A 72,089-nucleotide genomic window follows, 5' to 3' on the forward strand; every position below is an offset into this window, starting at 1 on the left:
GTTTGATCTGGTCTGCAGCTGTTGGTTATGATGCCACATGATATTCTATCTTCTTTGATCCATCTCTACCAGTTATCAGTTAGTTGCTGTCAGGGACAGCTCCAAAAGCAGTGAAGTCCCAGCATGGGGGACTCGATGGGACAAGAAGCAGCTATGTGTAGTGGCAGTCCTGTCATGGGGTGAGCATCCCCAACCACTTAGTCTGAAGTGGGAATGTGAGAAGAAGGCTACTTCTTTGGTTCCCACTCCAGCTGTTGTTATATACATGCAGAGTCGGTCATGTGGGGCACACCATGTCATCCTTGCACACAGCTGTGGCTCTCCAGGTGTCTCCATGGGGAATCCAAAGAGGGTCTGCTGTGGGTGCAAGGTGAGCATGGTGGCACTGACGGTGATATAAGGGCAGTAGATACAAGAGGGGCATGCCATGTGTGTGCTGGTGTCAGGGACCGACCCGGGGTCGAGAGTGCCCGGGTGTATCGCCCGAGGCTGAGGGTCCGGTAGGTATGACGCGGGCGTGTGTAACAACGGGCCCAAAGCAGACAAGGGTCCCTGGCCACTGAGACTAAAGTGGGAAATGTGTTATTGTTATTATCAGGGGAAGTGTAAGCTACTTGCCTAAAGTGGGAAATGTGAGAAGAAGGTTGCTTCTCAGTTCCCACTTAGGCTGTGTTTATATACATGTGGTTGAAGGCCACGTGGGAAGCGCCACGTCATCCAAGCACACAGCCACCTCCGTCCGGGTACCTCCGTAAGAGGTCCTAGGAGCGTCCGGTATGCAGGGGGTCGTCTGGTGTGTCCAGGTTCGGGCACATTACACTGCGGCCGGGTCAATGGTACATTGATACAAAGGAAGTCGTCTGTGTGATAAGAAAGGAATAAAGAGGAGAGAGAATAGAAAAGAAGGGGAAGAAGAAAGGGAAGGGAAAAAAGGGGAAGAGGGGGGAGGTCGGGAGGAGTGGATGGTGGGGCACCGGGTTAGGTGGGGCCGGGTCAGGCGGGTGTGCCCTGACAGCTGGTGGTACATTGAACAGCGAGAAAAGGTGGTCCATATAGAAAGAGAGAAAGAGGAAAGAAGGAAAGAAGTGGTGCAGCATGGAGCAGGGGGCAGTGGAGTGGGGTCAGGTGGGGCATGCCCTGACATCATGTGAGGTCTCGGTGGGGGTTGCTCAGCACATGAGGCCATAAGTGATAAGGTAGGTGACTCACAGAAGTCATCACTATCACGGTAGATTCCGGTCAATTCAGTTATGTGGCTGTGTGTGGCTGTGATGGCAAAAATCTTTGGGGTCGGTTGTGACCTGAAGTTTTTTGCCTGCTCTTTGCCTCATCTCTCCATTGTGTAGCAGTTGCACAAGCTATGTGAGTTAGTAGTGGGGCTTAAAAAGCCTGCACCAAGGGTTTCTTGCCAGCTCTGACCAGCCATTCTGTTAGCATGTGATTAGAAGCTCTATGTCAGGGCATGCCTTCGGATCGCTAGCGTAAGTAGTGCATTGCCACATGACCCATATCTCCATCAGCTTCTACTTCTTTTCTTCTTCTTCATCTCCGATCTGATCCGATCTGCAGCTGTCAGTTATGACGCCACATGATCTCCTATCATTCTTGATCCAATACTACCGGTTATTAGCTAGTTGACTAGTTGCTGCCTCTATCGTGTATATATGACCATGTGCTGGGATGGGCATGTCCCCCAGCTTTGATATCAATTAGGTTTCTGGGGCATCCTTCACTGCAAGCACACATGACCCTGACACTCTAATGAATTGTAGCTAGATTGAATAGACCTTCCATAAATGGAAAGTGCATGTGTTCTCACTGTGGCAAAAAGTTTCAAGGTGACTCAGATGGAAAGTGGAAATCTGGCAAATAGAAACATATCAGAGGCTTAGTGAATTCAATAGAAAAAAATCATGTTTTATTTTGAACTGAGAGCATATTATAAAAAAATAAAACCAGGGAGTTGCAGAATAGGTCCTCCTGTACCACTTCTTGGATTTATTTAATGCCCTAGGTGACTGTGGCAAGGATGAAAGTTGATATGGGCAAGTGACCATATTTGCTTCCGGACAGTGATGACTTCTGTAAGTCGCCTACCTTACAATGATGTGTATTCTACAGTGTGTGTAAGCAGTTAACAGAAGTTCCTGCTTACCCATGTGACTATATGTACATCGTAATGACATATGGCTCAGGGTTTGGGGCTATTGCCCTGACACATCACCCCCTCCTTAAACCACTTTGCCTCGAAGCAGCCAGGCAGTCTTCTCTTTCTCTCCCTGGGGTGTGGGGGTGCATCTGGTGGAATTCTTCCACTAGGTCAGGGGCATGGGCCAGGTGGTCACATGGGAGCCACTGGTTCTCTGAGTTTGGCCAGCCCATATACTTTACCAAGTACCAGAGTTTTCAGCACCACCATCTAGAGTCCAGAATTTTCTCAACCTCATACTCTTCTTCTCCATCTACAAGGTCTGGGCCTGGGTGGGGGTTGGCAGGGCATTCCACAATTTCATCAGGGCGGTGTGGCTTGATGTTTGTCACGGACATGACCAGGTGGATTCCCTTTTGTCATGCAGTGAGTCGGAGTTTGATGGCAGTGGGGGAGATGACTTTGGTGATCTTGAAGGGGCTGATCCATTTGTGGTCTAGCTTCTTGGTCGGATGGTCAGTCATGTAGTTCTGGGTGCTGAGCCAGACCTGGTCGCCTTCTTGGTATGTGGGGGCTGCTCCACAGTTGCAGTCATAGTAGCGGGCCATCTCATCCACTGTAGGTGGGATAACCTACTATACTTTACACCACCGGTATATTCACAGTTTACGTTCCTTATGGATTCCTCGCATGCAAAGATCACCTACCAATGCCCATAGAGCATAAAAACAATTTATTTCATTTTATAATGGAGTACAATTGTGTATAACATGCCGGTACTAAATTGGTCCAGCCCAAAAAACTACGCTTGGCACTACTGGCCACTGAGAGAGACGATCAAGGGCTCAGAAAATAGAGAAAAATGATAAACATGGATTCCCCAAATTTCATCCAGATTGACCTAGCCATTGTGGAGCAGTGGTGGTGATGATTTCTCATCTTACTGTGTCAGGGCAATAGCCCCAAACCCCAAGCCACATGTAAATTAGATACATATAGTCACATGGGTAAGCGGGAACCTCCGGGTAACTGCTTACACACCACCGTAAAATACACATACTTGTATCACTTACGGCCTTGTGTGCTGAGCTACCCAAAGACCTCACATACTGTGAGGTTCTGTCACAACCCGACATATCCGACACTTCCCTCTACGTGTCCTAGTGTCACTTGGCCCGTCCCTCCCGCTATCATCATCATCCGTCCACCCATCCGTCCACCCGTCACCCTCATCCGCACTTCCTCCCTCGCGCGTGTACTGTCAGGGGATGCGCGTGCTTGCGCAAGATGCTCCGATAACCTAGTTGTGATTAAAGCCGGGGGAAAGGGATGTCCCCATCTTAGGGTCAGCTATATACATGTAGAGTCCGGCAATAAGGAAACCAAACGGATTGCCGATAGAATCACGTGATCATAGAATGTTCCAGAACAATGCCGGAGATGATCCGGGTCACCGGGGCTTAGGTAAGCGGAGTAGACGGGAATTACCGGCATACTTCCCACGCGCATACGCGCAGCTGGCATAGGGTCCAGGGTCATTGCTGATCCCTGACACGTACCTCCCAACCTAGGTTGCCCGCTTCATTGTTGTCCGCCCCCAGCCGGACGGTTTGCTAGACAGCCGGATGGCCTTTTCTCTTTTGTCCGCTTGCGGACTATTGTTCCTCCTATTGTTCCTTGCTTTCCTTTTGTTGACCAAGTTTGCCGATATTGATTATTTGTTCCTTTCTTCATTCATTAATATCACGCTTGATCCGCCACTCCTTCCAGGCCGCTCTCATTTAGTTACTTGTGTTTATAACGCGTGTAGGTTACACCGGATGTACCTCAGTTCGTATATCGACTTGGATTCCCCCTCTAACTCTTATCCTCATCGTAAGGCTTCTGTCTGAAATTGGGACACCAACATAAGAACGAAGCGCAGCGCTCCACCCGAGTCGCTGAAGCTAAAGTCCCGCCCCTCCGACCTTACGAGCCCGGACGACCTCGCGCGCCTCGCGGGTCACCCGGATACGCTTCTGGCACGTTCCTGACAGGTTCCACACATGTCAGAAAATCATGAGATCGATCAAAAGCACAAGACTTGACATTTAAAATGCCATTTAAATGTGAATTTTGGCATCTAAATGTTGTGATAAATTGTTTATGGTGTTTTTTGATATTATTGAATGCGTTTTTATACCCCTCAAATGCTCTGAATATGTTTTTAATAACTTAATAAATGTGTCATAAATGCTTCCTACAGCATCAAAATCGTCAAAAATCCGTCTCGTATAACACATAAAGTACCACCACATCTCACCAATGTATTCTCATCGGCTGTTGGGTAGTTGTTGTAAATAAATGCCATGAAACATTTCCCAGGTGTCATATCCTGGATCTTCCACCTCCCTCCACCCTAGTCCTAGACAGCTTCTATAACCTCCACCAGCCCTCCCAATCTCTCTCTGCTGCCTCCAGTCAATGCCAACAATCCTAGGACTAGCCCCTCCTTCTACCCTTCCTCCCATCCACATTGTTGCAAGGACAAGTCCGTGCATGGTAAAAAATCAGATTCTGCAGAATTTGGTCACCAACACGCACTACATATCCGCTGACGCTCCCGATGCTCATTCTATCACTATCCAACACTCCATACACTCACTCCTTATTTTTCCATATTTTCCCCATCATTCCCGACAACCCCAAGCAAAATTCCCACGCCCAACCACGCTGCCAATTTCACCCCCTCTCCAGATCTCCATAACCACACATACAACCCAGCCATTTTTCTACCCGTTGGTGATGCTATACCTTCCTCCTTTACCCCCGGAGCACTTCCCAGAATGGCAACCCCATATTCGGATGGCTCAGCATGGTGCATAGCCTCACATGGTCTTGACAGCACCTGTCAATGGCCACATCTCAAGAACCACTGCACCAATTGGGACGAATAAGGGCTCGTTGGAAAGCTGGAGACGAGGAGGTTGCTGACGGGAGGATAGGCGGGCGCTTTGGCGAAGTGTTGCGGAGTTAACCTTCACAATTCCCATTTCGGACCCGTTGTCACATTTTCCCCATTCATTCATATTTCTTTTATTGTTTCTTTGTTCCCAATTGGATATTTATCATTTACGGTTGCCTAACGGCCCGTTTACATTCCCCCATTCCATTCATTCCATTTCCCACTCATATAAAATAGATAATAGCTTGTACATAACAAGTTAGTACTGAATAGACCTGTGAAGGGACAAGCAGAAGTACATTCAAGTGGCAAAGATGCCATCCACGACTCAAACGCCCCCTCTGAGCTAGTTGCTTACGTCTAAGACCCCTCTCATCATAATACTCAGCCTTGACATCCAAGAGAGACATAGGTGAGTGTTTGTTTGAGGTTCTAGCGGACCCGGTAGCGCCCCAGGACCGAAACCCAGCCCCACGAACCACACCTGCGCACACTACCACCCTCCCCCTTCTCTCTGTCTCGAGTCTAGGTGATAGACCCATTACAACATCCACATCACCTCTGGGACTCTGTCAGGGCAACCACACCTGACCATACAACCCCAGAACCACCTTCCCTGACCTCCCCCCACTTCCCTCATCCTCCCATCTTTACACACCTTTCACAACTACAGTCTGCATGTGAACCTGTGGGAAAAATCACATGGGTCAAGGCAAGCAACTCACCTTAACCCATGTGACACCTTTTCCACACTGCGGGAACATGCTCGGCTTCTACCCATAGTCACATTATGAACTGTACAGTACATTTCTGTGAGGGCATGCCCTGACATGCCCCACCCGACCCCTGCTCCGCTTCCCCACTCCACACCGCTTCTCCCTCCTCTCCCTCTTCCTTTCTCCTTTCTTTCTTTCTTTCTTTCTCTCTCTCTTACATGGACCACCTTCCCCACTGTTCAATGTATCACCAGCACACATGCCCATTTCCCCTCCTGTATCTTACCATCCCTATATTGCTGCCACCACCGCCGCACTTGCCCTGCACCCACAGCGGGCCCTCTCAGGATCTCCCGCAGAGGCACCCAGAGAGCCATGGCTGTGTGCGAGGGTGATGTGGTGCACCCCATGTGATCGATCCTGCATGTATATAATAACAGCTGGAGTGGAAACCGAAGAAGTAGCCTTCTTCTCACATTCCCACTTCAGACTAAGTGGTTGGGGACGCTCACCCTGCAACGGGATCACCGCTACGCACAGCTGCTATTCATCCCACCAAGTCCCGCATGCTGGGACCTTGCTGCTTTCAGAGCTGTCCCTGACAATTTCCCTTTTATAGCAGCCAAGCAGGGAATAGGGAAACTTACCCTTGTTCTCAACTCAATCCCCGCTTAGTGAGTTTGAGGAGCTTGGGATAGGACCCAGCACCTGGCTTCCTGGGACACCACAAGTGTCCAGCTCTGAGGTAGGGCCGCCCCTGGACAGAGGCCGGGCCCTGACAGACTCCTACATTGTTCTGGTAAGTTACTAGAGTACTGACAAGCTGTCAGGACCTCAGGACATACCTCAACTCTCACTCCTCTTCTGGACCTCCTACCTCCGGACCTCCCCTACCACACCTCCACCTCCTCAGACCTCTTGTTCAGAGGATATGGATCCACTTGTTGTTGGTAACCCTCAACTTGCCCATCCACCCTCCTTCTTACTTCTGGTCTCCGCACCTCTGACACCTATGGTACCTCCCCACTCCTACCTTACCCTCTGGTCATGTTATTCTTTATTGTTTTATCATTTGATATTTTCCACAACCCCAATCTTCTGGACTACAACTTCCGGGCTCTGGATCTTTCCAGACGTCTTCCCCTGTAGTTCCCTGCTCATTCATAGATGGGCCCAGGTCTTACCATTCAGTTGGTTTCTAATCCTCCCACTCCACAAACTTCAGACATAACTCAGGCTTTTTGCCTAATCTATATTTGTCCTGTGGAGTCCTTCTATTTACTTCTTCTTCCCCTTGGCAACCTTTGTTTGCCTTCAGATCCAATTATCTCTGCTATATGTACATGCATACCACTCTAGTAAATAGTTCCCCCCAGTTATAATATTAAGTCCTTGAATCCAAACCCTCTTCCATGATGTCTATCGTGCTCTACTCGCCTGCTGCTCCACCTTGAACCAAGAGCTGAGTGACAGATGCATCTAAAGGTGCCTTGGTATAAAACCCAACAAATTGCATGACAAATGATTGACCCTTGCTACACCTCCATCATTAAGTAGTGAGGGGGGGCTTCTGGCCCCCTTCCACTGGCAGCCTCGGTTCCTCCATAGCCAGCCCCCCTGACAAATTGGGGACAACAAGGACATAACTGTCAGGGGATGACTCCCAGGTCCCCATGACCCTCCCCTATGGTCCACAGTCTCTGGTGTAACCAGCCCTGTCCAGGGCACAATCTACTGTGGGTCAGAGATGAGAAGGAAGTTAACTTCTCATCTTCCCACAGTGGCCACAATAGATCGAAAACTTCCGGAGATATCCGGAAGTCACATGAGGCCCGAGACCCGGGACCTGGGGCATCTGGCCACATGGAGCGTCCGGCACAGGGTGTGCACGGGAAGTGCAACAGCCAGGTGTGGGTGCAAGTGTGGGTGTGGATGCAGGTATGGGCTCGGTCAGGGTGTATGCCCTGACAGTAATGGGCACAGCACTCTGTTCCGAGTTGCTGAAGCCAAGTCCCTTCAATGCCCCATCACCCTCAGAGCTCTGCCCCACCTCTGGTCTGTCTCCAACCCACCATTGGACAACTTGGAACATCAAGCTCCATCCAACACACCTGCCTGGGTACTGATCGGATCTTCCCCAGGTGGGTTCGTGACACCAGGCATTTAAACAATATATGGGATTTTCCAACAACAATGTCTAAAGGCACATGAGGGTGGCAGTGTTGAAAGTCCCATGTGGCAGAGCCAAGATCCATACTTCGGGAGATCATGAAACTGGTTTTCAGCCCAAAATGGAAATCACAAGCTGTATACCAAAGTAAACAAACAACCAAAATGCACTCTGGAGTGCTCAGAAAAATCACAAATGATGCATATGAAGATTCAATTGACATGGGGACTCTTGTGGACACTTTCTGGGATGTCTAACCCTGCACACAGGCCAATTTCACAATTCTCATGCCCACCACTCAGTCAAATCTCAACCATTTGGGACAAATTTGGTATTGGGAGAAAGCTACGAACCCAGGGAATCGAATGGAGAGATTGGGGAGGGATGCTACGGGTAGGAGGAGATGGATGAGTGTGGTGTGACAGTGGAAAATGGTGGAGGATGGCAATTATTAGTGGATATGGCCTGCTTATCTGTGAGGTCTTTGGGTAGCTCAGCACACAAAACTGTAAGTGATACAAGTATGTGTATTTTACGGTGGTGTGTAAGCAGTTACCTGGAGGTTCCTGCTTACCCACGTGACTATATGTATCTAATTTACATATGACTCAGGGTTCAGGGCTATTGCCCTGACATTCTCCCCCCTTGCATTGCATTTGCGACGCATACAAGGTTGATAGTGAAATAAAACAAATTTTTAATAATTGATTTACATTGAGTTTGGAATTGTCAATGAGTGTTTTTTGTTGTCGCCACTTTAAAGTGGGCAATTTTATACATGTCGGTGAAGGAGAGAGGGAGGGTTTAAGAAATAAATGAGTGTGGGCCGTTACTTTGAAGTGAATGGCGATACATGGGTATCGCAGGGAGAAAAATAGTGGAGTTTGTCGAAAATGAATTTCGACCCAAAGGTTGTATGTCTTTGGTGTTCCTCACTTGTTCTGTGAGGGTTCGTGTGTAAGTGGTGTTTACACATGAGCGGTGGTGGATGTGGGTCTTTTGGTGGAGTGGAGATTTCCGTTCCTCGCATACAGTATTGTGTGCGGGGCCTCGAGTTGGGGGAAGGTGTTTTCATGGGCACCTCAATGGCATATTACCGTGTCACTTTCCCCTTTTCTCAAGGGTGGAGTCATTGCCCCGGAGGAGGGTTTTCCTCCGGGTTGTTCATCTGGACATCCGATTGCTGCGTCGGATGCGATGACGTAGCCTGGGCTACATTGTCGGGCTGTGGGCTCGACGAAGTGGGCGCTCCCTGGGTGGGAGCGGGTTGTTGTGTTCCTGAGCTACTTGGCTCAGGTGTGGAGTACAGTAGGTCTACTGTTCTTCCCATGGGGAAGGGTGGTTGTTGGGCTGGTTGTCCAGCGTGGAGACTTGCATCTCTTTCCCGGTATTTGGAAGCTTTCACTTCCCGTTCCACAGTTCTTGCGGCATGTTCCTCAGGAGTCCTGAGTGGTTTGAACTGGGACTTTAGATAGGCGGCTTTGCCTAGACTTTCCCAGGAGATTTTTCCCTTATTCTCCAGGGAATTATACTCCTCCGCAAGTCTTGCAATACTCGGGAGTCCCAAGAAGTATTTCTCGGTTTCCTTCGCTTTATCGTGAAGGGTTCTGTGTACCTTGCCGCTTTTGAAGGCGGCTTCAGCCTGTTCGTACCAGTGTACAAATTCTTTCCCACTCATGCTTGTCCACCAAGCGTATGTGGCGTTGTGCGCCGCTTCTGACCCTGCTATTCTCCTCATGGGGAAGTTGGGGTCGAATGTTACGTCGACCGGAGCTTCGACTTTGCCGAACTCGTTGAGTTCGGCTGTCTTGTATAGCATGTGGACACTTCCCTGCAGGGTAGCTTGCCCATAGGGTGCTGAGGTACTCAGCAGCCCACCGCCTCTGGCAGTGGTCCCCGTTTTAGGGTCTGCCGTCGGTTGCCTACCGCTCTCCCTCTTCCCCTCGACATGGGTTTGCCCTTCTGAGGGCAGGCCCTTATGCAACCCGGACAGGGTCGCCTGCCCACGGGGTGGCGGGATAGTCGGTGCCCCACCCCTTGATGTGCTAGTCCCCATGTGGGGTCACGCCTCATGAGGCCCGGAACCGTATCCCCTCCCCCTGACCTGGGAGGCCCCCATCATGATGGGTTTGGCAGCGAGGTCTGCCAGTGCGCGTGCCTCTCTGAGCTCGCGTTTCAGTAATTCGATCTCCCTTTTTTGGAGATCGACTTCTCTCTCTGTGTCTTTCAGAGAGTTGAAGATGCCCTCAGCATCTCTTCGTGCTCTGTTGTATTCGTGCCTCCAGTGGGCACAATGGTCGCAGGCATTGTAAGCGTGCTAGGGATGTAACCCAGCAGCAAACAAGAAAAGAAAAAGGGGGCAAAGAAAAATCTTACTACCGGTAAGGCCGCACACGGTCCCAGTGCAAGTGCACGATACTAATAAACTCTTTTAAAACTCAGAACTCACCCTGGTCCTTCTTGGACAGTCCTCAGGGAGTCAGACTAAGCTCTTTAAACGTGTGGAAGGGTCGCTCAACACCACAGTCTTTGTAGCACAGATGAGAGGTCCAACAACTGTAAGTACAACGCAAACTGGGTGTATATATAGAAAAAAAAAGAGAAATCAGAACAAAAAAACAAGTAAAATAGCCGATGGATGGTGGCGATGGAAACAGGAAGAATGTTGAGAGTTCGGCTAAGAAACAATAAGGCAAAAAAATGTCCACAAGGTAACAATAAAATCAATAATTGAGGCCCATAAGGTCAATATCAGCCATCAATCTCGCTTCTCCACCGCATATCAGTCATCCTAACTCCCGTCCCATCCTTCCATCCTCTTCTCCTAATCCGTCGCTGCCCTTCAAGCTCAAAATCGTGTGAATTGGTGGAAAATTGGTGGAGATATGGGGGAAATGGTGGATATCCGTGAATTTTGGGGAAGTGGCAATATGAGTCTTGAGAAAAAAAGCATGGAAAAAATTGGAAAAAATGTGGAAATGTGCCGTGGGCATTGTGAATGTGTCGGAGGCTTGAGGGTGCTCGTTGGAGCCTCGAAAAACGTGGTTCTGGCCTTGTTTGTGTGGTACTTGCTGTGCCCTCCTACAGCGTCTTCTGACGCCCTCGAGTTATCGGACCGTGCCCGTTTGGACGGTCTGGACGAGGAGCCGCTGTCGCTCCCTCGTCTCCCTCCTACGAGGGACTTCATTTCTTTCAGCTCCTCATGGAGCTGACCTGTCTGAGCAGCTACCGCTGACGCGATGGCTGATTCCCAGCCTGCATTTGGCTGGGGTGTTGTTGGACCTGGGCCAAATTGGCCAATCCAGGGTTAACCTGGCCAGGGAAGTTCCCTGGGGAGTATGCCTGGGGCTGCAGCAGCAAATGCTGCCCCTGGAATGGCGCTTGTTGCCCCATCGGTGCAGTTTGCACCGTGTATGGTTGGAAGCCCCTCTGAGGAGGCTGAGGGTATGCAGTGCCTGTTAGCAACGCGGATGGTTGTTGGTTCGCGGCACTCATTTGTGCTGTGTGCGTCGTGTAGTCCATGGCGCTTATCTGCGCCTGGTGTTGTTGTTGTTCCAGGGAGCCTTGCTCCCCGGGTTGTTGTATTTCGATGTCCGGTGGCTTGTTTGGATCGAACCGAGGGTTGCCTCCCCAGAGAATGACATTTCGTCGTTATGTTTCTTGTGGTAGTGGGAGGGGTTTTTGTTTTTGCATGCATGGGATTCGCCGCAGTTGTGTGTTCTTTTGCATGTGAGCCTGTGGTTCATGTGGTCTAGGCGAGTTACTCGCCTAGCCCATGTGATCTCTAGTACATGGTGTGGCTGTCCAGGCAAGTTACTCGCCCAGAACTTTCCCACGCTCTTGGCTGTGGGCCATCGTCCCTCGGCTTTACTTCCTCTGCCTCCATTTTTGGGGGCGTAGTGATGCCGAGAGTTCCCTGTCTTCTTTGATAGGGAGTTTTTCTGGTTCCCTTACATTTTGTAAGGTGAGGTACTCGTCCAGGTGGACGAGGTCATTGCAATTTCCTCGGGGTTCCCATGTGGTGTCCCCTAGTTCCCATTTGACCTTAAACCAGAGTTCGTTGTGAACCCATGCATGGTTTAGGATTTCGCGAACCACTGCTTTGCGATCAGGGTCTTCCCCAAAATCATAGACTATGTTTACTTCCCTATTTGGGAAGATTTCCTGGTCATTTGGCTCGTGAGGTATGAGCCAGGATACGTGGAATCTTGGGTGGATTCCGCATTGTTCAAGTTGTGGTGGCAACTTGAGGATGTAGTTTGACGTCTCTGGAAATGTTTCCAGAATTTCGTAAGGCCCTATGTATAAGGGCTTTAGTTTTCCTGCCCTCCCTTTGGGTAGGTTCAGCTTATCCATGGATAAGTATGCAAGCTCACCTCTTCTCAAAGGCGGGTCCGGGCATCTTTTCTTATTCGCCTGGATTGTTTGAGCAGCGCGATTGTGTATTATCGTGTTGTGTGCTGCCATGAGGTTTTCCTTCGCTTTTTGGGCGAAGTCATTTACTCCTGGGTAGTCCGAGAGTGGTGCTGTTAGGCACATCTTTGGCATATGGCCGTAGATTAATTCGAACGGGGCAAATCCTGTCGATGTGTTTGAGCTCGCATTGATTGCGAATTCTGCCATCGACAGTTTCGCTGCCCAGTTGCATTGATCTGGTCTAACCATCGCGCGTAGTATTTGTACTACTTTTTGTATCATTCTTTCCGCTTGGCCATCGCCTTGCAGGTGGAATGCAGTTGTGAATTTCAACTGCACACCGAGTATTCGGTGTAATTCGCACCAAAATTTTGACGTGAATTTCGAGTCTCGATCTGATATGATCGAGTGTGGTAGACCGTGGAGTCTTACAACTTCACAAAGAAATACGAATGCTAGTTCTAGTGCGTTCGTTGTTGTCTTTATTGGAATTAGGTGGATGTTGGACGTCAACCTACAAATGATTACCCAGAGGTAATCATATCCCAAGCTTGTTGGGAATGGACCTGTGAAGTCCATGGCTATTGATGACCATGGTGTCTCCGGGGTTGGGAGTGGGTGAAGCATTCCGGGATTTCTCCTGGTGCTTTTCTTTGTCGTTTGACAAGTTCCGCAAGACCTACAGAACTTGTGGGTATCCTTCCTCATCGACTTCCACCAGAAGTGTCGATGGAGGGTTTCCACTGTTTTCTTGGATCCTAGGTGTCCAAGTGTTTTGTGGATGTTCTTGAGGAGTATTCCTCGAATGGACTTCCTTTCATAGTTCCCTTTCAGGACTACTATTTGGGTCGTTCCTCCTTCTCCAAGTCGGGTTATCAGCCCATCTTTTATGGAGAAGTTTTTGAAATTTCCTGGGTTCTCTAGGATTTCCCGGTGGATCTGGCTTTTCGAGTATCCAGATTTTATTGCCTCAATGAGGTCTTTCTCTTCGAATTGTTTTCGAAGGTTCTCCTCTGGAATTATGATTTTTTCCAGATTTTGGGCGCTCCCCCCTAGAGCTTCCTCTAGGGTATTTCTCGCGCATATCGCTGCGAGTCTCTTTCTCTCTGAGTTTTTACTCAGGGTACTGCTTAGTAGCAGTTCTTCGTATTCCTCGATTCTGTCGGGGATAATGTCTTCTGCATTTTTGTCCAGGTGGATGTCCGCTGACACATAGTCATTGAAATGCAGATCCTCGTCCATTGACGAGTCGTAGTATCGTGAGAGTGCATCTGCCACTTTGTTTTTGTGGCCTTCCACGTATTTTATTTTGCAATTGAAGCTTGCGAAAAAGGCTTGCCATCTCAGGTGTCTACCTGAGTTGTGGTTTTTCGCTTTGAAATATTCCAAAGCTTTGTGGTCCATGATTACTGTGAATTCACGGCCTCCCATGAGGTCATCTTGCCATCTCATGAGTGCTTCGAGGACACCCAGTGCCTCGAGCTCATAGGCGAAGTACCTACGTTGTGTGTTGGTGAACTTTTTGGACATGAATGCGGCTGGGTGGCAAGTCTGCCACCTTTCACCTTGTCCAATTAATGCACTCATGCCTGCTTGTTATAGAAATGGATCTAGAATCTTATGGTCCGTGACTATAGGCAAGCAGACTTTGGGATTCCATCACCTTATTTCACTGTCAAACCCCATGCCAAGCTTTCCCACTGGGTTTTGGTGCTGGCTGGGGGATTTGTTGAGTTTCAAGGGATTTCCCTTGACCATTATAATATTTATATTAGATAGTTATGAGTCATATGACATGTAAGGCAGTTGCCGGAATTGTTCCTTCATTATCAAATACATAACCCACAAAACCTTGTACCCGCAATTGTAACTGCCACACCATTGTGCCACCACTGTAAGCCTTCTCTGTAACATCTGAATTGGTCCATATCGATGTCTACATCGATATTCTTACAATCTGTGAGAAAACCTTATCGGCCCGGTGAGTGCTCAGACACCGGACCTCACTCTTCCCGCTCCCACCCCCCCACTGGGTGGTTGAGCTCCTATTCCTATCCTTCCTGTAGTACCCTACTGGGTCCTACAACCCTTCCTCCCTTCTTGGGAGGGAGAAGTGACCCAGGCAGCCCCAGGATGCCTGGCCACGTACCTGCGGGCCCAAATTCCCACGGTCACTCACTACCATGCACTGGTCAACCAACCTGTCTGTCCCAACAAGTCCCGCTACCGGTACGCTCCCTTGAGCGCCAAGTAACCGATAGGCAACCACTGGGCTACTCCCTCAAGGAGTGCCAACTACCCACGCTACCGGTACGCTCACATGAGCGCCAAGTCACCGCTAGCCAACTGTTAGATGGCTCCCTCAAGGAGTCCCCATTATACCCGCTGCCGGTATGCTCCTTGGAGTGCCAAGTTGCTGCTAGCCAACTGTTAGGTGGCTCCCTCAAGGAGCCCCCATTATACCCGCTGCCGGTACGCTCCTCGGAGCGCCAAGTTACCACTAGTACACCCGGTCTCAGATCTCCTGCTCTCCCTTCAACGGCTACGCAGCCACCTCTGTCCGTGGGCGGGACGGCTCAGGTTGGGTTCCCCGGAACCCATTCCTGTAACATTGGTGCCCCAACCCTGGTCGCACCATCATCAAATGCTATTGTGCGACCTCAAGCTCACACACAAGAGGAATACCCATCTAACCTCAGTATCGTCAACTCAGACTATCAACACTCTACCATTCAACTAAAGCATGCGCTGGATGAGTTTTTGTCACCATGGAGATTCTATTATGAGCGCGCGCCTATGGACATGCTACAAGAGTGGCAACAGCTGGGCCCAGACGACATAGAGGTTCAGTCATTCCGCAAACTGGCTACAGACTCCTCAACCTCTTACCGTATCATGGACAAGCGCGGTCAACAGCTAATACTGATCCTTCAAGCGATGGACCGGTTCACCCGAACCATCTCCAATTCCAATCTCATCCCTGCCACGTTCAAGGCAGACCCAGGACAGATCATCCTTTCGACATTGATCACATTGGGCTGGACCGAGTTAAGCACTTTACATCGAACTTGGAACTATTTACAGCGAAAACTAGCTGATTTCGTTCTACATTTCGAACGTGTTAAGGAGGTCCTTGTCCTCACACAGTCCCGAGCAGTGAGCTCCTGTATCGTCACAACCGACCCCTCATTGACACCAGTACGACCTTGTACACCTGAGGTTGTTGCGATATTGCCCGCTGCGGTGAAATCGGAGTTGCCCTCACCGCACCTGTCCTCAGCGCCAGATGGTGCAGTTGCAGTCGGTGCATCGAGCATGACACGCTACAACAGCTTGATACTCCAGTCTCATCAAACGACTGCTCCTGTGCAACACCCCCTCGAGCCGGCACACCTAATGGTGCAACCTTGTCCAATCGTGGCAGGTTCATTGTGCGCAGGGCGCCTCACCAGCCCAACCTGTCGTAAGACCGAATCAATGTCACTGGCTACTCAGTTGGTTCAACCAGCCACGGACCATTCAACAAGCACAACGGGTTCCATTAACCCAACATGTCGCGAGGTCGAACTGTCATCCTTGCCCACTCAGTCACGGTTGAATCTCTCGACTGATCACTCACAATGTCCACATGAGCTGTCGCACTCACCTGAGTCACTCCATACAGACATGTCCCATCCATCGATTGCCGCACACCCTGAAAATTCGACACAGCACATAGTGGAATCAATGCTCCCAACTATACAGATGAACCGACCGACCGCTCTTTTGCAGCACCCGTTCAAAGTGTATAGCTCAGTCCAGGCTGGTTCACCAAGTGCAACTCACTCCACTAGCCCGACACGCTGTTCAACTGAGTCACCATCTTTGCCTGCCCAAACAGAACAACCAGCAGGCTTGCCGAATGTGGCACACCCTTCCTGTTCAATGCCTTGGACAGTCGAAACAACGAACCCAGCTGTCCAGCTGGAGCGTCTGGTTGCCCCTTTGCGGCGCTCATCAGAGCTAGGCTCCGTCTCTGGTCCTTTACAATACTTGCCCGAGCCATTACGCTTACATGAACTGCTTCATTCAGATGCATCCTGTCCGTCTGGTGCAACAAACCTTGGCGGCACAGCACGACACATAGCGGAATCGACGCTCCCGAATAACCAGATGGACCCATCGTCTACTCATTCACAGCGCTCACTAGAGCCAGTGCGCCTAGGCAAACCGGCGTCTAAGTGTCTTATCCAGCTGGATCAACTGGTTCCCCTTTTGAAGGGCTCACCCAAGCCAGAACACCCATTCGCACCACATTGCCCAGTACAGGCTGGTCCACTGAGTGCAACTCACACCACTGGATCGACATACTGCACAGTGGAGTCATCGTCTTTGCCTGTTCAATCGGGTCAACCAGCAGGTTCATCGAACCTGATGCACCTTTCCAGTACAATGCCCCAGTGCTCATCGGAGCTAGCATGCCCAATCAGTCTGGCGCCTTCCGTGGCCCGGCTAATAACACTGTCTGGCCAGCGGAGCTCCATTTCAGGTCCTTCACAGTGTCTGTCCGAGCCGACACATTCAGGTGAACTGCATTGTGGGGTTGCAGCCTGGGTATCGAGTGCAGTCCACATCCCCGGCTCGACACATTGTGTGCTCAAATCGACGCTTAAGCGCCCAACTGCCCAGTTGCGCCCAGTTACACCCTTGTGGCATCCATGCAGGTCGACACGTTCGAATAAGCTATCCAGCTCACCTTCCACAACCGCGACGCGTGCTGCCAGGTTGATGTGTCATGTGGACCACGCAGCCAAGTCGTTGTTCAGGTCCCCAGCTGCTCAGTCAATTCAACTGGCTGTTTCTTGGCCGCACTCACTTGAGCCAGCACGTCTTTCTGAGAAATTTTGTTCAGCTACTGGTTGTCTATCCATTGCAACACACTCCCTCAGTGCTACATGTCGCAAGGTCGAATCCTCGGCCTTACCATGTCAATCGGGTTACATAGCTGCCCCTTCGTGGAGCTCACGGGACCCAGCGCGCCTGTCTGAACAATCTCATTCAAGCGTGACTTGTCTGTCGAGTACAACAAACTCCATCGGTTCGACAAGTTGTAAGGCTGAACCGGCACCTTTGCCCATTCATTCGGATAGTGTAGCTGTTTGCTCATGTCACCTGGGATCGAACAAACCAGGCAGACCAGTCTCCACCAGTTTGTCACTGGCTACAACGTGCACCGTCAGGTCGATGCGCTACCCAGCCAACCAGACGTTGCCACCTGCCCAAACGAAATCTCTGATCGTATCTCTACATCATCCTCACAACTCAGAGTGCTTGCCTGCGCTACATCAGTCAGAGGTGGTCTGTCCGTCGAGTACCACACTCGCGATTAGCACAAAGAGCTGCGTATGCGATCCCATACTCCTGAATGGCCAGTCGGTTCCCTGGGTTGCTAATTTGCGCCATACTCCTGAGTCGCCAGAATCCTTTCACGTTCCATGCTCGAGTCAGCAGGCTTGCATGTGTCGTACCGCCTGGTGGCTGCATACACACCAATCAAGATGTGCTTTACCGATTCGACGCACTGTGCGGTCGAACTGGTAATATCGCATGACCAGTCGGATTCTCCAGCTGAACCTGCGTGTCGACTTCCCAAGCTGGCGCACTCAAACGGACCAAATTGTTCGACCACAACTCATTTGCTGGTCCTGATACACTTCCGTGGCTCCACATGTCAATCCTTTCAGGTTGAAGAGCAACCCATCATCCTCACAGGTACTCAGGCTCTCAACATAGCCTTTGAATGCGACATCTACCTGTCTAGCCTTCAGCTGGGGAGGACTCAGATTTCGCACAGGAATGGGGTTTCTCATTTGGCCGCATTGAGTGACCTCGAAAGGACAACACTGATGTGGTTAAGCTACGATCCTGGTATTAGGAGCGACCGACTCCCAATTACCTCACTCATCGACAGTTGGATTGCATGCTGGCATGTGCCACATCGCTCAGCAGCAGCACACTCACCGATTGTAACGCGTCCCATCGGTTCAATGTGTCAAAAGATCATACCACCCGTCAGAATGGGCGCACATCGCATCCATCTCGATCACCAATCCATCCAGGTTAAAGGGCAGCATATCGTCCTCACGTTTACTCCGGTTCTCAATGAGGATCTCAACTACGGAATCCATGCAGTTAATCCCCAGCTGGGCGGAACTCAGCTTATGACATCAATGTGGTTAGGCTGCATCCCTGATGTCAAGGGCAGCCGTCTCCCAACCACCTCGCCCATCGACGGTTGGATAACTTCACTTGCCCAGCCAAGTTACTTGACGGTTACCGTGTGCTGTCCCATCGAGATGATGTGCTCGTTTGAGTCATACAGCTCATCGGTGGTCCATTTGTCAACCATAGCGTCTCTCCAGTCGGATCCTCCGACGGACCCCTTGCGTAATCCTATCACGCTGGCACGCTCATGTGAGCCAGGTCATTCAGGGGCATGCAAATCATCAAGCACGATGCACCCTATTGACCGTCTAGGTGCTCTTTTGTCTTACCCTCTCAAGCCGGAGTGCTCGTGCCATCTGTGTCACTCAGTCGGAGCTGGTCGGCCGATTGTGACGAATCTCATCCGCTCGCCCTGCCAAGCGGTTGAGCTGACCTCTTTGTCTACTAGCTCAGGATCTCCGACTGTATCCATGCACTCCTTTCTCAAGTCAGCACACCTGCAGTCAGCACACCACTCGGTAGCAGCGCATGCACTAATCGTGACTTGCTCCACCAATTCAATGTGCCATACAATCGAGTCGATATCCTCACACGACTGGTGGGATCCTCCAGCCGTTCCCGCATGTCAACTTCTTGAGCTAGTACGCTTGCATGGGCCATGTTGTTCAGCAGTAGTCTATCCGTCAATCACGACACACTCTGCCGGGACGATGTGCCATGCGACTGGGCAAGTGTCCTTGCCTGATCAGCCATATTCTTCAGCTGGTCACCCACCAGAGACAGCAGGTGTATCGGCTTGCCACGTATCGGGATCGTCACCCTTGCTTGGTTTGTTGGACATTTTGGCAGTTTATTCACGATGCCCTTACGAGCTGGGGCACTCACTGGACCTGCACTGTTCAGCCAGCAGCGGTTCTTTGATTGTGATTAAATCTACTGGTTCGACGCGTTGAGTTATCATACGTTCTGCCCTCATGGTTGCTCAGGCCCTCAACCAAGTTCTCGGATGTGACATCTACACGCCTAACCCCTTTCTGGGCGGAATTCAGATTACGACACCGATGCGGCTAGGCTACGTTCCTGGTGTCAAGGACGGTCATCTCTCAACTACCCACCCATCAACGACTGGGACTGTAAGCTGGGGCCTTTGCCTGCCCGGCCAGTTCCTTCGACTGTCCCTTTGCGCTCCCCATTCGTGTTAGCGTGCTCTCTTATGCAGAAGAGGCCGGAGCCTGAGATGACACATAAAGAGCTACTCCTGATGCAACTGCCCAGGTCGTGTCTTGGACCTCCCAATTGGAGGCACACCTTGCCAGGTCTATCATTGCGCTTGGAAATGTCAAGCGCAACGCATGCGCCGCGGCATCACCCACGCGAAATGTTGTACCCATCGGCCACCGTACATCTCGCCTCCAAGTTATCGCGACAGCCGTCCAACGTGGCACATCTGCCTGCCGCTCTGCCAACCACAACGGTCTGGGAACGCTTGTGCGCAAAGGAGAGAACCCCGCATCCTCGAACTGAAGCCAAACCCGCATGGAACGAGTTTTCCAATGGGTTGTGTCGTTCCATTCACATCCTTGCTGAACCGTTGCGTGAAGAGAGGCGGAAAAGCCTAGAAAACATAGAAAGGGAACTGTCAGGCGAGCGGAGTCCAGGCTGGCCTATCAAGCCTTGTCTCACAAAGAGATGCTGTGCCCAACCGAAGGCGACCATCATAGCAGATCAGGTTTACACTCGGACTGCCAGTGCGATCGGTTGCACTTCACGTCAAGCCAATGGCGTTACGGGAAAGGACCGCTATGCCTCATGGGCTGTCCCAGATTATTCCAAGTTAGACAACTTACGCACGGCATGGAGTTGTTCAGGCCCAAGACCTGTGTCATCGGAGGGGCATTACAGATACAAAAACGATGACATTAAGATCCTAGGTATCTCCCTATCTGCTGGTAGACTAAACGCTACTTCGGGCAACCGAACGAGTCTGAGTATCAGCAAGGAAATCGTCGTCTTGACTCAGCCTGAAGACTCGCAGTGGTATCTCTTTCATGCCTATTAACCTCAGCGCCCTCGGCTACTTCTATACCCATGGCCATGTCGTCAGAGCAGTCAAGTCCCACTGTCCTATTACGCCCCTTTAGATGGTTTTGTCATCTGATCAAGCGGGAGAATCCGCTTCCCAGACCAGCCCATTCTGCCTTCCCAATATCATACTGTGTGGTCGGTCTATCTCGAGTGACTCCAGAGCCCGCACAATCCTTCCGTGTCCTTGCACACTCACCCTCCGTCCAGTCACGTCGGCCCAGTGGGGGTGGAGAGAAGTTGAACTCTCGAGGTTCAATAACCGGGCTCCCAGAAAGCCAGATCCTCCACCAGAGGACTGCCCCAAAGGAGACTGGCATTAGACAAGCCTTCAGCAACGTCCTATCATTGCACTTGTTAAATACAGAGGATGAAAGATTCAACTTGGGACTAGAGGTACTAAATAGACTAGTCTCCCCTTCCATCCCTCCAAGCTATCCCTGAGACCCTGGTCTCCACCTCAGCCCCCATATTGGGCTGATGCATGAAGGAAGGGGCACATGCGCTCCCGCAAATCTATTTACTATTGTTTGTTTCGAAATCCCCGATCCTCATCCTCTCCGCGCCCCCTTTCTGCACCCATTCCCAACACCTGAAGGCAGCCATGGCTGATCGAAATTCGCTGGGTAGCATCAGCGGCTGGGATGGGAGTCAGAACTTGCAGCGTGGTCAAAGGCATATTGGAAACCGACAATTGCGATTTCTTGACAGTGACCTCCATGTCTCTGGTCATGGAGGGGATCTATCCGTACCTTCGACTGACTTAGTTCAGTTGGCTACCCTCAATCTGCCGACCAAATACTACTTTCTACCCAGATCCGGTATCAGCAGTCTCAGCTTCCACACTTGATTGCACCATACGTTTTCACGTCGCAGTCTCGCCGCCGGACGTCACCCTCCCACGGAGGCTAATCCCACCCCAAACCTGTACCGGAGTCCACCGACCACGGCATGTTCACCCGTACTGGTGCTTGATGCCATTCCCGCACTGATTGCTCCTCCATACGGACACAATGGAGCAGACCGTATGGCTGTTCTGACGTTGGCAGCTGCCAACTTCCCATCCCAATGCCAGCTCGATTGACACCGGACCTTCCTATTCCTCCATCCCTGATAAAGTCGACGTACACATTAGGCTCATCGCGAGTTACTGCAAGACCCTTACAAGGTAACGCGCCAACAAAGAGGGGCACACATGCCACCACAGTTTGGAGCCTCGGGCCAGGACACACCCTCAACGCGTTGGTCTCCTGAGGTCAACAAGAGTCGGATGCCTTCATGGAAACCAGCGAGACTGCTCACTTCGACGTCTCCCTGGATAGGGTTGTCTTATCTTGTCACTGCCATCTGCGAATTCGCGGCTTTTGATCGCGCCGTCACATCCCAGCATCCACTTGGCCACTTTGTCAGGACATAGAACCCGCGAACGGTCGGCATCGCTCAACCAGGTTTCGAGTTGTGCCGGGCACAGGTTTCCTGGTCGCTTCAAGGTCACCACTCGCATGCAATGCAAGTAACACTCGCAGTGGGCACGATTATGTGCGACGAGACCTTCCTGCGCCCTTGCACTTGCATCGACGGCAGAGCCGCCAATGACGATTTACTGGCATAGGTGCAGAGTGGAGGGGACTTCTCATGCTCAAGTTATGGGCTTGATCCGCCAATTCAACCTACACCCATCAGCAAAAGTCCGTTATGCTCCGGAGCATCAAGAGTGGCTGGAGCATGTGGGAGACAAAACAGCAGATTGGGCACTCCTGGAGCCAATAGTGTTCTCCTGGGAGGGGGTTCAGGAGCAGCTGGGAGTGGTGAGGAGTATGTAATGTGCCAGGAGCAGTGGGAGGAAAATTTTGGTCTCTAAAAAGTTGAAAAAAAAATTTTCAGGAAAAAATCAAAAAAAAAATCAGGAACTATAGTGCCTTTAAAGTGCTTTCAGGACATATAATTATTTGCAAAATTGAGGAAGAAATGATGGAGAAAAATGGAAAATACTTTCGGAGACCCGAGAAATAATGAGAACTGAATTGATGGGGAATAGGAAAGTGAGGGGAAGCCTTGTAAGCATTGTTATTTTCTGCTGTTCTGATTTTTCCTGATTGTTCTTGGTCTCACTCCCAGCTGCTCCTGGACCCTCCCAGGAGCTTTCAGGAGCTTCCAGGAGTATTGAGGAGCAGCTGGGAATGAGACCAAGAAGAATTGGGAAAAATCAGAACAGCAGAAAATAACAATGCTACAAGGCTTCCCCTCACTTTCCTATTCAATTTTCAGACTTTCCCATCAATTCAGTTCTTGGGTCTCCAAAAGTATTTTCCATTAGCTGCTCCTGGACCCTCCCAGGAGCTTCCAGGAGTATCCAGGAGTATCCAGGAGTATCCAGTAGCAGCTGGGAGTGAGACCAAGAACAATCAGGAAAAATCAGAACAGCAGAAAATAACAATGCTTACAAGGCTTCCCCTCACTTTCCTATTCCCCATCAATTCAGTTCTCATTATTTCTCGGGTCTCCGAAAGTATTTTCCATTTTTCTCCATCATTTCTTCCTCGATTTTGCAAATAATTATATATCCTGAAAGCACTTCAAAGGCACTACAGTTCCTGAATTTTTTTGATTTTTTCCCTAATTATTTTTTTCAACTTTTTAGAAGTCCCTATTTTTCAAATTTTCCTCATTTCCCTCTATATCCCCCCTCATTCCCCCCTCATTCCCCCCTCATTCCCCCCCCCCCCTCATTCCCCCCCTCATTCCCCCCCTCATTCTCCCCCTCATTCTCCCCTCATTCTCCCCCTCATTTCCCCTCATTTCCCCCTCATTTCCCCCCTCATTCTCCCCCATTTCCCCCTCCCCCATATTCTGCCAGCCCGAAAGTGATTAAGTTGCCAGATTAATCATATATCAGGCCATAAATTTTGATTGTGTATTGGTGAGTCTCAGTGTCCTTGATATATAGTATAGTGTTTGATCTAAATGTTAAGCAGTGTCTTGTTGTGTTAGTCTTGTGGTAGGAGGTATTCATGGGGGAACTTCCCTCTTTTTTTCCTTTTCATTTTCAAATGCTCCAGGAGCTCCCAGAAGCTTCTCACCCCTATACACTTTGAAGCATTTAAATTGTATTTACTGGATATGTTTGTGCACAAAGCAATGCTCCAGGCCCTCCTGGGAGTGCCCTGGAGTACCTAGCCAACTCCGGAGGAAATGGGCTGTTCCTGGACCGGCCAATCTCCTCCTGATTCTCCCAGTGCTCTCGATACTCCGGAGCACTCAGGAGCATAACAATTTTTTGCTGATGCCGGTCCTCAGAGGACCCGCAAGGTCTAGGTAGGGTGAACTCTTCCCGACCCAGGGTACTCAAGTCGACAACGAGGGCAAGGAGATCGCCTTGCATCATGCGCGAGAGATGACATCATAGCCCAGACCATCCAAGTCACTGTTCTGAATACCCACTGTTGACCCAGGTCTGGTACCAAGGCACATGTCAATTCGCGGTGCCCACTCCAGCACCCAAAGCTGCTTCACCACCCAGCAGCCCCGGAAGTGTCACCACCTAGCATCACCGACCCCTATAAGACCATTCACCCTCAGTGGTGTCTATTGCGAGATGTGCTATGAAACTAGACTACCCCATGACGATCTCAGCACTTTCCCATGTGGCTAGACCCAACTCCCCATATATGGGTTGGGCTAGGAGATTGATGTCCTGGGTTCCCTTATCGCGCACAGACCGTCTCCGAGCCATTGTGTTCAGGAATGGTGTCACTGCTGGCTCTATCACAGTGGGCCGAGTACATTGGGTCTACTCCACCTGCTGAACGCTCCCAGTTGGGTTGGGACAGGGTTGTCATACAAGCCAACAACCGGAGCCTCAGGCTGCTAACAGGTCTCCAGCCCACCTTCCTCATCATCGGTTCCTCAGTACTGGGAACCTGGGCTCTTGAAGGACCAGAGGAAAGACATTGCTGTCACACTGGCCCATAAGAGTCTGGGGGGCAATGTTATAGAAACGGATCTAGAATCTTATGGTCCGTGACTATAGGCAAGCAGACTTTGGGATTCCATCACCTTATTTCGCTGTCAAACCCCATGCCAAGCTTTCCCACTGGGTTTTGGTGCTGGCTGGGGGATTTGTTGAGTTTCAAGGGATTTCCCTTGACCATTATAATATTTATATTAGATAGTTATGAGTCATATGACATGTAAGGCAGTTGCCGGAATTGTTCCTTCATTATCAAATACATAACCCACAAAACCTTGTACCCGCAATTGTAACTGCCACACCATTGTGCCACCACTGTAAGCCTTCTCTGTAACATCTGAATTGGTCCATATCGATGTCTACATCGATATTCTTACAATCTGTGAGAAAACCTTATCGGCCCGGTGAGTGCTCAGACACTGGACCTCACTCTTCCCGCTCCCACCCCCCACTGGGTGGTTGAGCTCCTATTCCTATCCTTCCTGTAGTACCCTACTGGGTCCTACAACCCTTCCTCCCTTCTTGGGAGGGAGAAGTGACCCAGGCAGCCCCAGGATGCCTGGCCATGTACCCACGGGCCCAAATTCCCACGGTCACTCACTACCATGCACTGGTCAACCAACCTGTCTGTCCCAACAAGTCCCGCTACCGGTACGCTCCCTTGAGCGCCAAGTAACCGATAGGCAACCACTGGGCTACTCCCTCAAGGAGTGCCGACTACCCACGCTACCGGTACGCTCACATGAGTGCCAAGTCACCGCTAGCCAACTGTTAGATGGCTCCCTCAAGGAGTCCCCATTATACCCGCTGCCAGTATGCTCCTTGGAGCGCCAAGTTGCCGCTAGCCAACTGTTAGGTGGCTCCCTCAAGGAGCCCCCATTATACCCGCTGCCGGTATGCTCCTCGGAGCGCCAAGTTACTGTTAGTACACCCGGTCTCAGATCTCCTGCTCTCCCTTCAACGGCTATGCAGCCACCTCTGTCCGTGAGCAGAACGGCTCAGGTTGGGTTCCCCGGAACCCATTCCTGTAACACCGCTGGGCATGCATCTGTTATGACCCAGACATGGAGTTTGGTCCTCTCTCTTCTGAGAGGCTTTCCAGTGGGTTCCACTGGACGGGCATCAGGATCGGAGCCCTGCATGCTAGACGTTTGATCTCGTCGAAGCATTTCTGGTGGAGTGGTGTCCACCTGAATGTCTGCTTGTTTGAGCAGATTGTTTGCAGTGGTCCTGTGTAACCGCTGACGTTTGGCATGAATATCAATAGATATTCTACCATTCCCAGGAATCTTAGGACTCCTGTGTGGTCTACTGGCTCTCGCCAGTTGCGGATTTTTTCCATTTTATCCGCTTGAGTGTGGATGCCCTGTTTGTCCACACGGCTTCCTAGAACGTCTAGGATTGGGGCAAATGGCTGGAATTTTTTCTGGCTTATGTAGAATTTCGCCCCTTTTAGGCGAGTGAACAACCACAATAGTGCTTTATTGTGGTTTTCCACCGAGCTTGTGCTGGTGAATATATCATCGAACCAGATGTGTAGGTGTCTGCCTACTTCTCCTCGTAGTTCCCAGGTCAGTGCGTGCTGGAAGGTGCAGGGAGCGTTGCAGTCTCCTTGCTCCATCGTGTTCGAGTTGTACATCCCATGGGGCATAGAGAATGTCATCCTATGGACGTCGTCTGGGTCCACACGTATTTGTTCGTACGCATCCGACATATCGATCTTGGATTGGTATGTTGCTCTGGCAACTGATTCTTGGATCAGTCGCATGTCTGGCATAGGTGTGACATCGAGGATCGTGTTTGAGTTACGATTCCTCGCATCTATTACTGTGTGCAAAGATCCATCTGCTTTGCAGATGCACAGTAGTGGGCATGCTCGCTCGCTGTTCACAGGATACCACCATCCTGCTTTTACATAGCGATCTATTTTGGTCGCTAGTGCTTCCTGCAGTGCTGCAGGACATCTCAGGGTGTTTTCCCGAAATTTCTTGTTCAGATCCTTCAACGGGATTCGATGGTTCACCTCCCTCAAGGGAGGCATTTCTAATGGCACTGGTGCCATTACGGTTTCGAATTTTTCTCTCCACCACTCCCTGAGTGTTTCGAACTCGGGGTTGTTCATGGAGAGACCTTCCAGGTGTGGTACGTCTGGAAGTTCTAGTCCTTCCGGACTAGGATTGGGCCAACCTTCAGGGTATTTTCTTTTGATTACCCTGAGGTGTGTTTCAATCCCGCCTCCCTGTCAGGGGGGCTTCTTTTTTGGTTGTTCTCGAGCTCTTGCTCGAGTTTTCCATCCATGTGATCTCATCACACGGTCTTCGCTTATTCCAAGGGTGTCTATGTTGCCCTTGTTCACCGTTCTCACTTTGTGGGACCGGAAGTCTAAGCTTACCTGGTTTTTGTTTAACCAGGGGGCGCCGAAGATGGCATCGTATCTGTCGATGTTGATTACATCGAAGTAGTGTTTTTCTACGTGGCTGTTGATCTCAACGTCCATGTTTGTTCTGAACAGGATCTGTGATCTTGTTCCTTTCATCCCCATTTGAAGGACGACTGGGTTCTCCAATTGGAGAATTGGGATGTGGACTGTGTGGACAAAGTCCGGTGATAAAGCATCCATTTCGGCTCCACTATCGAATAGCGCATAGGCTTTTATGCCTGCTATTTTTATGTGAGCTGTTAGCGTTCTCTTCGTTGAGAGCGGTCTGTTTGCGGGGTATTTTCCCGCATCTTTTGAGATGCGGAATTTCGCATCAAACAAGGGGACTGGGTTTTGATGGACTTTTGGTCCTTCTTCCCTTTGTCCTTGTTTTCCTTGGGTACTTTGGTGTATTTCCCCAAGGCGTCTTTTCTTGGTGCTTCCACCAAGGCTTCGGCGACTTTTTCGTCTGCCATGTTTTCTAGCTGGCGTGCTACAGCCAGTTTGATTTTGTAATTTATGTCGTCGTGGTCGACGACTGACATTGGGCCCATCCTTATGGTCCCAACATTGACTTCCTCACCCTCTGAGTCGGGTGAGTATTGAGGTCCTTCGTATGGGTCCTCTACTTTGAAGCTTGATGCTTCGGAGTTACCAGGGTTGTTCTCTGGTTTCTCATCTGATGAGCCTTTCGACTCTTCATCCATTGAGGTCGCAATCTCCATGGCAGCTATGCACCTTGGTTTTTCATCGCTTGTTACATTGTGTCTTGGGAAATCTTTCGTTTGCCCTATTTTGCCGCATTTGCCGCAAATTGGAATTGACTTTTGGTCAGTTTTCCTCGAGTTTTTCGAGGATGTATCCTCTTTCCATCTGGGTTTCAGCTCTTCAGCCTTCTTTCCTGATGGGAGGGCTCTACCGCGGCTCGTGGTTGCTGTGGTAGTTGTTCGGGTATAGTAACCTGATTCGTAGGCTGAAGACATCTTCAGCCCGTCGATTATCTCGTCTACATGAGATATTGCTTTTAACATCTCCTCGTTTGAGGAGAAGTCTGCTCTGATTCTATCATGAGCAATCATTTCCCTCTTCCATTTGAGGGGAATGTAGTTTAGGAACCTGGCGTTGAAGGATGCCTGGTCTGGTGGCTCACCATCTGGGATGCTGCTTTGGACAGTTCTAGGTAGAACTGTTTTAGGCCTTTTTCCGCTTCGTATTTGACGTTGCGGTACTTCTTTGTTGCATTCAGCGTGGCAGAGGCTTTAATGAAAGTTCTCATCAATATGTTGAAAACTTCGAGGAACATGCCCTCATCTCCTCTGAGGAGAGTTTCGTCTCGGAGTCTAATTCCGAGGTCGAATGTGGGCCCCCCTAATCCACAAATCAAGCAGTCCAGGTGGACTTCATCGAATTGGGGACCTTTGCATCCTCGCGAGGCGAGGAATCCCAGTAGTTCTGTGAACCACTGCCAGAACGATTCCATGTCGTTCTCCCCTGACCATTTCTTGTCAGGGAATGCCGGCCCATTCTTTAGGGCTTCAGGCTTCACTCCTTCTGGGTAGGGAGTGAGTATTCTCACTTCGGCCATTCTTATGGCCTTTTTGTACCATTTCTCCAGGTACTCTTCTTGCTCCCCTGCCTTCGCAGGGTCGCTATCCAATGGAGATCTCTCCTTTGGGGGGGTTTTTGCTGGGGGAAATCTTCCTTGCAGCATTTCTTTGGTTTCAGGCGAATTTGCCTGAAGTTGTATTTGGATTCTCTCATTGTTTTGAGAGGGTGTGATTGAGTTACCTCTCTGTTCGAGAGGTCCGTCATAAGTGGATGTTTGGCCGAACCTTTGGTTTGTGCCAATTCTCCTCCTAATCTCTGAACGATGCCTTCTTTCGGCATCGTCTTCTCCTATCCTTGGGAGAAGGATCTCCTTAGCGTCTCTGTCGAGTCGCTGATGATATTCCAGTGTGCTTTCACTGGTGGTTCTTTTCGTGAATTTTTCACGAGTTCTATTTATGTCCTGGACGTGGTCCAGGGGTGTTTATTTGTTTCCTCACTTTTTTGTGAGAAATTTATTTCCTTCAGCAAGTCTGTTTGTTCGCTGATTTTTTCAGTCAACGCGTCTATTGCGTTGGCCATTCTTTCTAGAGTTATCTCTAGACGAGCTGTACTATTATGGTTCATTTCCTCGATCTTTTTTGGATCGAGTTTATCGCGTTTATTATGCGCGATTCCTGGTTTTCCAGGAGGAAGTTTGGTTGGGCGAGCAGAGACTCTCCCCAGTTGACATTTCCGCTTCTGGGGGTTCCAGAATGGGTTCTTGGAGTGAACACTCCACGCTCGCTTTGTTTAGGCGAGGCCGTTGCGGAGGGTGCTGTCATATCCCGGAATCCCGACCCCGCGCACTCCCACCACACCACACCTTCCTAACAACTTCACCATCCCCTACACCATGCCTCCCCACTCCCCAAGTCACCTTCCCTCCTGACTGTCTCAGCTCCGGTCTGGTTGCGGCACACCGAACCTTGGCCACTCCCATCCCGGAAGCTCGGTCCCGAGTCGGAACATTCGGAGACCCCGGATTTGCTCCGATATCCCGATGGACCTCCGACATCCCATGACATGCCCTTAAACCATTCCTCCACCCATTTCATTTATTTGAGTCACCTAACATCCTTCGGATACGCAACTCCGCTTTCGGAGCTACCCGCATCCTTTGGTGATCTCCCTCACGTTATCACTTATTAGTCACCTTCCATTCTTAGCATGACTACCTTCTTCCTAGCATTCAGTCGGCTAACCCCCTTTACCATTTGTCTTCCCCATTCATTTTCTGGCCTCCAACTCTGCCCTCCTTGGCCCGACACCTCGGTTCCCCGTTTAAGATATCGTTTGGGACCTTTCGGTACCTCTCGGTATCATTTGGTGTTGCCCCATTGTCATTCGGACTTTGACTAAGTCCTTCCCATTCCCCTTTATAAATACCCATAGATTAGAACCTGTAGTTCCTCGGTTCTAATCTCGACTAAAATGCCACCCAAAGTCCCTCTGAGTGAATCCCGTTCCTGTTCTACAAGACACCTCAGACATAAGAAATACAAAGACTAACTGAGACATAACAGAGGCACAGCGCTCCCTCCGAGTCGCTGAGGCCGCATCCTTCTTAGAGCCTCTTGTACCACCCAGCAGAACCAGGCTCCCTAAGAAGCTTCAGTTCACTACCGGAGCCCTTGGACCCCCTCTAGTTGAGCCCTGCCTGCATTCGGACTCACGCATTTACCCCCTTTCGATCTCGGGTCTTGACAGTTACAGTGAAGACGGGTCTGCAAATGGCAGAGCCAAGCGGAGCGGAGCTAATGGGGTTAAACGTTAGCTGACTGAATGTTACCGACGAGTCAGGTTACGGGGTTAACGGAAAGGCAGGCAATAACCCAGAAACGGAAAGGAGGGATAGGCCTGAAGGTGGGCTCTGCAGGGCAGGCGAGTGTATTGCCCAGCGGAGGCAGGAGTGCGCTAGCGGATGTCGGAGCTGTCCGGAAGTCTTCAGGGCTCCGTACTTAGGGAGGTGTAGGTAATAAATTGAAAGGAGGGGGTGGTGACCATCAAGGGGTACCGAGGGGATTGCGGAATACGGGAGCTCCGAGGTTAGTGAAGAAGGAGTGGAGGTAGACCGGAGGGATCGGAGGGATCGGAAGTTGATGGCTGGGATGGATATGACATTCGTGGCGTAAGGATGTCCCTGGGAAACTAGTCGATATCAAAGCTGGGGAGCTAGCCCAGCTGGCATAGTAGCCTTATATACATGAGTTCTGCTAACTCATGAGAGCATGGTTACATTGGGAATAGATGGTAAACAATAGAAGCACGACATCAGATAGGAAGATAGATGATGTGGGAGATGAGGGAATATTGGGTAAGGGGTGACATGATAGCGAATATAGCGCAATGAGTTATATCTGCATTCTAACTATGTAATTATCTCACACAATCTCGGCTAACGATTACATCATTGATGATTACATTATTGATATCACTAGAGTAAAGGGGGCCGGATAGCCAGATGTCCCCTGACACCTATCTCCATCCGTTCCGATACTCACCTCGGACTGAACATCACTCCTCTTGCCACCCTCCTCCTCTTACTCCTCTTACTCCTCATGACACCTCCACCCTTCTGTCACTCTCCTACCCTACTTCTGTCTGCTCCGATACTCACCTTCTGTCAGGGATGCATCCGGGGTTGAAGGTGCCTGGGTGTAACACCCAGCACTGAGGCCATTGCAGGGTGTGGAGCGGGCGTGCATACTGACAGGCTGTCACGGCCATGCATTCCAGCCTGTTCCCCACCCGTCCCGATGCCACCCGAGCCCATTACCGCTATGCGAGCATGAGCACGAGCCCTGACCTCAGCCCTATCCTCCCTGAGGACTCCCTGCTCACTCCCCTGCTTGCCCCTAGGCTCCCCTGCACCTGGCTGACTCCCCCACAGCCACACCAACCTTCCTGCCCTGAGTCTGCCTCCGGCACCATGCCCAGCGTGACTCCTCTATCCGCCCACTCGGCCCCTACAGGGCCGCTACCATTCCCGCACCCGACTCCGGCCCAACTCCGAGTCCAGCGCTGCTATGATACCATCACTGCTATCACAGCCCTACACTCTTTCCTTTATTTATCTGTTATTGTTTGTTTTGACCCTTGGTCATTGCCGGCCGCTATGCGGCCAACCCCACTCCTTATTCTTGTTTGCTTCCGGACCCTTCGGCCTCCGGCCCGGGTCCGCTTCCATTCACCTCTTCCTCCTATATATATCCTGTATGATACTTTATTGTACCTTAGCTCTAATATCGATGTGACCACGACCCTAAGTCTTGACCCCAACAAGGCAACCCCAGTGAGTCTGAAATGAGGGCCAAGAGACAGCTAGGGGGCACAGCACTCCCTTTAGAGTTGCTGAGGCCAAATGCCCTACCCTCAGGCCTTGTCACAGCATCATGGCCATCACAGCCTATAGCGGCCCACTAATGGTGACCTTCGGTGCCGACCCGGACCAGTGTCTAACACAGGCCCGGTATGGGATGATGGTCCCTGGCCACTCAGACTGAAGTGGGAACTGTGAGTTGTTATTAAAAAGGGAAACTATGCTACTTACCTGAAGTGGGAACTGTGAGAAGAAGGTTACTTCTTTGGTTCCCACCCCAGGTACCTTTATGTACATGCGGCTTGGGTCACATGAGGTTTGCCATGTCACCCTGCATACAGCCGCAGTCATACAGGTGTCCCCATGGGGGATCCTGAGGGCATGTGCTGGGTTGCACCATGAGGCTGTCTGGGTTGTCTGGGGCTGGGTGTGTCGTGTGCATGTTGCAGGTGGGTCAATAATACATAGATATGGGGAAAGATCATCCATGTAGATAAAGATAGAAGAAAGAACAAAAGGACAGAAGGGAGAACAAGAAATGAGGAACCATGATGAAGGGTGAGGGATAGAGGTGAGTGGGATACCAGGTGAGGGCAGGTGGAGCTGGGTCAGGCAGGTGTGCCCTGACACCTTTGGACCTGACACCATTCCTCTCCTCCACTCCTCTCCCCACTCCTCTCTTCTCTCTCCTCCGACCCTCTTCTTCCAAACCTCCGCCAAGTTACGGCCTTCCGCTGCTGTCCTGTACCCTGTACTTGGACACCACTCATACATTCGCTCCTGTCATATCCATCCCCAGCCATCGACTCCCGGTCCCTCCGATCCCTCCGGTCTACCTCCGCTCCGTCTTCACTAACCTCGGAGCTCCCGTATTCCGCAATCCTCTTGGTACCCCTCAATGGTCACCACCCCCTCCTTTCAATTTATTACCTATGCCTCCCTAAGGAGCCCCGAAGACTTCTGGACAGCTCCGACATCCGCTAGCGCACTCCTGCCTCCGCTGGGTAATACACTTGCCTGCCTTTCCGCTAACCCCGTGACCCGACTCGTCGGTAATATTCAGTTGGCTAATGTTTAACCCCGTTAGCTCTGCTCCATTTGGCTCTGCCATTTGCGGACCCGTCTTCGCTGTAACCATATATATATCCAACTTGTACATAGGTTACACTTCAGTAATAAAATCGACTAGAGTTATCCCCCTTCAGTTCTGGTTGCCAGTTAGTAAGTTAGGGCACAGACGTGTTACTAGGCACAGCGCTCTTGGCATAAGTCGCTGAGGCTGAAGCCCTCCGCCACAGAGACTTTCCTTCGTCTCGAACCTGGCCTCTGACAGCTCCAAGATTCCATCATAGTTCCGACCTCGGACTTTGACTCCACCTTGGCTTAAGTCCATTGCATTGGTGACCTCATACTATGTAAACACCATTGCCAACATTCCTTGGACTTTCAACCCCACCTCTGTAACCTCCATAAGCTCACAACCTCTGAGCTCCATGGATCATACTCGGTGTCAGAGACCAGATTCGAGACAAGGGAGTGTCTCCGTAGCGGAGGGCTTTGGCCTCAGCGACTTCTGCCAAGAGCGCTGTGCCTAGTGACACGTCCGTGCCCTAACTTACTGACTGGCAATCAGAACCTAAGGGGGTAACTCTAGTTGATTTTATTACTGGAGTGTAACCTATGTACAAGTGGGATATATATATGGTTACAGCGAAGATGGGTCCGCAATTGGCGGAGCCGAATGGAGCGGAGCTAACAGGGTTAAACATTAGCCGACTGAATATTACCGACGAGTCGGGTCGCAGGGTTAGCGGAAAGGCAGGCGATAACCCAGAAACAGAAAGGAGGGATAGGCCCAAAGGTGGGCTCTGCAGGGCAGGCGAGTGTATTGCCCAGCAGAGGCGGGAGTGCGCTAGCGGACGTCGGAGCTGTCTGGAAGTCTTTGGGGCTCCGTACTTAGGGAGGCATAGGTAATAAATTGAAATGAGGGGGTGGTGACCATCGAGGGGTACCGAGAGGATTGCGGAATACGGGAGCTCCGAGGTTAGTGAAGAAGGAGCAGAGTTAGACTGGAGGGAACGGAGGGACCGGAAGTCGATGGCTGGGGATAGATATGACACTCGGTACTTTTGCCAATTGTAATGTATCTTTCACGCTTTCCCCTCTCCCTTGTTTGGACTGCTGCTTCTCTCCATTCTAGCCAGTTAGTCATCATCCCCACTTCACCTCATCTTCCTGCCCTCTGGGCTTTGCCCTCCCTATCTCCTTTCAGATGAACCACAGGTTCTAACCTATGACCTTTCAGTGCCGCTCCACTTCTGTTCCTGCTTGGACGCCTTTGTTCTGATTTGGACCCCCTTTGTGCTATCGTCTCCCTATTATATACAGGCACATGTACATACTCATTTTGGAACTTCAGTCTACAATCGACCTGAAATGCCACCTAGAGACTTCCTGCTCACTGCCTCTGAAATTAGGGACCAAATGGACAAACAGCAATGGCACAGCGCTCTGCATGAGTCGCTGAGGCCAAGGTCCCTCCTTGCTAAGTCTCTGGTTCCCCTCCGGAATTGTCCACCCTCGCCCAGTTCTAACAGTGACACAGCACTCCCCTTGAGTCATTGAGGCCAAGGTCCCTCCTTGCTAAGTCTCCAGTTCCACTCCGGAATTGTCCACTCTCACCCTGTTCTAACAACGCTGTAGGCAGGCACAGCCAGTACTGCACAAATGAACCAAATATTGCGATTTCCCCATCCCAGCACATCCCCACTTCACAAAACACATCATCCACATCATCATATACTATTCCTACCCTTCCATGATTTTCTCCTATTTTTCCAGTCCCCACAGACAAAATTCCCATGCTGTTAGAGACCGGAAGCAAGATGAAGGAGTTGTCTCTGTGGCAGAGGGCTTCGGCCTCAGCGACTCAGACCAGGAGCACTGTGCCTAGCTACACATCTGTGCCCTAATTTACTTACTGGCAGTGAGAACTAAAAAGGGGGATCAACTCTAGTCGATTTTATCACTAGGGTGTAACCTATCTACAAGTTAAGTATATATAGTTGGCGGGCCCATGAATGGCAGGACCAAGCAGAGCGGAGCTAACGGAGTTAAACATTAGCTGATTGAATATTACCAACAAATTGGGTTACGGGTTTAGCGGAGTGGCAGGCTATAACCCAGAAACGGAAAGGAGGGATAGGCCTGAAGGTAGGCTTGCAGGGCAAGCAAGTGTATTGCCCAGCGGGGGTGGGAGTGTGCTAGCAGTCATTGGAGCTGTCCAGAGACCTTTGGGGTTCCTTACTTAGGGAGGCGTAGGTAATATATTGAAAAGAGGGGGTGGTGACCATCGAGGGAGTCAGAGGTGATTGCGGAATACAGGGGCTCCAAGGTTAGTGAAGGAGCAGAGGTAGTCCAGAAGGATCGGAGGTAGTGGAGGATGATGGCTGTAGATGGATATGACACATGCCCACCCAGCAGCGTGGCCACACTCAGATTGGATTTTACTTATCTCAGCAACCACTGTGCTGATTTGGACGATATTGGTACCGTTGGAAACGCGCCATTTAGGAGTACTAGGATCCATGATTAGCGGGAGTTCAATGGCAATGGAGAGAGTTGGGTATTTTTGGTTGGATACCATTTATTGCTTTATTGTTTCCTTGATTATTGTTTTCCCTTCCTTTCCCGATATTGTTTGTTCCCCATATGCTTCACCTAAGCACATGGGGCACATCGCATATTTTTTATCATTTTTATTTGATGATTTCTAATATATACTGTACATGAAGATGTATCTGCCTTTTCCTTTGGACTAGAAACCACCAAGTTTGCCCCTCCCAAGCTCGTAGGGAGGAGTACAACAAAGAATATGACTAAGAAGACCTCTAGATCAGTCCTTGCCTTAGTGTCACCCAGAGAGGTGGGGCAAGAGATTGATTGGAGTACACCATGCACCGCACCAGACCATATTCACCAATACCATTACTGTCATATCCATGCAACTCCGGACCTCCACTCCTGATTCTGGACCTTCCAACACAACATCCAACACTACCTCCAGTCCAACTCCAGTTTACTCCAGGTCTGATCCCAACCTCGTACCTTCCAGACCAGAGCTTGTGATGCTCCACCTCCACCTCCAGAACTCTGGTCACATCTCCACCTCTGGACTTTGACCTCCTCCTCCATCTTATCTCCTTGTATTCCTTATTAAATTTTATTTATTAGGTCTAGCCAATATTCTGGACTTAGACTTCTGACTCCGGACCCTGCAGTCTCTACTGTATGGTGTCATTTAATCCTCTTGTTGCCTTTTCCTTATTTAGATGGCTGCTTCCTTTCCATATTAGTCAGCTGTCATTCCCCACAACCCACTCCACTCTTTCCCCTCTTGGCCTTGCCCTTTTAGGAAGCACCATAGAGTTCCAACCCTTGACCCTTGGGGTTGTTCCCTCATCCAGTCCCCCTTTGTCCTCCTTCCAGTTCCCTTTGTTCCCTTTGGGTTCTCTGACTCCACTCCTGTATTATTATATATACACTCTGTACATAGTTTCCTACAACTAGAGTCGATGACTAGAACCAGAATCGACTGGATTGTCCCCCCAAGAGACTCCCCCTGCTAACCTGAAGTTTAAGGACCATCTTAGACAACAAAGCAACAGCACAGTGCTCCACCTGAGTCGCTGAGGCCAAGGTCCCTCCTTTCCTGAGTCCCTTCTCCGCTCCAGACAATATCACGCTCTTCAAACAATTACCACTTTTCCCTGACCTGCTGGATACCAATTCAGTCCCCATTCTTTCCTGTTTGCCTGCTAGGTTAGATCCCTAGCCCACTTACAACGCTCTCATCTAGGTCCCTTGCCCTGTGGATCCTCTTGAGGATGTCATCTCTTCGCCCTCTACCGAGACCACCTCCATCACATGGGTCTCAAACCAAGTTGGTTGGAGAAGTGTCAGTCCCTCATTGTCATCCTTACCCTTCGGATGGTCCATGCAGTGTGAGAGCACATCAGGTTTCCCCATGAGCTTCCCTGGGTGGTGGATGAGGGTAAAGTGGAATTGGGAGAGGAAGAATGACCACCATGCTTGGCACCAGTTCAGGTGCTGTGCAGTGCAGAAGTATCCCAGGTTACAATGGTGCATATAGATGTCAGCTTTCTCTGCTCCTTGTAGGAAATGCCACCATTCCTCGAGGGCACACACTATTGCAAGCATCTCCTTGTCATACACCTCATAGTTGTGTTCCATGTCTGTGAAGCCTTTTGACATGAAACCCACCAGGTGGAATTCCCCATCTGTCTGGAGCTGAGAAAGGACTGCACCAGTTGCAAAGTTGGAAGTGTCACACTTGAGTTTGAAGTGGCCTGTATCAGTGGGAAAGGCAAGGACAGGGGCAGAGGTGACAGCATCCTTGAGGGAACAGAATGCATGGTCTTCATCTGGCCCCCAGGCCCATGCCCTCATCTTATGGGTTAATGTGTGAAGGGGGTGGGCTGTCTCAGAGGAGTCCTTGATGAACCGGTGATAGAAGTTGACAAACCCTAGGAAGGACTGTACCTCTTTGACCTTGACTGGGGTCAGCCAGTCAAGGACTCTGTGGATTTTCATGGGATCCATTGCAACTGTCAGGGACATGTCCGGGGTTGAGGGGGCCTGTAAGGAGTGGTAACCCCACCCTTTACTTTCTTATCTTATTGTTCATTTGTCTCACATTAAACATGTACTAACAATGTAATTACAATAACGTGGGAATTTGGGAAAAGGCAACAAAGCTTTTTTCCTCCCCATCATTGAATAATCATAGCTCTATACAGCTTAATATTCGATGAACTGAGGACTGAGGCTAACTGGGGTTGGAACCTACACCAACCCCTTACACTGCCCAGGTGTAATGCCTGGCACTGAGGCCCTCATGGGGGGTGGAGCAGGTGTGCGTACTGACAGGCCCGATGTGGAACAATGGTCCCTGGCCACTCAGACTGAAGTGGGAATAGTGAGAAGAAGGTTACTTCTTCGGTTCCCACCCCAGGTACTTTTATGTACATGCAGCTTGGGTCACATGAGGTTTGCCATGTCACCCCACATACAGCTGCAGTCACCTGGGTGTCCCCATGGGGGATCCTGAGGGTGCGTGCTTGCACGTGTGCATGCTGGGTTGCACTGTGAGGCCGTCTGGGGCTAGGTGTGTCATGCACACGTTGCAGGCAGGTCAATAATACATAGATATGGAGAAAGGTCGTCCATGTAGGAAAGAACAAAAGAACAAAAGGAAGGAAGAACAAGAAATGAGGAACAGTGAAGAAGGGTGAGGAATAAAGGTAAGCAGGATACTGGGTGAGGGTGGGTGGAGCCAGGTTGGGTGGGTGTGCCCTGACAGCAACACTCCCCTCAGTGATGATGAGGCTGAGATATTTGATTCAGGTCCACTCAAACTTGCACTTCTCCAGCTTCAGGAAAAGGTTTCTCTTTCACAGCATCTCCAGAACCTTGCAGACGACCTTGCAGTGCTCTTCCAGGTGTCAGGGCACACCTGCCTGACCCAGACCCACCCAATCCCACCACCTGGTACCTCTACCCTTCCCCTGCCCTTCTTCCTCCCTCCTCCCTTTCCCTCTTCTCTCCTCCTCTTTCTTTCTTCTTTCTTTCTTCTTTCTCTTCTTTTATTACATGGATGACTGTCACAAATGTCTTTCCTTGGAGGATAGGTCAATCGCTATCCAGGTGACACTGTTGGGTGGAGCTCAGTGTTCCAGGTCGTCCGACAGTGGGTCGGAGACAGACTGGAGGTGGGGTGGAGCTCCAAGGGTGATGGGGTGTTGAAGGGACTCGGCTTCAGCGACTCGGAACAGAGCACTGTGCCTGGTACCTTCCCGTTGTCCCCATTTGTCAGGGGAGCTGGCGATGGAGGAACTGAGGCTGCCAGCAGAAGGGGGTCGGAGGCCCCCCCCTCACTACTTAACGGAGGAGGCATTAGCAAGGGTCAATCGTTCATCACACGATTCATTGGTGTCAAAAACCCCGAACGTAGGGGAAAATGCATGAGTCCGAATGCAGGCAGGGCTCAACTAGAGGGGATCTGAGAGCTCCAGTAGTGGACTGAAGCTTCTCCAGGAAGCTGTCAGGGCACACCCGCCTGACCCGGGTCCACCCGGACCCACCCGGCCACACCACACCCGCTCCCCGCTGTCCAACCCTCTCCCTCCTCCTTCCTCTGTCTCTCCTCCCCTTTTCCTTTTCTCTCTTTCTTCCCCTTTTCTTTATCTCATTCCTCTCATCTTCCTTTTCTTGTTTATTTCCTTCTATCTACACGGACCACCTTCCTTTGTATCAATGTACTATTGACCCGTCCGGCCCACACACCCTGGACGGCTCCCCGCTGTGCCCAACACGCGCGCATGCAGCGGACGCTCTCGGGATCCCCCACGGGGATACCCGGATGCCTGCGGCTGCCTCCGAGGGTGACGTGGCACTCGTCATGTGACTCAAGCCGCATGTACATAAATGTACCTGAAGTGGGAACCGAAGAAGTAACCTTCTTCTCACATTCTCCACTTCAGGTAAGTAGTATAGTTTTCCCTTTTAATAACAATAACACATTCTCCACTTCAGTCTAAGTGGCCAGGGACTGCTGTCCCTCCCCGGACCCACCAGCACGTGCGCCCGGTTTGCACCCCGTGAGGGCCCTTCTGCTGGGCGATACATCCGGACCCCCTCTACCCCGGATGCGTCCCTGACAGAAGCCTGGGTCTGCTGGGTGGTACAAGAGGCTCTAAGAAGGATGTGGCCTCAGCAACTTGGAGGGAGTGCTGTGCCTCCGTTACATCTCAGTTAGTCCTTGTATTTCATGTGTCTGAGGTATCTTGTAGAAAGGGGTTGGGACTCACTCAGAGGGACTTGGGGTAACATTTTAGTCGAGATTAGAACTGGGGAAAACTACAGGTTCTAATCTACAAGTATTTATATATGGAGGAATGGGAAGGACTTTAGTCAAAGTCTGAATGATAATGGAAAACACTGAAAGGTGCCGAATGATACCGAGAGGTACTGAAAGGTCCCGAACGATATCCTTAATGGGGAACCGAGGTGTCTGTCACGACCGACAAATCCTGGGGCTCCGTCAGCAGCGAATCAATGCCGATAGGCAAATCCACCGACCTGAAACCCAATCTAACCAGCTGTCATGACCGACAAATCCTGGGGCTCCGTCAGCAGCAAATCAATGCCGATAGGCGAATCCGCCGACCCGAAACCCAATCTAACCAGCCCCCAATCCGATGTCTGGCCCCCTGCCCTATCAACCATGCACTGCATCCAGACCTCCACCCGCATCTGTACCTCTGCCCACCTCCACACCCTCTGGACCTCTGCCACTCCTGGTTGCCCTCCACACCCTGTGGTCAGGCCAACACTCCCCTCCGACCTTGCTGGCCATCATGCTGCCCTTGTTTGTGACAGCACTGACAGACCACCCTCTGTTGCGGACTTGTCAGCACCGCACTGATTTCCATGTCCCTTCACGGACTTGTGTCGGCACCGCACCAACCCCGCTTATTTGCGGACTTGTATCGGCGCCGCGCACTGACCTCCACTTTTCTCTGGCCATCTTGTCACTCGGCAGCATACCATTCATTCCTTGCCGAGTGCCTATATTGTTCATCCATTCATTCGCTTAACTTGCCAATATTGGCACTTGATCCATGTGCTGATGCACTTCTTATTACCTGTCAATATTGGCACTTGATCCGCTTTTGTTTAGTTCATTGCCTCCCATTTCCCGGGCTCTTGTCCTTCATTCAGTTTGACAATCCCCGCTTATTTCCGTGCCGGACCGCGCCGGACTGACCGGTCCTTCTGTGTTTCCCTCCTGCCTATTTATATCCTGTAAATACTTTCGGGGACCTGAGTCTGAAATCAACTAGAGTACCCCCCCTGTCTGGTCTGAGTCTCTCCTTCTGCAAAGGGGGCTTCCCCCCCTCTGAGTCCGTGCTTGCGGAGTCCGCGCTCCTCCTACAGGTCCGCTCCACCCGCAAGTCTTGTTTGAAGTCCACTGTGAGTGTCAGTCTGTAAATACAGGATCTCCCCCAAACATCAAGCTCAGGGCACAGCGCTCCACCTGAGTCGCTGAGGCTGCGATCCCACTCTGCTAACCTTGAACAGCGCTTCCGGACGCACCGCATATTTCCGCTGTCAGAGACCAGACTTGAGACGAAGGAATGTCTCCGTAACAGAGGGCTTTGGCCTCAGCGACTTCTACCAAGAGCGCTGTGCCTAGTGACACGTCCGTGCCCTAACTTACTGACTGGCACTTAGAACCTAGGGGGGGTAACTCTAGTTGATTTATCTGCTGGGGCGTAACCTATGTACAAGTAGTGTATATATATGGTTACAGCGGAGATGGTTCCGCAATTGGTGGAGCCGAACGGAGCGGAGCTAATGGGGTTAAGACGTTAGCCGACTGAATATTACCGACGAGTCGGTTCGCGGGTTTAGCGGAAAGGCAGGCGTTAACCCAGAAATGGAAAGGAGGGATAGGCCCGAAGGTGGGCTCTGCAGGGCAGGCGAGTGTATTGCCCAGCGGAGGCGGGAGTGTGCTAGCGGACGTCGGAGCTGTCCAGAAGTCTTCGGGGCTCCGTACTTAGGGAGGCGTAGGTAATAAATTGAAATGAGGGGGTGGTGACCATCGAGGGGTACCGAGAGGTTTGCGGAATACAGGGGCTCCGAGGTTGGTGAGGGGGAAGCGGAGTTAGAACGGAGGGATCGGAGAGACCGGAAGTCGATGGCCGGGGATGGATATGACATCCGCCTGCATATCCGCATGCGCGCTCCAACAGACCTCTGCATCACCTCCGACCTCAACTCAGACAGAACCCAATCCACCTTCTATCCGTCTTCAGACAGTATGTCCGACTCTGACAATATTTCGACTCCGACAATAATCCAGTCTCTGACAAAATCCCGTCTCTGACAGTGTCGGGTCAAGGAGGGTGGAGTAAAAGGCCAGAGGATGAATGGGAACGAGAAATGGGTAAGAGGGGGTTAGCCGACTGAATGGAAAGAAGAAGATAGTTGTGCTATAAATGGAAGGTGACTAATAAGTGATGACGTGAGTGGGGTCACCAAAGGATGTGGGTAGCTCCTGTCAGGGTTCAGCACCCTGCCCTAGGGTGCCCCAGACTCCCCAACCAATCCCTTCCTTCCATTCCTTCATTGTTGCCTTGTTGTTGCCTTTCTGTGTTGTGTATCCGCGCACATGGGATAGCGTGGGAACTTTCTGAGCAAGCAGCTTGCCCAGAATGTTCCCACGGGTCACAGCCACAGTTCTGGGCGAGCAACTCGCCCAGAATGTTCCCACGCTTACTGGGCACTGCCACCTGGATGCTCCCTCCGGGTCACACTACACAACTCTAGGAGCTGTATAGTTGTGGGCATGTGACCCATTCCTTTATATAGCAACCATGTGGGGAGATGAGACCTTTACCCTTCTTCTCATCTCATACCCCGCATAGGCAAGTGTATATATTATCTTTCCTTTTACTATACATCTCATACCCTGCATAGTGTGAGGACAGGTTAGATAGGGGTTGAGGTCAGGGAGCCTCCGAGTCCGAGGCCGGGCCCTGACAGCTCCGAAGGTGGAGTTACGTATCCGAAGGAAGTTGGGTGACTCCAATAAATGAAATGGGTGGGGGAATGGTTTAGGGGTACATATGTCACAGGATGTCGGAGATCCGTCAGGAGATTGGAGCAAATCTGGAGTCTGTGAATGTTTGTTAGACACTGGTCCGGGGTCAGCACCAAGGGTCACCGTTGCGGGCCGCTATAGGCCGCGATGGCCATGATGCCGTGAACAAGGCCTGGGGGTAGGGCATTTGGCCTCAGCAACTCTAAAGGGAGTGCTGTGCCCCCTAGCTGTCTCTTGGCCCTCATTTCGGACTCACTGGGGTTGCCTTGTTGGGGTCAGGACTTAGGGGTTGTGGTCACATCAATATTAGAGCTAAGGTACTATAATGTAGTATACAGGATATATATATGAAGATAGAATGAATAGAAGCGGACCCGGGCCGAAGGCCGAAGGGTCCGGAAGCAAATAGGAACAAAGAGCGGGGTTGGCCGCACAGCGGCCAGCAATGACCAAGGGTCAAAACAAACAATAACAGATAAATAAATGAAGGGGTGTAGGGCTGCGATAGCGGCGATGGTATCATAGTGGAGTAGGCAATGTCGTGGAGTCATGCTAGGTCAGTGCCAGAAGCAGACTCAGGGCAGGGAGGTTGGTGTGGCTGTGGGGGAGTCAGCCAAGTGTAGGGGAGCCTAGGGGCAAGTGGGGGAGTGAGCAGGGAGCCCTCAGGGAGGATAGGGCTGAGGTCGGGGCTTGAGCTCGCACTCGCACAGCGGGAATAGGCTCAGGCGGCATTGGGATGGGTGGCTAACGGGCTGGAATGCATGGTCGTGACAATGTTCCGACTTGGGACCGAGCTTCCGGGATGGGAGTGGCCAAGGTAAGGTGTGCTGCAACCAGGCCGGAGCTGAGACAGTAAGGGAGGGAGGTGACTTGGGGAGTGGGGAGTTATGGTGTAGGGGATGATGAAGTTGTTAGGAAGGTGTGATGTGGTGGGAGAGTGCGGGGTCGGGATTCTTGCCTCTTTATTTATACATCTTCTTACCCACAGTAGGTTGTGCCCTGGATAGGGCTGGTTACACCACAGGGCTGTGGACCATAGAGGAGGGTCATGGGGACCTGGGAGTCATTGTCAGGGATGCATCCGGGGTAGAGGGGGTCCAGATGTATCGCCTGGCAGAGGGGCCCTTGTGGGGTGAAAACTGGGCATGTGTACTGGCAGGTCCAGAAAGGGACAGCAGTCCCTGGCCACTCAGACTGAAGTGGAAAATGTGAAAGAAGGTTACTTCTTTGGTTCCCACTTCAGGTACATTTATGTACATGTGGCTTGAGTCACATGACAGGTGCCATGTCATCCTCAGAGACAGCTGCAGCCATCTGGGTGTCCCCATGGGGGATCCCAAGAGCGTCCACTGCATGTGCATGTGCTGGGCACAGTGGGAAGCTGTCTGGGGTGTCTGGGCTGGACAGGTCAATAGTACATTGATACAAAGGAAAGGGGTCCATGTAGATAGAAGGAATAAACAGGAAGAGAATGATGAGAAGAATGGAATAAAGAAAGGAGAAGAAAGAGAGAGAAGAAAGAGGGGAAGAGGGAGGAGGGAGGAAGGAGAGGGATGGACAGTGGGGTAGCAGGTGAGGTGTGGCTGGGTGGGTCCGGGTGGACCCGGGTCAGGCAGGTGTGCCCTGACAATCATCCCCTGACATCGACACAGAGGCTCTCCATCGAGACATCCTGCCATCCCTCTCCTCCGACACCACAATCTCTTCTCATCTCGCTTCCCCCAACCTCCCCAATTTCCGCTGGTCCATTGATGCCGAAGGCCTGTTAAGGCTGGACAACTGCATTTATGTTCCGGACTCCAATGATCTTCATCTCCACTTATTGCAAGACAAACATGACCACCAGCTCTCCGGACACTTTGGTCAAAACCGGACCCTGGAGCTAGTCCGTCATGATTATACCTGGCTGGGTATCCATAACTTTGTCAAGAACTACGTGTCCTCTTGTACTTCTTGTGCCCATGCCAAAGTTCCTCGTCACAAGCCTTACGGCTTACTCAAACAACTCCCCATCCCTGATCGCCCTTGGAACTCCATCTCAATGGACTTCATCAAACAACTACCCTCCTCTTCCAGATTCACTTCCATCTTGTGTCAAGGCACACCCAGCTGACCCCACGCCGCACCCCACACCATACTGCCCCACTCCACTCCCCCTGCTATCACTCCCATCCCTCCTTTCCCCCTTTCCTATTTCTATTCCATGGTCGATTTCCCTTTTCTCCATGTACTATTACACACCTGACCCTGCCCCCCCTGATTGCCGCATGCACCGAATGCGTTCCCACCTACTGAGCAACCACCTCTGGGATCTCCCATGGAGACCCCCAGGAAGGTGTGGCTGTGTGCAGAGATGACATGGCTCCCTCCACGTGACCCTAACCGCTTGTATATAATAGCGCCTGGGGTGGGAACAGAAGAAGCAGCCTTCTTCTCAACTTCCCACTTCAGGTAAGTACTGTAGCTTTCCCCTTTAATGATAATCCAACTTCCCACTTCAGACTAAGTGGTCAGGGATGCTCACCCCATGATGGGACCACCGCTATGCATAGCCAACACCTGTCCCATCGAGTCCCTTGTGCCAGGATCTTGCCGCTTTCGGAGCTGTCCCTGACATCTTGGTCGTTGTGGACCACCTGTCCAAACAGTGCATCCCCATTCCTACCCATGATACCATCACCCCTCCGGAACTGGCCAAGCTATTCCTCCTCCACATGTTCTCCAAGCATGGAGTTCCCTCCCACATCACCTCCCCCAGGGGCCCGGAGTTCATTTCTCATTTTTTCCATTCACTTGGTAAAGCCCTCGACATCTGCCTCCACTTCACCTCCAGTTATCATCCGGAAGGAGATGCAGAGTGTTAGAGACCAGAGTGAGACGAAGGAGTTGTCTCCATGGCAGAGGGCTTCAGTCGATTTTATCACTGGAGTGTAACCTATCTACAAGTTAAGTATATATAGTTACAGTGAGGCGGTCCCGTGAATGGCAGGACCGAGCGGAGTGGAGCTAACGGAGTTAAACATTAGCTGACTGAATATTACTGACAGTCAGGTTACAGAGTTAGGGGAATGGCAGGTGATAACCCAGAAACGGAAAGGAGGGATAGGCCCGAAGGTAGACTTGCAGGGTAAGCAAGTGAATTGCCCAGTGGGGGCAGGAGTGCGCTAGCGGATGTTGGAGCTGTGCGGAAGCCTTCGGGGCTCCATACTTAGGGAGGCGTAGGTAATATATTGAAAAGAGGGGGTGGTGACCATCAAGGGAGTCGGAGGTGATTGCAGAATATGGGGGCTCCAAGGTTAGTGAAGAAGGAGTGGAGGTAATCTGGAAGGGTCGGAGGTAGTGGAAGACAATGGCCATGGATGGATATGACAGACAGACCGAACAGATGAACCAGACACTTGAGCAGTACCTATGCATCTATAGTAACTATCAGCAGAATAATTGGTCTGAACTCCTACCTCTCACGGAGTTCGCATACAATAACACTCCAAATGCCACCACAGGTGTCTCTCCATTCTTTGCCAAGAAAGGCTACCATCCAAACATCACTGTTCACCTGGAGTGAGACTTAACATCGGTATGCACCCAGGAGTACTTGATAGATCTCGACTCTGTCAGGGCCCAGCCTCTGTCCAGGGGCAGCCCTACCTCAGAGCTGGACACTTGCGGTGTCCCAGGCAGCCAGGTGCTGGGTCCTACCCCAAGCTCCTCAAACTCACTAAGTGGGGATTGAGTTGTCATGTATTATGGAAGGTAGCTGTCAGAGACCAGATTCGAGATGAAGGAATGTCTCCATAGCGGAGGGCTTCGGCCTCAGCGACTTCTGCCAAGAGCGCTGTGCCTAGTGACACGTCCGTGCCCTAACTTACTGACTGGCAATTAGAACCTAGGGGGGGTAACTCTAGTTGATTTTACTACTGGGGTGTAACCTATGTACAAGTGGGATATATATATGGTTACAGCGGAGCTAACGGGGTTTAAACATTAGCCGACTGAATATTACCGATGAGTCGGTTTGCGGGGTTAGTGGAAAGGCAGGCGATAACCCAGAAACGGAAAGGAGGGATAGGCCCGAAGGTGGGCTCTGCAGGGCAGGCGAGTGTATTGCCCAGCGGAGGCGGGGGTGCGCTAGCGGACATCGGAGCTGTCCGGAAGTCCTCGGGGCTCCGTACTTAGGGAGGCGTAGGTAATAAATTGAAATGAGGGGGTGGTGACCATCGAGGGGTACCAAGAGGATTGTGGAATATGGGGGCTCCGAGGTTAGTGAGGGAGGAGCGGAGTTAGACCGGAGGGATCAGAGGAACCGGAAGTCGATGGCCGGGGATGGATATGACAGTAGCTACAACTTGCCTAAGCAGGGATTGAGTTGAGAAGAAGGGTAAGTTTCCCTATTCCCTGCTTGGCTGCTATAAAAGGGAAATGTACTGTACAGTTCATAACGTGACTAAGGGTGGAAGCCGAGTATGTCCCTGCAATGTGTTAGACACTGGTCTGGGGTCGGCACTGAAGGTCGGCATTGCGGGCCGCTATAGGCCGTGATGGCTGTGATGCTAGGGCATTTGGCCTCAGCAACTCTAAAGGAGCGCTGTGCCCCCTAGCTGTCTCTTGGCCCTCATTTCAGACTTACTGGGGTTGCCTTGTTGGGGTCAGTGTCAGGGACGCGTCCGGGGTGGAGGGGGCCCGGCTGTAGCGCCCGGCAGAGGGACCCTCTCGGGGGACGAAGCGGGCGCGCGTACTGACGGGCCCGATCTGGGACTATAGTCCCTGGCCACTTAGACTGAAGTGGAAAACGTGAATTGTTATTAAAAGGAAGAACTACACTACTTACCTGAAGTGGAAAACATGAGAAGAAGGTTACTTCTTCAGTTCCCACTTCAGGTACATTTATGTACATGCGGCTTGGGTCACGTGACAGGTGCCACGTCATCTGCGGAGAGGGCCGCAGCCATCCGGGTATCCCCGCGGGGGATCCCGAGGGCGTCCGCGTGTGCTGGGCGTAGCGGGAGGTCGCCCGGGGTGTCTGAGCCGGACGGGTCAGCAGTACAATGATACAAGGGAAGGTGGTCCGTGTAAATAGAAAGAATAAACAGAAAGGGAGAGTGAAATAAAGGAGGAAGAGAAAAGAGGGAAGAGGGAGGAAAGGGGAAGAGGGAGGAAAGGGGAAGAGGGAGGAAAGGGGAAGAGGGAGGAAAGGGGAAGAGGGAGGAAAGGGGAAGAGGGAGGAAAGGGGAAGAGGGAGGAAAGGGGAAGAGGGAGGAAAGGGGAAGAGGGAGGAAAGGGGAAGAGGGAGGAAAGGGGAAGAGGGAGGAAAGGGGAAGAGGGAGGAAAGGGGAAGAGGGAGGAAGGATGGGTAGCGGGGAGCGGGTGAGCGGGTGAGCGGGTGAGGTGGGCCCAGGTGGGCCCAGGTGGAACCGGGTCAGGCGGGTGTGCCCTGACAGTCAGGACTTAGAGGTCGTGGTCAAATCGATATTAGAGCTAAGGTACAATAAAGTAACATACAGGATATATATAGTGAGAAAGAATGAATGGAAGCGGACCCGGGCTGAAGGCCGAAGGGTCCGGAAGCAAAAATAAGGAGCGGGGTTGGCCGCATAGCGGCTGGCAATGACCGAGGGTCAAAACAAACAATAACAGGTAAATAAAGGAAGGAGTGTAGGGCCATGATAGCAGCGATGGTATCATAGCGGCGCTGGACTCGGAGTTGGGCCGGAGTCGGGTGCAGGAATGGTAGCAGCCCTGTAGGGGCCAAGTGGATAGGGTAGAGGAGTTGCGCTGGGCACGGTGCTGGAGGCAGACTCAGGGTGGGAAGGTTGGTGTGGCTGTGGGGGAGTCGGCCAGGTGCAGGGAAGCCTAGGGGCAAGTGGGGGAGTGAGCAGGGAGTCCTCAGGGAGGATAGGGCTGAGGTCGGGGCTCGTGCTCATGCTTGCATAGCAGGAATGGGCTTGGGCGGCATCGGGATGGGCGGCTAATGGGCCGGAATGCACGGCCGTGACACAATGTGGAAGAGGTGTCACATGGGTTAAGGCGAGTTGCTTGCCTTGACCCACGTGATTTTTCCCACGGGTTCGCATGCGGGCTGTAGTTGTAAGAGGTGTGTAAAGATGGGAGGATCAGGGAAGTGGGGGGAGGTCAGGGAAGGTGTTAGAAACGGGCGGATACAGACGACTCCGGAGTGGAATCGGAGACTTAGCGTGGAGGGACCTTGGCCTCAGCGACTCAAGTGGAGTGCTGTGCCATTGCTGTTTGTCCATTTGGTCCTTAATTTCACAGTAGGCGAGCAGGAAGTCTCTAGGGGGCATTTCAGGTCGATTTCGGACTGAGCCAAAACGAGTATGTACAAGCGCCGATATATATATAATGGAGGGGGCAAAAGCACAAGGGAACAAAGGGGAACCAAATTGGAACGAAGACGTCCGAACGGGAACAAAGGGCAGAAGAAGCGGAGCGGTACCGAAGGTCATAAGGCAGGACCTGTGATACGTCCGAAAGGAGGTAGGGAGGGCGAGGCCCAGAGGGGCAGGAGGATGAGGAGAAGTGGGGATGATGACTAACTGGCTAGAATGGGAAGAAGCAGTAGTCCAAATAGGGATGAGGGGAAAATGCGAGAGATACATTACAAGCGGCGAAAGTGCCGAAGGCGATCCGCGAAGCTTGGAGGTTGCGGAGCTTACGGAGGTTATGGAGGTGGGGTTGAAAGTCCGAGGAATATTGGCAATGGTGTTTACGTAGTATGAGGTCACCAATGCAATGGACTAAGACCGAGGTGGAGTCAAAGTCTGAGGTAGGGACTGTGACGGAGGCTCGGAGCAAAGGTACGAGCGGTGCCCGAGTACGAAGTACAGGACAGCGGTGGAAGGTCATAACTTGGCGGGAGGTTGGCGGAAGAGTACCAGAGGGAGGAGAGAGGAGAAAGGTAAGAGGGAAGGAGTGGCGGAAAGGAGAGTTGTCTGGTCCGAAGGTGAGTATCGGAGTGGACAGGGAAAGCGTAGGGGGGTGACGGAAGGGTGGCGTTGTTGTGAAGGAGGAGCGGAGGAGGAGGAGGAGGAGTAGTGGTAGGAGGGTGGCGAGAGGGGCGGTGTTCGGTCCGAGGTGAGTATCAGAGTGGACGGAGATAGGGGAGGAGAGGGAAGGAGGAGTAGAGGTGGCGTGGGGGGTAGAAGGAGGTGTGTTGCCAGGACCGAAGGTGAGTATCGGAACGGGCAGCGGTAGGGTATGACTCCGGAGGTGAAGAGGGTGGAGGTCCGGAAGTCGGGTCGGGGTCGGGTATGCACGGATATGACAGAAGGTGGTTCCGGGGTTGTATGGTCAGGTGTGGTTGCCCTGACAGAACTCCCTCCATCACTTCCTTCGCAAGGAAATGCACCATGCTCAGATCTGTTACCAGGGCCTGGCAGACTCCTGTCAGAGTCCTGTTCCAGCTTTCAAGGTAGGAACTTTGGTCTACATAAAGGCCAAGTATTTCCGCTCCACCCAACCTTCCAAGAAGCTCTCCAAGAAAAACCTCGGCCCTTTCGAGATCATCACCCATGTCGGAACCCACTCCCTCACTCTCTGCCTGCCAGAAAACATGCAAGCCATCCACCTGGTATTCCATGTCTCACAGATCGAACCTTCCATCCCAAATGTCATTCCGCACCACCACCAACCACCTCTGCCTCCAATAGGAATCGAAGGTGAAATGGAGTTCGAGATCGAGGAGATTCTCGACTCCAAGATTGACTGATGTAGACACAACAAGTTGCTCTACCTGGTCAAGTGGTTAGGCTATGAAGGGACTGACTGTCAGGGCGTGGGAAAAAAGCGTTACTGTGACTTGCCATCGGTGACTGTTAAGGTCCGCTACTCTGGCATAACAGCCTGTTAAGGGCAGGGATGACAATTGTGGCGAAGCAGGGTTTTGGCTTCAACGACTCGTCCATGAGTGTTGCACCTTGTACTTGATGTGGCCCTGATATTTCAGAGGGCAGAGGGTGCGACTGGGTCAGACAGGGAGCACAGGGGGTAACCCTAGTTGATTTTTGAACTAAAGTACAAGGTAGTGTACAACCGGTATTTAAGTGTAACAGAATGAATAGGAATAAGTCGCCAGATCTCATGGAGATTGCAGGCGGCTTTAAGAAGGAACAAAAACAAACAAAGAGCGTGGGAGAAGGACAGCTGTGCATGGCCATCAAGAAAACAAGCGTAATAAGGAATGACTCATAGGCCCATGATGGGCTGTGGAAAAGGTAGCAGTGACAGGGAGGGATGATGGGCTTGTCCAGGTGGCGTTGGGTGGGCAGCGGAGTTAACGGGGTCGAAGCGGAGGAGGGAGAAGGTGTGGGAGGTGGTCACCTGACCGTGGGAATTGCCGGGTCGTGACAGTATCCCCCTTGGGACTGAACCCTTGAAGTCCCATGCATGTGCGTGAGAATCCTGCGGCCTGTCATATCCATGCATACCCGATCCCGACCCGACTCCCGGACCTCCTCCTTCTCCACCTCCGGAGTCCTACCCTACCGCTGTCCGTTCCGATATTCACCTTCGGTCCTGGCACCACACCTCCCTCCCATGCCACCTCCACTCCTCCGTCCCTCTCCTGTCCCATCTCCATCCACTCTGATACCCACCTCGGACCAAACACCACCCCTGTTACGGGGATGGGGGAAATTCCCCATTCCTCGATCCGTTCTTATAGTGGGATGACGAGGGTCATGTATAGTTTGTACCATAACTGGAAGTGTAATCGATGAGTCTTGCCCGGGAGTGGACGATCGAATTCCCATCGATCGTGATGGGTGATGTAGTGAGCTATTAAGGGGTTGATGATATGTAGTCGGAGATACCAGGACAGATGGGCCAGCCACGGGTACTTGGCGCTCCTCAATGGAGCGTACCGTGTGCGAGGTTACGACTTGCGGGATGGACGAGAACCTCGTGTAGTTGCCATCGGGTACTTGGCGTTCGCAGTGCGAACGTACCGGTGACGGGTTGATATCATAGGCGTGCAATGAGGACTGGCTATTAGGGCCTTCGGTGACTTGGCGTTCCCAAGGGGAACGTACCGTTGGCGGGGACACATGTTGACTGGCAAAGGAAGTAACAGACGGCGGATGGGCGGCTACTTGGCGTTCGCGTAGCGAACGTGCCGGCATCGCGGGTGAGGGGGCCTCATAGAGTTCGCGATCACTATGATCGTGATGGGATGTCGTATGTTGAGTACTGGGGGGAGAGCGTAGTGATGAAGAACCATAGGGTACAGATTCAATAGGACGATACACATGTCGAGAGTCTTCGACTCTCGACCTCGAGTTCTCGCGGCGAGGGCCGTTAGAGGACTCGATATACCCAGACTTATAAGACATATTGAGAGTTGTACAGTCACACGAGTTCAGTTGAGTCACAGGGAGGGTTGTTACAGAAGACGGTACACGAAGCAGTTGTAGAGCAGTTGTTAGTTAGCGGGAACCGCCTTCGGCGGTTTCCGTACATGATGCGTGACTATCTACAAATGGTAAGGTCGCGGGAAATCCCGCGAAACACAAATAACCTCGGCCAGCACCAAAACCCCAGTTGGGGAAAGCTTTGCACGAGGGGGGGGGAAAGGGGTAGAACGGGTAAGGAGGATAGAGTATCGGGATAGAGGATGAAAGGGAGAAAGAAAGGAGGAACGATAGTGAGGAGGGGTCTTTGACCATGTGACGGATATGGTCGTTGGAGACTCCGTATCCGTAACAACCCCTCCCGCCACCCTCCTACTCCTCTGCTCCCTCCTCACAACACCTCCACCCTTCCATCATCCTCCTACTCTTCTCCCATCTGCTCCGATACTCACCTTCGGACCTGACAACTCTCCTTTCTGCCACTCCTTCTCTCTTCCCTCTGGTCCTCTTCCACTGACCTCCTGCCAAGTTACAACCTTCCGCTGCTGTCCCATACTTCATACTCAGGCACCGCTCATACCTTTGCTCCGAGCCTCCGTCATAGCTCCTACCTTGGACTTTGACTCCACCTTGGCCTTAGTCCATTGCATTGGTGACCTCATACTACGTAAACACCATTGCCAATATTCCTCAGACTTTCAACCCCACCTCCGTAACCTCCATAACCTCCATAACCTCCGAGCTCCACAGATCATCTTTGGCACTTTTGCCGCTTGTAATGTATCTCTCACGTTTTCCCCTCATCCCTATTTGGACTGCTGCTTCTTCCCATTCTAGCCAGTTAGTCATCATCCCCACTTCCCCTCATCCTCCTGCCCCTCTGGGCCTCACCCTCCTTACCTCCTTTCGGACATACCACAGGTTCTGCCTTATGACCTCTGGTACCGCTCCGCTTCTGTCATCCCTTTGTTCCCATTCGGACGCCTTCGTTCCGATTCGGATCCCCTTTGTTTCCTTGCGCTTTCGCCCCCTCCATTATATATATCGGCGCTTGTACATACTCGTTTTTGTCCTTAGTCTAAAATCGACCTGAAATGCCCCCTAGAGACTTCCTGCTCGCCTACTGTGAAATTAAGGACCAAATGGACAAACAGCAATGGCACAGTGCTCCACTTGAGTCGCTGAGGCCAAGGTCCCTCCTTGCTAAGTCTCCGGTTCCCCTCCGGAATCGTCTGCCCTTGCCCAGTTCTAACACGGCCTATGCCGGGTTTGATTCCAACAGTGATCTGAACAAAAGGACTTAACTTTGCTGTCACAACCCAAGATGCCCCCTAAGGCTCACACAATGGGCCTCTCTGCCTGGAAGATTGAAGACCTCCAGTATGACTCCGGCAACGAGCAGGAGCTCATGCTCCAGAAACACCAGGAATGCCACAGATGGCACCAGGTTGAGGCTGATTGCATGGAGGAATTGTGTTGCACAGAAGAGGCTTGCTGCGAGGCAGAGCAACTAGCGGCAGCTCATCTCGCTGCTGAAGAAGAGGAGAAAAAGAAAAGGAAGGCAGCTGAGCCGGTGACAGGGAAGGTGAGTAGTCCTGGTCGACTGATTGGGGGCGCAGGGTGCTACTGATCATCCTGATCGTTTCGATCACAGCGTCCTGCGGCCAGTAACCGACCATCTCCAGTGGGAGACGATCCCCCTCCTTGTGATTGTTGCCTCCAGCATAAGGTTGCCTGCATCTTGGGTACAGGCAATTGCAGTGTTTGCGCCAAGTGCCAGAGGCTGAAGCAGAAGTGTCAATGCAGGGACTGGATGTCACCTGTGGCAAAGTGCCCATGAGTGAAAGGGCCTAAGGAGGATGCTGAGGTGTTGGAAGTGGACAATGACGAATCGGATGATGAGGGCGAGAGTTCCACTGAGGATCACCTTGCGCAGATCCATGAGGCGATCCTGGCCATGAACAAGACTCTGACAGGCCTGACCGCTATAGCAGGCTGCCTGCTCAAATATGTCACCGATACTGAGGAATGGCACCTAATGGACATGCAGTTGAGAAGGGAGCACGCAGAGGCTGAGGAGTGGGGTGCAAGATTGGGTGGAGAGAGAGTTGGGCAGGCTGAGACTAGTACCTCTGACTCCTATTCCACTCTGTTGTTAGATTCTGCCTTTACTGATTAACAATCCTATCCTCTGTCATCAAGTGTGTTGTGGTCCCAGCTTTGCTGGATATCGTGGGTGGAAATCGGCGACAAGATCCGAGGCATGTTCCAGCCCCGTAGCAGGGAGCCACTCAGTTTCCTTGTCAGTGCCTTCGTACCCAAGCCAACGTACCAGGTACAGCAGCTTGCAGCTGCGCCATCAGTCAGTCTTGGAATCCAGGATCTCAGCGATCTTGTACTTGAGTTCGCCGTCAATCTCAACTGGTGGCGGCAGAGGCTGTTCCTGGTTAGGGATGGAATTGGCCATCAAACAAGCGAAGCTGCATCATGGGTACAGAGTAGGTCTGTAAATTGTGTGTATTAACAAGCTTAGTATCAATAAAACAATCAGAAGATCCTGAATCAATTAGAGCGGGAAAAACAAAAGAGGGATCACAGTTAGTAGGAGAAAGTGAGGGTGGACCATTAGCGGAAAACATTTTTGAATGGGGGATAGAGGCCCCGGAATTGGAAAACAAAGGAGAGCCGGGGGCATTCCCCCTTGAAGCAGGAAATTGACCATCGCAGGAACCGAAAGAAACAGAGAAAGAGAGAGAATTGGGGTCAGATAGGGCAGATGCATTCAAGCACACCTCCCTCTTTGCACGAAGGGGTTGAGTACAACCCTCCAATTGTGCAGCATCCGGAGGGTTGCCAGTTAGTTTTTTGCATCAGACAACAAGTCTGACTCCAGCTCTGGTGTCGTGGCCGGTTCTGGGGTGGCAACTTTGGCTGCTCTGGCCTTGGATGCACTCGACCCGGCCTTGTGGCAATCCTTAGCTATGTGTCCTGGCTTACCACAGAACATGCATAGGTTATTGTTGAAGCGCTGTTGATGCTCTTCTTTGGTCAGCCTGCCATCTTTCCCAAGTTTTGCGATGAGGTCAGACTTTGGCTTACTGTTGGCATGCTTGTCCTTTGGTTTATTGTTAGTGGATGTGGAGGGTGTGGCAGGAGAAGGTGCAGCGGATCGGTGAGATTTGGTGGGATGCGGTTTTTGGGAGCCTTTGTCATGGGTGTCAGAGGCAGGTTTACTGTGCCAATCAGTCTGGGTTTTTCGTTCCCAGTAATGCATATCAATTTCATCAGCGAGGTCCCATAGGTTGTATAACGATGTTGGTTTACCAAACCGAGTGATTTCATCCTTGATGTGATCGGGCAGACCGCAGTAGAACAGGCACAGAGGGCTCCTTCACCCCAGTTGTCCAACTTACCCGCATAGCGGTTGAACTCGGTGACGTACTTCCCGATGGGTTGTCCATCCTTCATTGTTAGGTTGAACAAACATTCTTCAGCCTCGCCAACGGGATCGTGCGGGCCGAAGTTACGTTCAAGTTCTCCCACAAACCTTGTCCAATCATTCATCCACCATGGTTCTCAACTGGGGTGGTGACCATAAAGTATGTCGGGCTTGAACCAGTCCAGTGCCACCCCCTTCAAGTAAGAGATGGCAAACAGTACCTTGTCAGCCCCGGTCAGGAATGCTTGGGTGCGGGTCCTAAAATTTACTTTGCATTGGACGAAGAATGCTCGAAGTTTGTTACGGTCAGAGCCATCAAATGGTTCAGGTTCACGGACCTTCTTACAGGCCAGTTCAGGACAAGGCAGCAGTGGAGGAGCTGGGGGTGATGCCAGCGGCGGAATTATCTGGCAGATGTCGTGAGTGGTTCAAGCAAGATCAGTGATCGCTTTACTAAGCATAAAGACCATCTGTCCCTTCGGCAGGGCTTGCTCAGCTTGCTTGGTATCGATTTCTTCGATCTCCTCATCGACAGTGACCGGCAGATCAGTGGGTAACTCCTCTCGTGGCGCTGGCTCAGGCTCTGGTTCGGGTTCTGGCACCGGCTCAATTGGTGTCTGGGCCGTTACCTTGGCCTCATTACTAAGTGAATTGCTGACAACTCGCTTGGCATTCATTGCCAGCAGTATCAATGGCGTTTCACTGGTGTGGAGGACCATAAGTCTGCCTGGTCTGCCATGAAACTCTTGAATAAAGGTTCGTCCGACTCTTCCCTATCAAATAATATGCAGGAGGTATACTGCACATATGGTGATGCAGAAGTACCAGCCACTGGTGGGTGGGTCTGAGAACGGGTTCTGGGTTTGCGAGACATTGTTTAATGTCAAAAGCAAGGGGAGTTCAAAAATACTGTCAGGGCATGAGAAAAAGCGTTACCGTGACTCGCTGTCGGCAACCGTTAAGGTCCACTACTCTGGTGTAACAGCCCGTTAAGGGCGGGGATGACAATCGCAGCAAAGTGGGGTTTTGGCTTCAATAACTCATCCATGAGCGTTGCACCTTGTACTTGACGCGGCCCGGATATTTCAGAGGGCAGAGGGTGTGACTGGGTCAGACAGGGAGCACAGGGGGTAACCCTAGTTGATTTTAGAACTAAAGTACGAGGTAGTGTACAACCGGTATTTAAGTGTAACAGAATGAATAGGAATAAGTCGCCAGATCTCACAGAGATTGCAGGCAGCTTTAAGAAGGAACAAAAACAAACAAAGAGCGTGGGAGAAGGACAGCCATGCACAGCCATCAAGAAAACAAGTGTAATAAGGAATGACTCATAGGCCCGTGACAGGCCATGGAAAAGGTAGCAGTGACAGGGAGGGATGACAGGCTTGTCCAGGCGGTGTCGGGTGGGCAGCGGAGTTAATGGGGTCGAAGCGGAGGAGGGAGAAGGTGTGGGAGGTGGTCACCTGACTGTGGGAATTGCCGGGTCGTGACACTGACAAGGAGACACAATGGCTCCTTGCCAGTGAACTTGATCATGCCTCTGACCTCGTCAAAACTTCCCACTCTTGGTATCCAGACACACCTGGACCTGAAGCTCCTTAGGAACCTCGACTCCTCTCCCATCTCTCCTTTCCCTCCAACTCCTCATTTCATTTTCATTTTTTTCTTTTCTGTAAGTACAGCTTCCCTCACCTTACTAATTCTGGGCCTTCAAGGGTTCAGGCCTAAGAAGGGGATACTGTCATATCCATCTATGGCCATCATCCTCCACTACCTCCGATCCTTCGTCACTAACCTCGGAGCCCCCATATTCCGCAACCACCTCCGACTCCCTCAATGGTCACCACCCCCTCAAGTCAATATATTACCTACGCCTCCCTAAGTATGGAACCCCAAAGGCTTCCAGACAGCTCCGATGTCCACTAGTGCACTCCCACCCCTGCTGGGCAATTCACTTGCTTGCTTGCCCTGCAAGCTTTGGGCCCATCCCTCCTTTCTGTTTCTGGGCTATAGCCCACCATCCTGCTAACCCCATAACCCGACTCATCGGTAATATTCAGTTGGCTAATGTTTAACTCTGTTAGCTCCACTCTGCTCAGCCCTGCCATTCATGGGCCCGCCCTTGCTGTAACTATATATATACATAACTTGTAGATAGGTTACACCCCAGTGATAAAATTGACTAGAGTTAATCCCCCTCTTTAGTTCTTGCTGCCAGTAAGTAAATTAGGGCATGGACATGTAACTTGGCACAGCGCTCCTGGTCTGAGTCGCTGAGGCTGAAGCCCTCCACCACAGAGATGTATCCTTTGTCTCGCATCCGGTCTCTAACACACACCATGTTTATTACTCTCATTGTTGTCAAGATGAGGACCCATCATTATGATGACAACTATCTCAGTGACAATGTTGCTGTTGATGCAGCAAGGTCCATGACGATGCACAGGACCATGTTGACTCACCCATCCAGTCCTGGCCCATCAGGATCCATGCTGCACAAACAAATGAGGAACTGAACCCCTCATATCCCTACCTTCGTCAACAACAATGCCATTGTTGATTATTCACTTTATTCCTCACCATCACTGTCGATGACAATGTTCCATTCCTTGTTCTCAATGGCATTGAAGCCAGTTCCCTTTTGAAATTGCAGCGATGACAAAGTGGCTCCGTTGTCAACAATGTTGTCATCAAGAACTGGGCACATATGTTCCAGGAGAATGTCTAAGTGGGCTTTGCCTACAAACTACTATTATAGCCTCCTGCAATGAGTGTGCCCCCCTTTGCATACATTCTTCATATGTAAAGTATTAAATTTCTTTAAAAAATGCTTGTCTTTCTTTCCTCTCAATTCATATGCTTGTGCCCTGTCTGCGATTGAATATCGCAAGGGAGGAGGATGTGAGGCCCCAGCCTATGTCTATGTTCCACTCACAACATCAATTGATGTTGTGTTGTCTAATAATTATGTTGCAATGCTAATATAGCATTGCAGATGCTTCTCTATTTATTTGTGCCAAGAATGTATAAGATTGTATATAAACCCCCAGGGTAGCTGTAAAGGGTGGACCAGCCTTTACCTCTACCCCATGTCAGGGCATGTCTTTGGGTTGGCAGCATAAGTAGTGCATTACCACATGACCCATATTCCCATCAGCTTCAACTTCTTTTTCACTTCTTCATCTCCAGTTTGATCCAGTCTGCAGCTGTTGGTCATGATGCCACATGACCTTCTATCTTCTTTGATCTGATACTACCAGTTATTAGTTAGTCGACTAGTTACCATCTCTACCATGTACATAAGACCATGTGCTGGTGTGGGCATGTCCCCCAGCTTTGCTATCAACTAGGTTTCTGGGGCATCCTTCACTGCAAGTGTTACGGGGATGGGGGAAATTCCCCATTCCTCGATCCGTTCTTATAGTGGGATGAGTGAGGTCATATCTGGTCTGTACCATAACAGGATATGTAATCGATGAGTGGTCCCAGTCTGGCCTGGGGGTGGACGATCGAATTCCCATCGATCGTGATTGGTGATGTAGTGAGCTATTAAGGGATTGATGGTAGGTAGTCGGAGATGCCAGGACGGACGGGTCAGCCACGGGTACTTGGTGCTCCTCAATGGAGCGTACCGTGTGCGAGGTTGCAACTTGTGAGATGGGTGAGAACTTCATATAGTTGCCATCGGGTACTTGGCATTCGCAGTGTGAACATACCGGTAGCGGGTTGATGTCATAAGCGTGCAATGAGGACTGACTAGTAGGGCCTTCGGTGACTTGGCGTTCCCAAAGGGAACGTACCGTTGGCGGGGAAACATGATGACTGGCGTAGGAGGGAACAGACGGTGGATGGGCGGCGACTTGGCGTTCGCGTAGCGAACGTGCCGGCATCACGGGAAGGTGGGCCTCAAAGTATTCACGATCTCCATGATCGTGAGGTGACATCGTATGTTGAGTACTGGGGGGAGAGCGGAGTGATGAAGACCCATAGGGTACAGATTCAATAGGACGATACACATGTCGAGAGTCTTCAACTCTCGACCTCGAGTTCTCGCGGCGAGGACCGTTAGAGGACTCGATATAACCAGACTTATAAGACATATTGAGAGTTGTACAGTCACACGGGTTCAGTTGAGTCACAGGGAGGGTTGTTACAGAAGACGGTACATGAGACAGTTGTAGAGCAGTTGTTAGTTAGCAGGAACCGCCTTCGGTGGTTTCCGTACAAGACACGTGACTATCTACAAATGGTAAGGTCGCGGGAAATCCCGCGAAACACAAACAACCTCGGCCAGCACCAAAACCCCAATGGGGAAAGCTTTGCACGAGGGGGGAAAGGGGTAGAACGGGTAAGGAGGATAGGGTATCGGGATAGAGGACGGAAGGGAGAAAGAGGGGAGGAGCGATAGAGAGGGGAAGTCTTTGACCGTGTGACGGATATGGTCATTGGAGACTCCGTATCCGTAACAGCAAGTATGCATGACCCTGACACCCCATTAATATACAGCTCATCAAAGCATATCATCTTGATGGAATGTCTGAGGCCTGAGGCGAATGGGGGAATGGAACATTACCGTCCCCAAACAAGTATACACCTGCTAACCACAGACTGCCAATCTAAGTCTAACATGATTCACAATCCCAAGAAGGATGTGAGTTATACTGACTTCATCCTGGGTCTCAAGGGCAGGAAGATGGAGGTGGGTCTCACCATATACAGTGTGAGGGCAATGAGTGCAGACCCAGGCCCAGCACTGGACTCACATGTTATGAGAGCGCGATATTGTCTGGAAGCAGAGAAGGGACTCAGGAAAGGAGGGACCTTGGCCTCAGTGACTCAGGTGGAGCGCTGTGCTGTTGCTTTGTTGTCTAAGGTGGTCCTTAACTTCAGGTTAGCAGGGGGAGTCTCTTGGGGGGACAATCCAGTTGATTCTGGTTCTAGTTGTTGACTCTGGTTGTCATCAATTTCAGACTAGAGGTACAGGAAACTATGTACAGAGTCTATATATAATAATACAGGAGTGGAGTCAGAGAACCCAAAGGGAACAAAGGGAACTGGAAGGAGGACAAAGGGGGACCGGATGAGGGAACAACCCCAAGGGTCAAGGGTTGGAACTCTATGGTGCTTCCCAAAAGGGCAAGGCCAAGAGGGGAAGGAGTGGAGGGGGTTGTGGGGAATGACAGCTGACTAATATGGAAAGGAAGCAGCAGTCTAAATAAGGAAGAGGCAACAAGAGGATTAAATGACACCATATAGTAGAGACTGTAGGGTCCGGAGTCAGAAGTCTAAGTCCGGAATATTGGCAAGATGTAATAAATGAAATGCAATAAGGAATACAAGGAGATAAGACAGAGGAGGAGGTCAAAGTCTGGAGGCGGAGATGTGATGGGGTTCCGGTACAGGAGTCTGGAGCTGGAGGTGTGGACCATCACAAGCTCTGGTCTGGAAGGTACGAGGTTGGGATTGGAGCCGGAGTGAACCAGAGTCGGACTGGAGGTAGTGTTGGACGTTGTGTTGGAGCCAGAGGTAGAGTGGGCTCTCAACAACCAACAGGGGGAGGAGGAGGTGGTGGATGTGGAGTTCTGGAGGAGGAGATGGAGGTCCAGAATCAGGAGTGGAAGTCCGGAGTTGTATGGATATGACACCACACATCATACCGCCAGAGAACCTCAGCCCCCTGCAGATATTGGTCTGGAGGCAGGACAGCCTGAACCCTCAACCAGGCTGCCAGATCAACGAGGTGGTGACCCTCCCATGCCCTTGATACCTGGCTGGACCTCCCCCACCTAATCATCTGCCACATGCACCAGGAGGACAAGCAGGTGCACCCCCTCCACCACCACCCCCAGGACTGGGTGCAATGATTGCCCTGTTTCAGAACCTGAATTCAATGGATTGATCAACAGTTACATAACTGTCAGGGCACACCCACCTGACCTGGGTCCACCCGGACCCACCCAGCCACACCACACCCACTCCCCGCTGTCCATCCCTCTCCCTCCTCCTTCCTCCCTCTCTCCCTCTTTCTTTTCTCTCTTTCTTCTCCTTTCTTTATTTCATTCTTCTCATCTTTCTCTTCCTGTTTATTCCTTCTATCTACACGGACCACCTTCCTTTGTATCAATATACTATTGACACGTCTGGCCCACACACCCCGGACGGCTTCCTGCTGTGCCCAGCATGCGTGCATGCACCAGACACTCTCGGGATCCCCCACAGGGACACCTGGATGGCCGTGGCTGTCTCCAAGGATGATGTGGCACTCATCATGTGACTCAAGCTGCATGTACACAAATGTACCTGAAGTGGGAACCGAAGAAGTAACCTTCTTCTCACATTCTCCACTTCAGGTAAGTAGTATAGTTTCCCCTTTTAATAATAATAACACATTCTCCACTTCAGTCTGAGTGGCCAGGGACTGCTGTCCCTTCCTGGACCTGCCAGCACACACGCCCAGTTCACACCCCACAAGGGCCCTTCTGCTGGGTGATACATCCGGACCCCCCCTACCCCGGACACGTCCCTGACAATAACTGTCAGGGACTGCATGTCAGTTCACGACGATAAAGGTGTTCCCGAGAATCCTAGTCATTGTTAATGCTGAGGTGCCACCCTCAGCGGAGATAGGGGTTATATACATGGGTACCACTACCCACTAGAGTGTGGCTACAATGAGATAGAAGATAACCGATAGAATGACAACATGAAAAGATAGCTATTCATTCGGATAATCGTAAGCGAGGTGTGGGAAAGGGGTGACATGTGGATGGAAGATAGAAGTGGGATGCTAAGCAAGAGCTAAGCAAAATTACCTGCATTCTTCGGATCACTCCGGATCATCTTACGGCAACTCCCTTCTGGCATAGGGAGTCAGGGTAGCCGGTTAGGCCGTGCCCTGACAATAACCTGGTGCAGTGTATGCAAAAATTTGGTAAGGCATTTGCGAGCCTTTGCACAACAGATGGCTGGAGTGCCTCCTGAAAGGTTCAAGGGCCAACTTGCAGACTGGTGGATGACAGTACCTACAGCCAATAAGTTGTACTTCTCCCAAGACTGGGAGGCCCTACATGACTACATCCTGCATTATTTCCTGATGCCCACATTAATTGACAAAGTATGAGGGCGATACCACTCATGTCGATACCACAAGGGTGAGGGTCACTCCAAGGAGACCCTGCTTGAATTTGTGATGCACAAGCTAAGGCTACTGCACACTCTCTATCCTTTGGCTGACACACCAAGTAAGAATGTCCTAAAAGGAGGTTACTGGAGGACGTTCCCAGAGGTTGGTGGGCCCACATTGTCAAAGACCAGGTTGAGACGAAGGAGTGTCTCCGTGGTGGAGGGCTTCGGCCTCAGCGACTTGTGCCAGGAGTGCTGTGCCAAGTAACACGTCCGTGCCCTAACTTACTAAACTGGCAACCAGGACTGAAGGGGGATAAACTCTAGTCGATTTTTATTACTGAAGTGTAACCTATGTACAAGTTGGGTATATATAGTTACAGCGAGGGCAGGTCTGCAAATGGTGGAGCCGAGCTGAGCGGAGCTAATGAGGTTAAACATTAGCCGATTGAATATTACCGACAAGTCGGGTTACAGGGTTAACGGAAAGGAGGGATAGGCCTGAAGGTGGGCTCTGCAGGGCAAGCGAGTGTATTGCCCAGCAGAGGTGGGAGTGCGCTAGCGGACGTCGGAGCTGTCTGGAAGCCTTCAGGGCTCCATACTTAGGGAGGCGTAGGTAATAAATTGAAAGGAGGGGGTGGTGACCATCGAGGGGTACCGAGGGGATTGCGGAATACAGGAGCTCCAAGGTTAGTGAAGAAGGAGTGGAGGTAGACTGGAGGAATCGGAGGGATCAGAAGTCGATGGCCGGGGAAGGATATGACACACATCAACATTGACCATCTCATCAATGTGATTGCCAACAAGGTTGCCAAGCTAAACTTTGAGAAGAACAGGCAAGGATTCAGTTGAGTGGACACATGCAGTGCTGTCATGGCATCAGGAAGCCATGCCTACCCCATGAGCAATTTCAAAATTACGAAAGAAGCCACCCCAACCTTGCAGACACTGTGGAAGTGCTTTGCATTGGGATAATGATTGTCCACCCCACAAGGCTGATTGGACCAGAAGTGGTCATAAGGACCAAGACAGTCCTTCCAAGCTGGAGAGTTCATAATGGAGAGTGTATACAGCCCTGGTAGAAAGGAAGGGGGCCAAATTTTCAGTCACCTATACAGAGTTTTGTACCTTGTCAGACTCAGATCCTGCAGATGTACCTGATGTAGAGAGCTCCAAAAAGACACATGATGCCTACATTGCCATGTGTGTGTGGGGAGAAATCCCTTGCAAAGAAAAGCTCATCAGTACGACCATGATGGTGGGTGAAGTCTATGAGGCACATTGTCATATCCATCCACAGCCACCACCTTCCAGCCTTCCCAGATTGCCTCTGCTCCTTTGTCTCCAACCTCAGAGCCTCCAGATTCCGCAATCCCCTGGTCATGTGAGGTCTCAGTGGGGGTTGCTCAGCACATGGGGCCATAAGTGATACAATGATGTGTAATTTATGGTGTGTGTAAGTGGTTAACTGGAAGTCCCTGCTTACCCACATGACTTTATGTACATTGTAATTACATATGGCTCGGGGTTCAGGGCTATTGCCCTGACATTCTCCCCCCCTGTGTTGCATATGCAATGCATACATGGTTAATGAGGAAGAGAGAAAAAAAAAGGGAAGAAGTTACATTGAATTTGAAATTATCAATGAGTGTTTTGTTATTGCCACTTTAAAGTGGACAATTTGTACATATTGGCTAGAGAAATTGAAGGAGTGAATGAGTGTGGGGCCATCACTTTGAAGTGAATGGCGATGCATGGGTATTGCAAAAGGGAAAAGTGATAAAAGAAGAAGAAAGTCTCGAAAATAAATTTCAAGCCAAAGATTATATATCTTTGGTATTCTTCCTCACTTGTTCCATGAGGATTCATTGTAAATGGTGTTTACACATGAGCAGTGGTGGATGTGGGTTGGATGGAGTAGAAGTTTCCACAATTGTCACTTGCAGTTCCTTGCATACAATATTGTGTGCAGGGCCTCGAGTTGGGGGAAGGTGTTTTCACAGGCACCTCAATGCCATATTACTGTGTCACTTTCCCTTTCCTCAAGGGTAGAGTTATTGCCCCAGAGGAGGGTTTTCCTCTGGGTTGTTCATCTGGACATCCAATTGCTGCATCGGATGTGATGATGTTGTTAGAACCGGGCGGAAACAGACGACTCCAGAGTGGAATCGGAGACTTAGCGTGGAGGGACCTTGGCCTCAGCGACTCAAGCGGAGCACTGTGCCATTGCTGTTTGTCCATTTGGTCCTTAATTTCACAGTAGGTGAGCAGGAAGTCTCTAGGGGGCATTTCAGGTCGATTTCAGACTAAACCAAAACGAGTATGTACAAGCGCCGATATATATAATGGAAGGGGCAAAAGCACAAGGAAAACAAAGGGTAACCGAATCGGAACGAAGATGTCCAAAGGGTAGAGGGAGTGGAGCGGTACCGAAGGTCATAAGGCAGGACCTGTGATACGTCCGAAAAGAGGTAGGGAGGGCGAGGCCCAGAGGGGCAGGAGGATGAGGGGAAGTGGGGATGATGACTAACTGGCTAGAATAGGAAGAAGCAGTAGTCCAAATAGGGATGAGGGGAAAACGCGAGAAATACATTACAAGCGGCGAGAGGGGGGTTGCGGAGCTTACGGAGGTTACGGAGGCAGGGTTGAAAGTCCGAGGGATATTGGCAATGGTGTTTAAGTAGTATGAGGTCACCAATGCAATGGACTAAGACCGAGGTGGAGTCAAAGTCCGAGGTAGGGACTATGATGGAGGCTCGGAGTAAGGTACGAGCGGTGTCCGAGTGTGAAGTACAGAACAGCGGTGGAAGGTCGTAACTTGGCGGAAGGGTGGCGGAGGAGTAACAGAGGGAGGAGAATGGTAAGGGAGAAGGAGTGGCGGAAAGGAGAGTAGTCAGGTCCGAAGGTGAGTATCGGAGCGGACGGGGGAAGCGTAGGAGGATGGCGAGAGGGGCGGTGTTCGGTCCGAGATGAGTATCGGAGCGGACGGAGATAGGGTCGGGGAGGTAAGGAGGAGGAGTGTTGCCAGGACCGAAGGTGAGTATCGGAACGGCAGCGGTAGGTTATGACTCCGGAGGTGAAGAGGGTGGAGGTCCGGAAGTCGGGTCGGGGTCGGGTATGTATGGATATGACAGATGTAGCCTGAGCTATGGTGTCAAGCTGTGGGCTTGATGAAGTGGGCACTTCCTGGGTGGGAGTGGGTTGTTGTGTTCCTGAGCCACTTGGCTCAGGTGTAGAGTATGGTAAGTTTACCATTCTTCCCATGGGGAAGGATGGTCTCTGGCTCATCTATCCAGTGCAGAGACTTGCATCTCTCTCCTGGTATTTGGAAGCTTTTTCAGTGCATTCCTCAGGAGTCCTGAGTCATTTGAACTGGGACTTCACATAGGCAGCTTCAGTAGCTCGTACATGACTTTTACAGCCTCCCATGGGTGGTCATGGGCTTCTGTGGATGTTCATGGACTCTCATGGGTACCCATGGGTGCTCATGGACACCCATAGATGCTCATGAACTCCCAAAGGCCATTTATGTAATTCTATGTGCTTGTTATTTTGCTCTGTTACAAGGATTTGACACTCAATGCTGCCACAGTGATGTGCAGATGGTCAGAGCAGAGGGGGGGGTTTCCATTGTTCAATCAAGTGTGAAGCAAATACATATTGCCATAATTAATGATGAAAGTTACTGAAGACAGGTAGCACTGACATGTCTATATTCACCAATACTATTTACATAAATTTTGCTGTGATCAAAACTGATGGAGATGTATGCATGTTTTTCCCTGGGCTCCTCACATGTATGATGCACCTGTGATTGGTTGTAAGGATTGTCTTAACCTTAATCCCCTCATTAATAATATATGTAGCCTCATTATGGCATGTACTGATGGACTGGGAGTGTGAGGCTACACCAGTGCTTAAACAAGCACACCAACATATTCAGTGGACACTCACAGTTGTGGCACAAAAATCAAAGTTCATATTTAATTATAGAAATGGGATTTTCCCATTTTTAGCCTCTTATGGGCACTGGGGAGTACAGTATCCCATCCCATGTAAATAGTTAGTATCCAACAACTATCATCACACAAAACCTGACCCAACCATGTTATTGTAAACCCAGCTCTCACAACCTCTGCCACATTATCTGTCATATCCATACAATCCCGACCTCCGCTCCGGGCTCCCAGAACTCCGAACCAGACGTCCAGAGTCCTACTTCCCTTCCGTCACCTCCTCCTTGCCGACTCCCAAGAGGTTATCCCACCTCCGGCTCGGACACCACCTTCGGTCCGACTCCGGAACATTCCGGGTCCGACCCCAACCTCAACACCTTCCAGACGAGTACGCAAAACCTATGCTCCTGACTCCGGACCTCCGCTCTGGAATCCCGTTCGCATCTCCATCTCCGGAACCTCCGGTCTTAGCTCCGACCTCGGACTTTGACCCCACCTCCGCTTATACCCATTGTATTGGTTAGCTCATTCCATTTAATTATGTTTGCCAATATTCCGGAGTTTAACTTCCGAGTTCGGACTTTCCAGACTTATGTCGGACCTTGCAACTATTGCATTGTCCTATTCAATTCCGCTATTCTCCCTCATTCCTATTTGGGCTGCTGCTTCCTTTCTATTCAGTCAGTCAGCCATTCTGTCATGGCTGTGCATTCCGGCCTGTTCCCCACCTGTCCCGATGCCACCCAAGCCCATTCCCGCTATGCAAGCATGAGTGCGAGCCCTGACCTCAGCCCTATCCTCCATGAGGACTCCCTGCTCACTCCCCCACTTGCCCCTAGGCTCCCCTGCACCTGGCTGACTCCCCCACAGCCACACCAACCTTCCTGCCCCGAGTCCGCCTCCAGCACCATGCCCAGTGCAACTCCTCTACCCCGCCCACTTGGCTCCTACAGGGCTGCTACCATTCCCATGCCCGACTCTGGCCCAACTCCGAGTCCAGCGCCGCTATGATACCATCACCGCTATTATGGCCCTATGCTCCTTCCTTTATTTATCTGTTATTGTTTGTTTTGACCCTCAGTCATTGCCGGCCACTGTGTGGCCAACCCCGCTCTTTGTTTCCTTTTGCTTCTGGACCCTTCAGCCTTCGGCCCAGGTCCGCTTCCATTCATTCTTTCTCCCTATATATATCCTGTATGTTACTTTATTGTACCTTAGCTCTAATATCGATTTGACCACGACCTCTCAAGTCCTGACCCCAGCAAGGCAACCCCAGTAAGTCTGAAATGAGGGCCAAGAGACAGCTAGGGGGCACAGCACTCCTTTAGAGTCGCTGAGGCCAAATGCCCTACCCTTGGGCCTTGTTCACAGCATCATGGCCATCGTGGCCTATAGCGGCCTGCAATGGCAACCTTCAGTGCCGACCCCGGACCAGTGTCTAACACATTCCCCACTCCCATCCTCCTTCTGTCATATCCATCCCCGGCCATCGACTTCCGGTCCCTCCGTTCCCTCCGGTCTAACTCCGCTCCTCCCTCACTAACCTCGGAGCTCCCGTATTCTGCAATCCTCTCGGTACCCCTCGATGGTCACCACCCCCTCATTTCAATTTATTACCTACGCCTCCCTAAGTACGGAGCCCCGAAGACTTCCGGACAGCTCCGATGTCCGCTAGTGCACTCCCGCCTCCGCTGGGCAATACACTCACCTGCCCTGCAGAGCCCACCTTCGGGCCTATCCCTCCTTTCCGTTTCTGGGTTATTGCCTACCTTTCCGCTAACCCCGCGACCCAACTCGTCGGTAATATTCAGTCGGCTAATGTTTAAACCCCATTAGCTCCGCTCCGTTCGGTTCTGCCAATTGCGGACCCGTCTTCGCTGTAACCATATATATATCCCACTTGTACATAGGTTACACTCCAGTAATAAAATCAACTAGAGTTACCCCCCTTAGGTTCTGATTGCCAGTCAGTAAGTTAGGGCACGGACGTGTCACTAGGCACAGCGCTCTTGGCAGAAGTCGCTGAGGCCAAAGCCCTCCGCTACGGAGACACTCCTTCGTCTCAAATCCGGTCTCTGACACCTTCCTTCCTCCTTGGGCCTTGGCCCTTCACTCCTCCTTTGGGAAACACCATTGAGTCAAACCCTTGACCCTCAGGGTTGTTCCTCATTCCAGCTCCCTTTGTCTCCTTTCAGAGTAGCTTTGCTCCTTTTGATTCTGGACCCCTCCTTATATACAATGTACATAGTAACTTGTAACCTCAGTCTGAAATCGACCTGAAATGCCCCCAAGAGACTTCCCCTCTGCTAGATCCGAAATTAGGGACCCCCAGGACAACCAGCAATGGCACAGCACTCTGCCTGAGTCACTGAGGCCAAGGTCCTTCCACACTAAGTCTCCGATTCCACTCTGGAGTTGTCCGAATCTGCCCGTTCTAACAAAACCCCTCCCCCCAGTCTCTCCCCATTTTTCCATGTGTATTTACAACCAGGAGCCCACATACAGACCCATGTGACACCCTTTCCAAGCTGTGGGAATGTGCCTGGCTTCTGCCTGCAGTCACACTATAAACTGGCACAGTCCACTTCCTTTTATAGTAGCTTAGCAGGGATAGGGAAACTCACCCTTCTTCTCAACTCACTCCTCACTTAGCCCCCTCAGTGAGTTTGAGGAACTACAGGCAGGATCTAGTGCCCCACTGCCCAGAACACTGCACACACCCAACTTGTCAGGGACAGCTCTGAAAGCGGCGAGGTCCCTGCGCATGGGACTCAGTGGGACGAATAGCAGCTGTGCGTAGCGGCAGTCCTGTCACGGGGTGAGCGTCCCCGACCACTTAGTCTGAAGTGGGAAGTTGAGAAGAAGGCTGCTTCTTCTGTTCCCACCCCAGGCACTATTATATACATGCAGCTAGGGTCACGTGGAGGAAGCCACGTCATCTCTGCACACAGCTGCAGCTCCCTGGGTGTCTCCGCGGAAGATCCCAGAGGTGGCCGCTCAGCAGGTGGGAGTGTGTGCGGCGTGTGCGGCGATCAGGGGGGCAGGGTTAGGTATGTAGTGAAAGGGAAATCGACCGTAGAATAGAAATAGAAATAGAGATAGAGAGAAAGGGGAAAGTGGGGGAGGAGAGACGGGGAGTGATAGTGGGGTAGTGCAGTACGGCGTGGGGTGCGGCGCAGGGTCAGGCAGGCATGCCCTGACACAACTCCGAGGTCAGGCTGCCCCTGAATGAGGGCTGAGTCCTGACAAATATGTTGTTGTTCATGGACATTCATGGTACCCATGGAGTAACATCTGAAAAGTGTAATATCTCCCATGGGCTCCATGGATATCCATGGGTTTCCATGGGTTTCCATGGGCTTTCATGGGCTTTCATGGGCTTCCATGGATTTTCATGGGGGGCCATGAACACCCATGAATACCCATGGAAGCCCATGAAAGCTCATGAAAGCCCATGTACAACATTATCTTCCAATTTCCATGAAATTCCATGGGTACCATGAATGCCCATGGATACCCATGAATGTCCATGAATGTTCATGGAGGTTTATGGAGGTCCACAGAAGTCCATGACAGTGCATGAACAACAACATACTTGTCAGGACTCAGCCCTCATTCAGGGGCAGCCTGACCTCGGAGTTGGGTGTGTGCAGTGTTCTGGGCAGTGGGGCACTAGATCCTGCCTGTAGTTCCTCAAACTCACTGAGGGTTTAGTGGGGAGTGGTTGAGTGAGTTTCCCTATCCCTGCTAAGCTACTATAAAAGGAAGTGGACTGTGCCAGTTTATCGTGTGACTGCAGGCAGAAGCCAGGTGCATTCCCACAGCTTGGAAAGGGTGTCACATGGGTCTGTATGTGGGCTCCTGGTTGTAAATACACAGGGAAAAATGGGGAGAGACTGGGGGGAGGGGTTTCAGGGTTGTATGGTCAGGTGAGGTGCCCTGACAATACTATAGCAAGTGAAATATCAGTTGAAATTGTAGGACTCCATAAAATATAGAGACCCATGGGGACCCAATCAAAGCCTTTATACATATGTCTTCACAGGTGTCATATCCATCCTCTGCCACCACCTCCAGCTATCCCTGATTACCTCTGCTCCACTGCTCATACCAACCTTGGAGCCCCCAAATCCCATCTTCCCCTCAGAGCCCCCCAATGATCACCACCCCCATTTCCATATATTACTTACACCTCCCTAAGTATGGAACCCCAAACAGCTCTGATGTCCACAAGCACACCCCTGACTCCATTGGGCCATTTAGTTGCCTGCCCTGCAAGTCTGCCTTTGGACTGCCCTCTCCATTCTCCTTTTGGATTGTTGTCTGTTAAACCTGTAACCCAAGTTGCCAGTAATATTCAGTTGACTGACCCTTGACCCTGTTATGTCAGCTCTGCCTGGTCCCTGCCATTTATGGGCCCTCTGCCTAGACTTCCCATGTATCTGCAAATTAGAGCCCCAACATGCTACTGGGCACAGCACTCCTGGCTTGAGTCACTGAGGCCAAAGCCCTCTGAACACTGAGTCATACCTCCCTTTCAAATCCAGTCTTTGACAACAGGAGTCTGTATAAATGTTTAGAACTGTGAGGCTGAATTGGTCCATTTCCATAGGTTTTGGGTGCAGGATAGGGGGTCAGCATAGGAATGATTCTACAGATAATGTGGCAGAGGTTGTGAGAGCTTGGTTTACAATAACATGGTTGGGTCAGGTTTTGTGTGATGATAGTTGTTGGATACTAACTATTTACATGGGATGGGATACTGTACTCCACAGAGCCCATAAGAGGCTAAAAATGGGAAAATCCCATTTCTATAATTAAATATGAACTTTGATTTTTGTGCCACAACTGTGAGTGTCCACTGAATATGTTGGTGTGCTTGTTTAAGCACTGGTGTAGCCTCACACTCCCAGTCCATCAGTACATGCCATAATGAGGCTACATATATTATTAATGAGGGGATTAAGGTTAAGACAATCCTTACAACCAATCACAGGTGCATCATGCATGTGAGGAGCCCAGGGAAAAACATGCATACATCTCCATCAGTTTTGATCACAGCAAAATTTATGTAAATAGTATTGGTGAATATAGACATGTCAGTGCTGCCTGTCTTCAGTAACTTTCATCATTAATTATGGCAATATTTGCTTCACACTTGATTGAACAATGGAAACCCCCCCCTCTGTTCTGACCATCTGCACATCACTGTGGCAGCGTTGAGTGTCAAATCCTTGTAACAGAGCAAAATAACAAGCACATAGAAGCTGTTACATAAATGGCCTTTGGGAGTTCATGAGCATCCATGGGTGTCCATGAGCACCCATGGGCACCCATGAGAGTCCATGAATATCCATGGGATGCCATGAACACCCATGGAAGTCTATTAACATCCACAGAAGCCCATGACCACCCATGGGAGGCTGTAAAAGTCATGTAATTTGTCAGAAAATCCATGGAACTCCATGAAAATCCATGAAAATCCATGAAATTTCATGAAATTCCATGGAGCCCATGGAGCATCTATCACCTCTCACGAGCTACTGG

At 51.0% G+C, this 72,089-nt stretch overlaps 1 protein-coding gene across 1 annotated transcript; it reads right to left on the minus strand.

Moving 5' to 3' along the window:
- Positions 1-17,723: 17,723 nt before the first annotated feature.
- EI90DRAFT_3016753 (uncharacterized protein) lies at positions 17,724-22,185 on the minus strand (the record flags this gene model as incomplete). Its single annotated transcript, XM_039057031.1, has 14 exons — positions 17,724-17,912; positions 17,957-18,008; positions 18,048-18,239; positions 18,462-18,577; positions 18,712-18,827; positions 19,097-19,237; positions 19,298-19,489; positions 19,715-19,866; positions 19,908-20,214; positions 20,447-20,476; positions 20,881-20,994; positions 21,206-21,273; positions 21,627-21,831; positions 21,984-22,185. The coding sequence occupies 14 exons, from the start codon at positions 22,183-22,185 to the stop codon at positions 17,724-17,726; spliced, it is 2,076 nt and encodes a 691-aa protein (XP_038915595.1).
- Between the last annotated feature and the right edge of the window lie 49,904 nt (positions 22,186-72,089).

This window comes from Cantharellus anzutake, assembly GCF_015039405.1.
Source record: "Cantharellus anzutake strain C23 chromosome Unknown EI90scaffold_26, whole genome shotgun sequence".
In the NCBI taxonomy this organism is placed as follows: domain Eukaryota; kingdom Fungi; phylum Basidiomycota; class Agaricomycetes; order Cantharellales; family Hydnaceae; genus Cantharellus; species Cantharellus anzutake.